The sequence below is a fragment of the Lagopus leucura genome, unplaced genomic scaffold (genome assembly GCF_019238085.1).
Source record: "Lagopus leucura isolate 7727_CA_CO unplaced genomic scaffold, USGS_WTPT01 Super-Scaffold_100021, whole genome shotgun sequence".
Classification (NCBI taxonomy): Eukaryota; Metazoa; Chordata; class Aves; order Galliformes; family Phasianidae; genus Lagopus; species Lagopus leucura.
The window spans coordinates 8,937,367-9,009,455 of NW_024962274.1; the positions used below are offsets into that span (position 1 = coordinate 8,937,367).

The window sequence follows — 72,089 nt, forward strand, 5'->3', positions numbered from 1 at the left end:
TACCTTTCCCTAGCTTTTCCTCCATTGCTATGAGCCTATTCAGAATCTCACTGAAGTTAAGAACTCCACCAACAAGACAACAGTCCTGTTCACATCAACATGAACAGAATTTCACGGACTGATTTCTGGCAGGGTAAAAGTTGTCAGTCACAGATACTCAACTCCGGCAAGCTGCAAGCAATCCCAGCGACTGCCGAGTGAGCGGGATGGGAACTCGACGGCTCCTTCGCACCCTGGCAGCGCCTGCGATGCAACCTGCGGTCGCTGCCGCTCAGACGCTGCTCATAGCCAGCAGACGCGCACAGGACTGAAGCGCTGACAGGATCGCGCTTCTTACTGCACCCCTCACAAATTCTCAGCTTCATTCCCGTCCCAACTTAAACCAGCACCTTTTTAACGAGCTCAATACGCATTTTACTACCACCTTTATATCTAAAAATTAAAACCTTGCTAATCTTAGCTTTTTTGCTGCTTTACTGCACATCTCTTGTGAATGTCTGCGGCGATACCTCAATGCTCGAAGCCCTGGCGTAGAGGAGCAGGAAGAAGAGCTGCGTTTTGCCTCTGTGTTCGCCTCCTCCACGTATTCGCCCCGCCGCCCGGGGACGCAACCGCTCCGATAGCGGCCGCCTGCCGTTGTGACCGTTACGACCGTTACGACCGTTGCTCACCGCAGGGCGGCACGAGCGCGCGTCCGCATCAGAGCAGGTTGCTCGCGCCGCGCGCCACGGCGCTTTGCTCGTGCTTTGCTGGCGCTCGGCCGCTGCTCCGCTGTGCCGCGTGAAGCCGCGCGGGACGGAAGGCGGCGCGCGGGGGAAATGTCCGGCTTTTGAAAATGAAGGAGACGCTGAACTTGTCAAAAGCCCGTATAACTGGCCTTGTGAAAGGAATACATTACGTGTATGGCCAGTTCGAAAAGAAGGCTGAAGTTAGAAACTAGGAGACCAGCATCAGCTCATCGGAAACCAGGCTTGGCTCCCTCTCTGTTGCTCATCACTGTTGAAGCAGTCAGGCTTTCTGAAGGAAGAAATAATTTTGTCACTGTTAGTGCCAACCTTTGCAGCTTCTGAATCTGCAGATTCCCTTCTCAGGTCGCTCCGATTACAGAAATGATTGGAGTTGCCGAGTCCAGCAGCCCTGTAGAAGTGAGACAATACTGAGTTTATCCAGCAGCTGGCCTGGAGCCATTAATGTTTCAGTGACCTCCCACCCATGCATGCAGCCATGTACCCACACACATGCACCGTGTCACCTCCTTAACTGGCCTTGGACGTGGCCTGTCCCATAGCTGCTCCTGGATCCTTGGGCTGTGGCTACACCAACCTGGATTTACAACATACACTGCCATATATATGCACAGAATACGTCCCTCCAACCGATGTCATCTGAGGCATGCAGGACCCTGTGACTCTGGATCATAGGGGGCTCCACTCCACATATGCATACAGAACAATCCCATCCATCCATCAAAATGGTTAGAAATGCAGTTTGATATGTTTACAGGACAGACTGTGGCACAGAGAACAACCAAATAAGAGTAATGCCTAGCAACACCTTATTGGGCAGATAACCCTTTTTATCCCATTAACACATCATTTCCTTATGTTTGTTCTTCCTTGAACACCCTTGATTCCTCCTTTTTGGTGCATTCCACAAGCTCTGTACAATCCAAAGGCGCTCCTCCCCTGCACCCTATAATGAATCCCATACCTCACGTAGGCAATAACACCCCTTGGGAAGCAAGGTGACCCACAGAGCCTCTCCCATTGACTCACAGTTTCCCACCTGGACAACAGGGCTGGTCCTTCTCCTGTGTCAGTCCTTGGGAGTAACTGGAGCTCTGCTTCTCCAAGATGGGGTTCCTCACCCATGTTGCTGCTCTGTGATCCTTTGTGTTCATGGAAATGAGCCCTTTATTACATAACCTACAGTGAGAAAGGGGCTGCATTCAGAGACCTTGGCACAACATGCAACTGGAATCTGCAACTTGAATCACACCTGCTGTCTTCTCTTCCGCATTCCTTCCCTTCCTCTTTTCATTGACAGACCCTGCTTCTTTGCCAACGCAGATGTTAACACTGCAGAACGAAGGGAATATCTACATAGCCTTGAACCAAGGCAAGGTTTTGGTATACTTAAAGCAGCCTCCTGTTCTACCTGCTGCAGGGCAGATTCATGAGAGAATAAGCAAAAGAGATGGAGGTCATATTTTCTATTTCCACTATTCCTTCTTTTATCTTGTTTGTCCCATTTTGGAAGGGCCTTCCACAGCAATACCTTCAGCACTTCAACTCCCTCCCCATCCCCCTCTCCCCACAGGTTCCCCAGCAACCAACTTCTGAATGACATCTTACAGACTGAGACATTTATGTATTATTAATTTTCCTTCTACAAAAATAACTGTCTTCAAATGAAGTCTGGAATGCTTTACATTTTGAATTACTTTTCTTACCCCTTTTTTCGAATTTTAGTAGAATTTTAAGTGCTTTTAACAATGATTTTTGTCAGGACAATTCAAGGGGATAGCTTAAAAGCAGAGCAAAGCCACTTTTGAATATGGCTGTCCAGGATTTTGGAAACAAAGGCCTTACCCCATTTTTGTTTTCAGTTTGACGGAACAACAGCATAAGCAGTCCTCAGTTCCTGTGCTGTGAGTGGAGCTCTGGGTAAACCAGCAGCCCTTGCAAGGGGCTGTGCCAGCCTTCAAGGGAGAAAAATCACAGTAGCACACACAGCAATTAATTGTTCATACGCAGAACAGACTGCATTTCAGGTGTATGATGTCTTCAAGCTTATCAGAGAAACAGAGACTACTTCATTTTGATTTGTTTTCATTCTCTAGAGTTTATAATGTTAGCTGTGATGATGGGAAATTAGAGGGGGAAATGAGGTATTTGCACGCTTACTGAACTACATGGAAGGAATTGAAAAGTTCTGTCACTCAGTAAAGTCATTAAGCAGTTTACCACCTTGGAAACTTAACAGAATGCAAAATTAATTTACCTGAGGTACGTTCTGATTTGCTGCATCCCATCACATGCTTATAAGATGTTAGCTGCTGTTGCTTGCTGCTGCTGTTGTTTCCTCTTAACAGAAATTGCCATAGAAATTTCTAGTGTTCAGCACTAATACTCATTACTGAGCCTAAATCCACAACACCGTTTCATTCAAAAAGATCACAGAAAATCTAACTGATCTTTGCAAGGTTGTTTTTTTTCTTTTTTTCTTTTTTTTTAAATGCTTTAAATTTTATTTCTCTACAGAAAGAGTCCAAATACTGTCAAGATCAGTTGTGCTTCCAAGGCAATAGCTGAACTGATATCAACTGTGCAATTCAAAGCCTCTCATGTCTCAGCTACTTGAAAAACTGACATAGTATACATACATAGCATGGCTCCTTTCATGTGGAAAAGGGGAAGAAATCAAACCACAAGGCCAGCAAACCCCCAGAGACAAAGCCAGCAAACTGTCAATTCTGCTTTATAATTCCACATACTATCAGCTTTATTAACTTCAAAACTTGCTGTGCTGAAAAGAGTAGGACTAAAGTTGATACATAGGACAGCAAAGCTGCAGTGACCTGGAGAATACACTTATGCTCAGCAACGTGAACTCCTTCAAAATAGATTTCACAGCTATCATTATCCCCACTTCACCTCACAAGATTTTGAGCACCTGCTATAAATTAACAGTAATTCACTTACACTGTGGAAAACGTGGTCTCCTTTTCAGTCTGCAGGATGGAAGTCACTGGCAGCATACTTGTTAGCATCGCTTTTCCACAGTGCTGCAATTCCAAAGCAAAGGTGTTTTTTTCTTTTTTCTTCAGTTAATTCACACTAAATCATTTTTGTGCAACAGAAGAACACCATAAGAGGGCACCTATTTCTTTATTTTCCCTAGCTTTCAGAATGCATTTTTCAAAGAGAATCTTCTATCTGTGCTATTTTACATGCAAATGTTTTGTATTTAACTACCTTCTTGGGCACTCCCAAATACAAACATAAAACAGACAGCTCAAACAAAACCATATAACATTCCCAATGTTCAAAGAGCATTTGAAACTAAGGCTGTTATACCTACCAGAACCGAAACAAGTAGAGGGCAAAAAATGAGACTGCACATCAGCACTCACAGAGACATACATAAGCTGAATTTTATAAGGAAAAACATGACACATTTCAACCCAGCTACAAGTACTCAATGTGTTTAAACACTAGTTTCTAAATACTGCATTCAGTGCACAAAATGTCCCAGTCCTACACCAATTTAAAGGCAACCCCAGGATCTCAAACAGCATTCCTTGAAGCAGCAGCATTTATTTCTGTTCTGTTTGACAAAACCCTGCAATTGCTCAGATCGATGTTTCCTATTTGAAAGGTCTAATTCATCAATCCATTGCAAGAGCGTATTCAACAAATCTAGGATATGCCTTTCTCCATTGCCCAGGTAGATCTAAGACTCAAATTCAAATATAAATTCATTCTCGGGTGCCAATTTAATCATAAGGTAAGTCCAATTTTAAAACCTTGTCATTGAGTTTGATCATGCAGTTGGCTCACCATTTTGTTTCCACAACTAACTCAGGAAGTTGCAGACAGGACCTCAGCCCTGCAGCTCTTTCTTTTAGATCTTGCAGTAGCATTACAGCTGTATCAAACCTTTCAGAAGAGCATATAGTCATAAACTGTGCAGATACAGAAGACTAATTAGCTTGCTTTCCTTTTTCTTCCCACACACATTAATAAAAAAGCAGACACCAATAATAGGCACAAGGTGATGTTTTCTGCATGATTCCTGTAAATGGTCATCAAAGATCATCAGAACTCCAACAGATATCACTCTGCAGAGCAAACTACTGAAGAACTCTTTGGACTATTTAGCACTTACTTTAGACAAATGGTCTAGTTCACATAATTTATAAAAGGAGAGTTCATCTTTCACATTTTGTCTTCCTGACTGCCCTCCAGCGGACAAACACATCTCACTCATTAGTCATATCTCTAATCTCTAATCTAAATCTCTAATCTAAACACTAATGACTAAGAGTGGATCCCTTCGGCTGAAAGAAAACTTTTTCAGCAGTTACACACTCTAATGTGATACTGATGAAGTGTTCACCTGCTCTCTCTCAGATTTGGAACAGGAACGCACAAAGTGAGCCAATGCAGAAGTTATTAAAGCAACAAGCAGCTTAACAAAATACACTGCGGCTTGTTACTGCTAACGACTAAGGAAGTAAAAATAAATGTAACACACAAATTCACAGAGTCCCTACATTTTTATTTAAAGAAATACATTCAAATGCAGCACTGAAAACAGAGAGTGAAATATCAACAGAGACCTATGCTTAATTATGAGGGGTTTTTTTGTTTTTATTATAAACTAGCACCACTGAGTCACGAGTCACAGACTACTTTATTTCTAGAAGTGTAAAAAACCCACCCTCCAGAATTATAAAATCTCTATCGCTTCTATTAAAAACTATTTCTCAATTTACTGTTCCTAAAGAGATGAAAAGTTTGAATACAAGTTCTCATACCTACACACTGCTCGGGTTACCAATAAAAGACAGTTTATTCTTAAGTCTGTACATCCTGATCAAGGGAAAAAACGTCTGAAAGTCAGCCTTTCACAGCTCTTTACAAACTGAGTATGAAAGATCTACTGTGCCATAAATTTACACAGTGGAGTAGGTACACAAGTCTGATCATACAAAATAAGAGCGTCCTAGCCCATAAAAATACTAAAATCAGCTACAAAATTCTTAGTGTTTAGCCAAGCTGTCTCAAGCAGCCACTATATCAAATTCCAAAAACACTGATTTGTTTATAGCACAGCAGCTTGAGCATGTTTACAATGGGAAAAAGCCCACACCTCACTTTAAAACTGATTCATAATCCTAATTTCCCATTCAGATTTAGTGGTAATATTAGTGTTTGTTACCTATTTTAATACAAGACCATTACGTATTTGTAGATTGTGTTTGTATTGTTCAAAGTGCTAAAAGTGCAGTCAGAGAACAGAGTTTTGCACACATCTTCCAGTACACCCTTCTCTGGCACAGGCAACGTATAAGTATGTATCTGTAGGTCTGTGAGGTCAGAAAGGCACACACTCATTTGTACATGCTCAGATATAACCAAGCACTTTACTTTAAAGTCCTGTTCCTAAATATTAAAATGCTTTCTGAGTAGGGAGCACCCAGAATGTCCTACAAACAGATGAGGTTTTATAAATATCCTGATACAGCTGCTTATATGATTACAAGATAATGGTGAAAAAAGAATGCTTTGTTTTTAAACTCGTGGTGTGCAAGTATTGCTCTGGAATACAGGGAAATGAAATCTGTGCTCTCTCACTCTATCAAGCAAAGTCCAACATTACAGTAGCTCACGTGGTTTATCAATTCATGATAGTTAACACAGACAAAACGCTTCCACAGTATCTGTTCTTCTACTGGAGACCATCTACAGTTTGAATGAAAAGGAAACTGAAGAGTGTTCCAAGCAATATCATTTGTCAACAAACAACAGAACTGAAACGCGCCTCAACCAGAATACAGACTTTCACCTACACAGAAGTTAACAGTTTCACTTTCCTTCCCTACAGTGGTCTTCTACGACATGCATCATAATAACTAGTGCTGTTAAAAACTAAGAACATATCCCTCTTCACAAAGCTAACAAATTTTTCTAGCGGGCACATTGGCTTGCTGGAACGTTTATAATAATCCTTGCAGAATGAGGTCTGGAATGTGACATCAGCACCATTATACAGGATGCGGATAAAGTGTTCTTTGGGTCTCTTCCCATCCTGCCACAGCTCAAAAACTAATCTGGCAGCAAATCGTGGAAATCTGGCCTCTGTAATGCCCAAGGCACTAAGAACAGGTGACAACGTGACATCATGTGCAGAGTGAAGAACAAATATTTCTTCTTTCTTGCCTTCTGCAATTCGCTGAAGCCGATTAACAGTCTGGTTGAGGAGAGGGTGAGTAGCCAACAGGGCATACAGGAAATAGAGTTTCTTTTCCTGTCTTTCTCTCTCATCCTCCAACTGATGTCTTTTGATTACTTTGAAGTGTTCCATACCAATGCAGCCAGTTTTGGTACAGGGGAAACTGACATTGTGGCAAAAATAGCACAAGAGAGAATCTATTGGGTTAGACGCTCTCAACTGCCTGGTAGGAATGCCAACAATCTTTGCCATATCCACATATATTTTCTCCAAATCACCATTCTTCACCCGTAAGCTGTACTGCCTGCGCTGTTCCTCTTCTAGGTAGTGGTTCCGCATAGGACAGTCACAGCTTCCAGAACAAAAAATAGTGCTCCACTGATGCCTCATGTTAATTTTTTTCCAGTCAAAATCTGGTAAAAAGGTGTAAAGCAGCGCCAGTGCACTCTGCAGGGTTCGGCTTTTTCCTGTTGTCTCCAAGTAGAGCTGTTTTGCCGTCCAGTCATTCAGAAGCAGTTTATGTTTGTTTATATAAATTTCTCGCAATAGTTGTCCATTTCGCAAGTGCTGTACGACACCTGAAAGAGATTTTTTTGCTGTTTAATTTTTTTAAGAAGGCACAATACATGATTATAATCTCCTCAGTTTTGATGAGAAAAAAAAAAAAAAAAAAGAAAAAAGAAAAAAGAAATACAGCTAGCATTACTGTTAAAAGCTCCGTTAAAAACTATGAATGGCAAAATTGAGCCTCACCTATTCTTGAAGACCAGAATCACAGAATGGCCTGGGCTGAAAAAGGACCACAATGATCATCCAGTTTCAATCCCCCTGCTTTGTGCAGGATTGCCAACCACCAGAGCAGCCTGGCCTTGAATGCCTCCAGGGATGGGGCATCCACCGCCTCCTTGGGCAGCCTGTTCCAGTGCATCACCACCCTCTGTGTGAAAAACTTCCTCTTAATATCTAATCTAAGCCTCCCGTCTTAGTTTAAAACCATTCCCCCTTGTCCTATCACTATCCACCCTTGTAAACAGCTGTTCCTCTCCTGCTTATAGACTCCCCTTAAGTACTGGAAGGCCACAACGAGGTCTCCCCAGAGCCTTCTCTTTTCCGAGCTAAACAATCCCAGTTCCCTCAACCTTTACACACAGGAGAGGTGCTCCAGCCCTCTGATCATCTCAGTGGCCCTCCTCTGGTCCTGCTCCAAGAGCTCCATGTCCATGTACTGGGGACCCCAGGCCTGGACACAGTACTGCAGATGGGGCCTCACAAGAGCCAAGTACAGGGGGACAATCACCTCCCTGTCACTGCTGACCATCCCTTTTTTTGTTTTTTTTACGCAGCCCAGAACCCAGTTGCCCTTCCAGGCTGCAAGCACACACTGCTGGCTCATGTCCAGCTTCTCGCCCACCAGGACCCCCAAGTCCATCTCTGCAGGGCTGCTCTCAAGGAGCTCCTTCCCGTTTGTATAAATACCGGGGATTGCCCTGACCCAAGTGAGCACCCTGCAGCTGGCCTTACTGAACCTCATGTGGCTCACATAGGCCCACTTCTCCAGCCTGTCCAGGTCCCTCTAGATAGCTTCCCTTCCTTCCAATAAATCGACTACACCAATCAGCTCGGTGTCATCCACAAACTCACTGAGGGTGCATTTGATACCATCATCTGTATCATTGATGAAGATGTTGAAGAGTACCGGTCCCAAGACCAACCCCTGAGGAACACCACTTGTGAGCAGCCTCCACCCCGACACAAATGAGATACCTGCTGTTCTTTCAGTGTCTCAGATTTTAGGAGCTAAACTGAGATACAGACAGAAAAAGCTAGTTTTGCACAATTAGTTTAAAACATTAGTCATTTAATATTGCTTTTGAAACTAGAAATATGGGACTGAATGGGTCTAACATTACTATAAAAACAGGACTGTTATCAATGTGGATCCAGACATTACCTGAGTCAGGTTCCCAGACCAATTGTGAATGCTGTACTCTCTGCACATTTACGTTAGCCAGAAAAACTACGAGGAGTGAGGATAATGAAAACACAGAATGTAAATTAGCATGTAAACTCACAAAACCAGCCTGAAAGTGAAGAAACCGCATCAGGCTTCTTCATCTTCCTTCAGAAAGTAGAATCCTAGACTGACTTAGATTGGAAATGACTTTAGAGATCTAGTTCCAAACCCCCTCCCCATGGGCAGGGTGAAGTACTCAAATTGCTTGGTAACGTTCACACTAGTGCTTTGGCTTTATTTAGCTGGATAGGAAGAAGGCATGTATCCTTCTCCCATACCAGCTCCAGAATCTATCTTGCTTGTGTTATCCTCCCTCAGCAGCCAACAGACAGGCACAAACCCTTGATTAACTTGAACATTTTTATAACCTGCTACAGGCAATAGGAATCACAAACATTAGCTCAGTCATAAAGTGTGCAGTGATGAATCCAGTTTCACATGCAATCTGCTGCATCAGTAAAAGTCCTTGGTAATCTGGCAAGAATCTTCCCAAGATCACTTGGCAAGACTTGACACTGTTGCCTAACACAAGTTTATCTTCTGACGAGGCACAAGAACATGACGATTTGACAGATCATTTTTGGAATAAAAAAATATAGGAAATTGGCACCATACTAATACACTGACTGACTTCAAATTCAGTTCAGCTAGTTACTCTGAATAAAAATATAAACAATTCCAAGAGCTCCAAAAAAACATTTCTTACAAACATTTTTCTCTCTCCTTACCTTTTGCCTGTGGTGAAAACATCCATCAACAAGGCAGAAAAGATGAATCCATGCCTACTAGCCCAGTTCCCTTAATGCTATTCAAACTTTGTTAGAAAGCAAAAAAAAAAAAAAAAAAAAAAGGAGAGTAAAAAAAAAAAAAGGAGGGGAAGGAGACAAAGAAAAACTGAAAAAAGCATCAGATATTTCAAAGATGTTCTACTGTGATAATATAAACAAATTTGTTACATCTAAATCTTCTTGATGTAGACTCAGCAGTTCTTTTACAGGTGAAAACTGGCAACTAACTGATTGTTCTTCAGTTCCAGGATCTTTCTGAATCACAAACTAACCAATAAAATTACCAAACCTTCCTCTGAAGGACTGTAATTTTCCACCATGTCATTTTTCATAAGGGTGACAAAGCAATTTTGTGGTTTGGGACAGCATGAATTAAAGTTGTTCTAACTTCTTAAAAATAAAGTTGAAAGAGATGCCAAGGGTGACTGACCTCTAACAGAACGCAGGCAGGCTATAGAAGAATGTTCAGTTTCTTGGATGGATACCACTTTTGGCAGAGAGTTCATACTTGACTCCTATCCCAGCAAAATCAACCTATGACCAATATTATGATTTTCCCAAAGAAAAGCATTTATTAAGAAAAATAGAGCATATGCTTTCAAACAGATTGTGTTAAGAGAGCAGAGGAAAATGTAAAGCTGCCACGGAAACTTACCAGTCTGTGTAAGCTCTCCCATTTCACAAAGAGAATGACTAGGGTAACGAGGCAGGCTGCTTAGGGTTCCATCCATTTGGGCTGCAGAGCCTTTGGACATGTGTTTAATGAAAGCTTCCAGCTGAGGATGAGAAGGTTTCCTAGAGAGACAAAACAAAATGTGAAAATTTCCCAAAGTATACAGAAAATATTCTGTCAGCTCAAAATTTCATGGTGACGTTCCTTCCCACTGGCATCTGCTCTTACTCAAGATTTCTGCAGGCATGCAAAAGAAATCCTACTTATTTAATACCAGAAAGCTAGAGGAGACTGATGTTTTGGCGTGATAAAATTATGGTATCTTTCATAAAATAATTTCCAAGGGTTTTTTTGTTTGCTTGTTTTGTTTTTGTTTTTTAATGCAACGGTAGTTATAATTATTTTTTTTTAAATTAGATCCTTTCAAAAAAGAGCAAATCTCTCTAATTTCTGCAGTCCTAATGCACTTTAACAACACTGTCAAAGGCACTAAGCATCTAAAAGAGATCAGCTAACCACTGTGTTAGATACAGTGCTGTCTACAGTCTCGGACTTAGCTTCAAATTTCTCCAGGCTGCAAATCAAATAGCACAGGTAGCTGATGGTATCTACAAAGCTGTTCCCAATGACTCCACTGAAAGCAGAGCCCATTGTTTTGGGTATTGTACTATTACGCAGGAAGAAAGAGGCCAACGCTGCCAGACACCTTACATGGGTAAGACTAAAGCAAACTGCACTGTGTCCTAGTTAAGGAAAAAAATGTTTAAACAATACTTAATATACCTAATGCATGCAGGCTCTACAGCTGAGAAAACATAGGAAAAAAATAAAGAGATTATACAGAGATTAATCTGAAGAAATATCAATACAAAATTGTCCATTTAGTTCAACCTTGCTGAATGTATACTTGTATCAAAAGCAATAACTAAAATGGCCCACATGATCAGACTGCATTATACAAATGTGAGTTCTGCCTGCAGATGTGAATATCATTACACTAGTGGCGATACATTTTACAATCAAAACACACCGCAAATTATTATACAAGCCCTCCTACATCTAGCTCCTTTCCTCTATTGTCAGAATTGTCTCAGAGCAAAGCACAGCTCAGACAGAACAAGGCTCCGCACAGACATCACACGGCACAACTGATTTCTGCTGTGTCCCACAAATACAGTATTTGCTAAAAGAACATTAGGAGAAAAACAAATATTTGCCCCTTTAAAAATGCTTCCTTCACACCATACAAGATGCAGACCTCTGATTCTAGAACAGCTGTGGTCTTCACTAATTTGACACTTCAGCAATGACCCAAGGAACCTGGGAACACAAAGAGCCAAGAAACCTCTGTACCTTTGCAAGCGCCCCAGAGGAGCATGGCACGTAACCACGATATTTCTGGCAGTACAATGCAGCAATGTGACCACTTGGCCTTTTTCATGCAGAGATTCAAGACAAAAAGCTGGCTAGCCCAACCCAAGTCGACAGATTTGGAGGAACGGACTACTGCAGAGTTTCAGTCATCCCCTGAGAAGACTGGATTTTTTTCCTCCATATTTAAGCTTACTGATTTTAACGCGTAAGTAATAACAACTGACTGTAAATATCCCCATGATGCAAGGAAAGAATACAAATGGAATATATATATATATATATATATATATATATATATATATATATATAAGCAAAGGAGTTGAGGTTAACTCGTTGAAACAGAATTCATGTCAGTGAATGTTTAGACTCAGTTCATTGTTGTATGGATGTGCTAAAAAAAATTTAAAAAATAAAAACGCTAAAAAAACCCAAAACAATGCAATTGAAAGACATTTAAACCTTTGAAACAAACAAACAGCAACAAAAAAAATGGACCAAATTTCCACAGCAGAACTTTACATAAGTATTATTTCCCTTCTTGAACATCAACACTTAATGTGATAAGTAATTTGAAAACCCATGGCTTAAGTTCCCAGGCAGCACTACATAAACTGCACTTCAAGGCTACTTTTAAGCATCATTTTATTTTTCACCTCCATAAAGTGTTTGTGTTATTATCCACACACAAGCAACGATTCACAGTCACCTCTTTATTTTTACGCAGAACTAAATCAGAAACTGTTCAGCAACCCATTTCTGCCCCAGATGGTTCTTGTTCTATTGGGACTTCCAGCCTAAGCAGTCTATATTGTGGATGTTCCTCATGCAATAAAGCCATTTAAAAATAAAAATGAAAAAGATTTCATCTGAGAACTCTTACAGAAGTCTGAGTTTAATGTTTGTTGCAAGCATTCAAATTTTGCTAGAATAATACGTGGTTTTGATAGAAAATCCTCAGGATCTAGAAAAACTTCCTTAATTACAGACAGAAACCACAAGAGGGAGCAACAGAACTGCTAACGTATCAGTAAGTGCCTGGAATCAAAATTTACCAGGACAAACATTTTTCATGCTTACAAGGAAAAGGCAGAAGAGAAACTCTCTTAAATGAAAAAGCACTTACTGCAGAGCTATGCTCACAGCATGTATGCGCAGGAGATCTCATATGAAACAGCCCTTCATCCAATATAAAGCAGGTCTTGGAAATCACATTGTCATATCACTTTATAAAACTGCACAAGTATTTAATTTAACTTCAGGGTAAAGAAGAAGGAAAAAAAAGAAGATTCCCAAGAAGTTTGCACATTCACTGGTAAGAAAACATTACTGTAAGTCACAGTATAACGGCCAATCAGAAAAGTGCTAAACAAGCAAAAGAGAGAAAATTTTAAAAGTTCTTCATTTTTAACTTCAAGTGAAAAAGCAGCCAACTTATATTTAAAATGCACAACTACCTCTGTATATTACAATTTTAGTATCTCAATTAACATTTGAGCAGAAGCAGAAAAACACAGAAGGTTTTCTTCCTTTGTAAATCAGTTGAGATTTTCTGTTGCACCATTACACACCACAGAGCTTAATCCAGCTCCAGATGCGAGCTCCAAAACAACTTCTTGCACATTTTGCTATTTTCACAGCCCAGTAGCACTAAATGGAAAAACTGAGAAAATTAAATGAAAGTCATTAGCAAATAGCTTTCTAAGCTTACTACAGATGTAGCAGGCTGAACTACCCATTTTCTACACTTTGCATTCAAAAAGCTCTAAACATGAACAAAATGTCAGCCACAATTTTCCTTAAATCTTATTTACTTAATTAGCAAGTCCTGCAAACACATGTATCAGAAAGCTAAAAAAAAAATGAAACTGCACAACTGTTCTGCTTCTCCTGCTGCGTTCTATTGGAACCAAACCTGTACCAGCACAGCAGTTAACAATCACTTGATAAGGTGCATTTTTCAGTGTATTCATTTATCTTTTCATCTATGTATGTAAATGCAAGTTACTTAACTTCAGATTTATTTTCAAGTAAGCACAAATTAAGCACCTCCTTGAAGAAGCACACAATGAAACATGACTGCTAGACATATTTTGAACACAGAATACAAGCTTACTACTTGTTAAATGTATCTCAAGGGGAGGGGATCAGACAACAGAAAAGCCATTCTGCCCGAAAGGAACAGACACGTCAGGATAACGCACCTCTGTACCAAATGTAATTCTCACACATACAACACGACTGTGAATATACCAGCAGTTCTCCCAGTTAACCCCACACAACTGAGAAAACAAATTTTGCTGTTAAGTAAAGTGAGTTTTTGGTTGGTGGGTTTTATAGGCTTGTTTGCTTTACAGCATTTCTCCAGCTACTAGCTAACAAAGAATTCCTTTCCCCACCCCAAGATTTCTCTTATTTAGAATATGAATCCTCCCATAGAATTGGCCAATTTACAGATGCCGCAGGAGATGGAGTATCTAGGCAACACAGCTAAGACTGCTGGGACTGCTGGAGCTGGAAGCAAAGAAAATTACACATTTGTATAGTTGAGAAGACCAAAATATCCTTAAAATTGCATTTCCATTGAAGCCAGCAGAAAATAAAAGTGAAATAAAAAGACATCTACTGTAATTTGCTGGACACAATGACAGTGACATATTGTATTTAGCCGTGTATTAACATAATAAATATTTCCAAATTGCTAGAAAGGAAAAATATTATTTAACATCACTAGCAATAGCCAAACCTTTTTCTAATTTTGAACATTTCTTGCCTATTTTTTAAAACTATTAAATCGCCTCCTAATATTTTATTGTTGCAAAACTTTTTTTTTTTTTTACCTGTAACAAAAATGTGATGCTTCTTTTTGCTTGAATAATACACTCAACACACCTTTTTGTTATTTTCAAACGAACACCAGGATAAATTAAATAGACTAAATTGCTTGTTCAATATTTAAACACTTTACAAAGGTCTTAACAAGCTTTAAAGAGACATCATATTCCAGCATTACTGCTACACTGTTAGTAGTGTACATAGAAAGAAAATTATATTGCACAGCTATTTGAAGCATACGTTTATTTCTGCCAGCAACAGAGCTGACATCTCTCAATAAGAAATTTCCTTTCAGGGTTTAGATACCAAAACAGAAATAATTTCTTTTTTTGCTGAGAAGCAAACATTAATCTGTTGGCTGTTCTGAATTAGCACAGCAAAGTCAGAAACAGAGTGCCACAGTGAGCATGTGCATGTGACACCTCAGAAAGGCTGCTAAGGGATTAGGGGTGACTGCCATAATGCAACGATATTTTCTCAGAAACATAGATGTAATGTATCTACTTTCATGTATTATATATACGCAGAGGTATGAAAACTCAACTCATGCAGCTGAACATTAGGTTCCCACACACTGCACAGCAAAGCCTCATTTCTTGTACAGCAGCAGAGAAGCCTTGTTACAGGACATTTTTGCCAACCTGTCCCCATTCGAGACTTCAGTGTCATTATTTAGGAACTGCAATGAGAGATGTTGAGGTTTTCCACTCCTAGATAAAGTGGAGCTCAGACTGAGTGCATGGAAGCCTCTTTTAGGAGAACACTAGCTCCCTGAGCTCAGTACCTTTGCTTAGTAAGTAAGTATTATTATTTTAAAATAAGTCACAGCATGAAGACAAATGTCTAATATCCCATCATCCCTGCCAGACTGGACAGTTAATTCACCAAGTAAGAAGAAACAATCCATGTTTCTCAGGGCTATTTGTCTCAGGACTACTAAGAAAAATATTGCCATTCATTTGTATTATCTATTTGTGAAAGATTTTCTGTGATTAGTTTAACATTCTTTCCTACCAAAGCTATTAGAGCAGTATATCAATTGAAGCCTTATTTCTACTATGCATACTGTAAAGTGAAGTACCTTTTTTTTTGTTTGTTTGTTTGTTTTTTTTAAGAGTGATGACCACAGCATTCAATCTATCCTGACTCAAGAAACTGAACATGCTACTGAATCACCTACAAATTTGAGACTACTGATTTGTGAAAATTACAAAGTTAATCTCATTAAAATGAAGTATATTTAAGAAACAGACGTGGAAAGGCACTACACTGACAGGACCATCTGCAGCTACTGTTTATTTATTTTTAATAATTTCCAGACTCAGACAAGTTCAAGAGAAGCATAAACAACATAGCTTCACCACCACGAGATGCCACAGAGAGACAAAATATGTTGGTCAAGGATTATGATTACAAGAGAAATTGGGAAGAAAAAAAAAACCTAATTATTGAGACCAATTAATAAGCATCCATTTATTTAAAAGTTAAAACTTGATTGTTTCTCAAATGGAAAACAATTAGTCGGCAGGTACTGACACTTAGCAGAACTGAGAGGTGAACTTTTCATTCTTCCTTACCTCTGTCATGCACTGTGCTGCCCTCTCACAGCAATGCACTCTGGAGTCTGCAGTAGATCTATATGCCTCAAAGAACCCATGGAAATGGAAATTAATATGACTGAGATGCATTTCCAGCCCCCAACCCCATTCAACTGTGAAAATGTAACTTCTGTTAGCAAATGGAGAATCTGCAGGAGCCAGGAGGACCTTCTGACAAGGAGCTCCAGAAACCTGCGTGTCACTGGCTAAGCAAATGCAGCCATGCCAGGCACGTGCCAAGCTTCAGATAAATGAACATCTTCTTGCAATCCTATCACATCAGATACTGTCTCCAAATCACACTAAAGGCAAATTACTTATTGTTCCCAACACAATTTTTCTGTGAAGCTCAAGTCGCCAAAATAAGCGTTAGGTGAAAGGCCTCTACCGTTTCCTTTTTAGAATGCAAGAAAACAGAAGAGCCACTAAAACAACAATGGATTACAGTAGTTTTACAAAAGAGATCCTTGAGACAGTATTAGTACTTCTGGAGTGTATTTATTCATTAAAGTCTTGCAGTCTGTACATTCTTAAACTCTACAGTGACCCAGTCAACTTCTCTCTGAGTCTTCAGTGAGGTCAGAAGAGACTCAGATCTTTCATCACCTAATTGTGGTCTGGCTTATGCTGTAACCTCACTACAGGGAAAATCCACACCCCTCCTTTAGCTCACAATATACTACTTGCCTCTACCCCACTTTCTCATTTTTCTGGCAGCCAAACCTAAAATTCTTCATATCAAACCTAAAAATCAGGTACTTGCTGCAAAGCTTTTTATAATTAACACCAACAGCTCTCAGAGTGCCTTGATACTCATGCCAATTAACCAAGAGTGCTATGAATTTATAACAGTCTTCTGAAATCATTGAAGAGTTTTCTAAAAAGCGTTTCTTGTCCCTCTCAGATAAAAATTCAAAGATGACACATTGCATACGTGTTGCTTTTTGACACTTGACATATAAGGCACAAAGGGAAGTGGGTGGTTAATTTATTCTCCCAAAAAGCAAACACTACAATGAACAGATTTTCACTAGCACCATTCAATTTTCTCGGGGACAAAAGTATACGGATTATTCAGCTCCCTTGTGGAAATTTGCATCCAGAACAATGAAAATAATAATATTAATTTAAGCCTTGGATGGAAGAAATCTCCAAAGCGTTTAATCCATTTGCTTACATTCATTCCACGCTTAGATGTCACAATCCATAATTCCTAAAGCCTAAGTGTAACTTCGAGGCTACTCTGCATATCTATTAGGAAACCAAGGGACTGTAGCATAATCTGCTTAATTAATGAATTCCATCAGCTGAATGCCAAGTCAAATAAAGAACAGATTGAGTATGAGCAGCATACTTATCTAAAACTAATGTCCAGAAAGCTTAAACAAGCCAGACTTTTAATCAGACATCTCAACTTAATTACACAGCATAAACAAGCCTTCAGTTCAAAGGTAGCAATTATATACCTTGTAATATTCTCTGAATAGGTACATTTGCAATCAAGTACCAAATTTACATCATAAAGAAGTATAAGCCTGAAAGCCAAACACAGTAAATAGATTCCTGATGCTAAAATAATAAATATTCCATTTGAAACAATGATAGAAACATTAACAATTCTAGCTGTATCCAGAACTGTGAGCTGTAACATATCAGATCACAACGGTACAGAGCCAACCCCTTTAATCTGTTGCCCTTTCAAAATCAGCCAAAAGATCCATAAGCTTTGTACTCAAGAAACCAATTGTTGTTCTTCATTCATGTGGTGATGAATGGTGGTGGATATATCACTTGTAAACTGATGTTCTAATGCTTCATAAATTGGTAACAGCCAGGGGTATCTACACTACTGGTCTCACATCCTGAATTTATGCCCTCTTAACTACACGACTTGGTCACTCTGTTGGCAGTGACAAAAGATGCACTACTTCCTTGCTTTTTATGGATAGTTATCCTGATTTCACAGCCTTCACATTGTATTCTTTGCCTGAAACTGTAGAAATAGATACAAAAGTTTCTCTAATAAATACAAAACTGAGGTATCATGTGGCAACTAACACTGAGAAATACAGAAACTCATCCAATATTGTCACTTGCACTTAACATCTCTGCAACAGAGATTTCTCACGTTCTAGCGTGATATATTGAGTAAGCTCAGAGTATCAGATCTGGAAGGACTCCAACAGGGATCTGTATCACACTCCTTTACTTGGTATATTATTCTGAATATAATCTCACCTCTTCGAGGGTAGTCATTAAAAGTGCTATCACAGCTATCAGCAAAATGTTCCTTTTTCATCTTGTTGAAGAAATTAAATGGCCACACTATGGCAGAGATATCTCAAGTTTGGTGTCTTGTCTTCAGTCTACTTTGAGTACCAATATAAGACAATTAGTTAGCTTGCAGTGGGTGCAGAACACTGTTAGGGTTGGATATCTCTGAAATAATTGAAACTTCCCTTGGGAGATGTTAGAGAACACTAGGGAATGCCATTACTTAACAGAACACCATATGAAATATATATATATATATGGAATATTGTTTATGATTAAGAACAAACAAAGCCTATTTACTTTTTTTTTTTTTTTTTTTTCCTCCTTAAAACAAGCCCAGATCTTCAAAAGACTTTATTACAATACTTTCACATATGTGCACAGATGGGCTAAAACTGCTCATGCTTTAAAACTTTCATAGGGTCACCCACCGTAATAACTGCAGTTTGGACAAAGATACAGCTATTTTTCAATTACTCGTGCCAGGGTTACATTAGAACACAGGCTGTAACTGAGGACAACATTGCAAGTCCTGCAAATTTCAGGATATTAAGGGCAATTTTTTTTTTTTTTTAATCTTTACCTTTATAAAAATAAAAATCATAAATACTCCTCATCACAGCAAGCTACTAAAATTCTAAGGAATTTGGCTCATTAACCTATCAAAATAAGAAAGAAACTCACATTTGGTGTATTTGATACTCAGAAATGCATTTTCAGCATGCCATTATATTTCCAGTATAACAAAGAGAGCCACTCCTGAATAATTCTAACCAGAAAAGCAAGAATGTTATCTCTTTACAGAAGGAGATTGCAGACTATTCTGGAAAAAAGGTCTTTAGGGTATATCAGCACCACTTTGTATACTGGTAGATCAAGAAGCCTATTAAGGCCTTTCCCTTTGTAAAACATACACGTACACAAAGCAGATGCAACTCCCAGGTCACTGAAATCACCCACATTTAAATGACAGACAAATATCTGACGGTTTTCGACACTGAGTGGTAACTACGGTACATGTCGTTTTCAAATAGCAAATAGCGTACATTCTTTAGCTTGTATTTTAATAATTATATGTATAAACTCCTCCACCACCCCGAGAAGTTTGAGACAGATCATTAATTTAAGGGAAATCTGATAAATTGTATCATTTCTCTTTTCAGAAAACACAATTATCAATTTTCCTGCGGTAGTGACAGAGATGGATTTGCGCTCACGCAAAGAAGACGTGGTTAACTGAAAAAGAATTGATTCTCAAACACTGAACCTACATTTTTAACATATCTAGAAGTGTACCTAAAGAAATGTGACTGAGTAATTAAATAGCTTTTGCTTTTCTTTCTTTTTTTTTTTTAATGGAAACATACAGAATTTATGCTGGTCTGAACACACAGCAGTTAATAGCTCCTGTTTCACAGGATATGCTGCACACCATTCATACAGCTTCTCTTCCTCTCATCTCCTTCAATCATCATAATACAACAACATCAGGAGCTACACCATACTTTAAGCTGCATAATTTTTTTCCTGAAGAGGAACAAAACAATTACAAAGCAAAATATGCATGTAGCAACAGTAAAAGAAAAAAAATGTTACCTGTTAGGCAGCAACGTACAGTCAATATCAGGTCTTTTTGTTTTGGGAATGGCATATAATGGATATCTATCTCCATGTCGAATCAACACTTGAACTGACACTAGCTTAAAATAATGGGGTGCATAACCTATAATGAAAAAAGAAAACGTAAAGAGTGAATGTTAAGAAAAAAGAGAGATGGAAACAGTACATCCAAAGTTCAATAGCCATACATGACATTGCTCAAGCACTGGTCCCTGCCAACACAGTAATGTAACTCCACCTACATAACTGCTCTTCCAGACCCTTCTTTTAACAACCATCATACTCAGCATGCTTAATTCAGAGTTTCTTGATATATTAGCTTGTGATTTTACATTTGTTAATGGCATACGTACATGAGGGAGTTGATTCAAAACAACTTCTGCATCTGCTACAAGGTACACGTGTCTTCTAGTTCACTTTTAATAAACAGTATAAAATATTAATTATCTCTAAAGACTCCCACTCTTTTAATTAAGGAATTCCAGTTGAGGACTGAGTGATAACAGAACCACATCCAGAAGTCAAGAAATAAGAGAAAATACAAAGGAGAGAAGAACAGTGCATTTTGAGCAGTTTAACTGAATTCAGCAACCAGTTGACATTTGCTGTACCTTGCTCCAAGCAATAAAGAACCAACAATGCAAAGTCATTATTTCCACTAAATCACCATTTGCAAGCACAAAGGTTACCTTCCATGCTGCGTTCAGCAATAGTAGGAATATTGCAGTAAACACGAGCTTCGTAAACAGGATCGATTGCAGGAGGTTCTGTCAGCAAATCAGGCATTATTCTCTTTCGGCTCTTAGGATTCAACCCATCTTCCTTGATAGGGTTCACTGGGATTAAATGCACTGAAAGACACAAAACATGCACAGTATACCTTTAGGAGAATTCAATGACATACCTAAGCCTTTAAAAAAAAAAAAAAAAAAAAAAAGAGAGAAAGATGATTTTTGTTGTGAATTTTTCACATTTTTCCAGAGTCAAGTTGTCCAGAATTTAGCAACTTCAGTGCTTAGCTAAGACCACAGAAATCCATCTCAATGAAGAATAACTTTGCTTGTCGTCCTCCTGAAGCTAGCTTTTTCTGTCAGTCTCCCAAGAAGCACTAAAAGCATGAACTGGAGAGAAAAGATCCACCACAGGTCCAGCTGTCCTTCATCACTCTCACATAAAAACTTATGCTGAAGGACATCATGCAAAAGACAGCCCATTCATGATGATACTACAAACCATTTGGTAAACAAAGTAATGGAGATTCTATGACTGAGACTGAAGGAACTAGGCTGTTCATCATTTTTCTCACAATTTCTTCCCCCCATTACTTAGCTACCTCGCCAATCTTAAATAATCTGATTTACTTTAAGAAAATATACACAAAATACATTTAGTAAAATGTAACTCCGATAGTTATAACAAAAAAGAATTAGAAAGAAATGCAGATAATGAACTTCAGACATGTAGAAGCACGCTTCTCTAAAATCTGAATTTCAGGCCAGAGTTTCACTGACAAAGCCTTTTTGGGTTGCTCTGATGTGAAAGCACTAGTGAATTTAAAAGCCTTTCAAAACTACACTTGTAATAACAAATGCCCTTCCCCTCCACTGCCCCCCACCAGCTTTTTCTAGTATTTGAAGAGGATCAGATTTGGAAGTGAAAACCAGGAGGAAAACTTAGTATTTTTGCTACCATTTATCTTTGTGGGGAAGGGGAAGAAATGGGAAGGGAGAAGAAGAAGAAAACATAAGAAACAATTCAGAGCACCTTGACTGCCAGACCTAAATTTAGAGGTGAATTTATTCTACAATATAGAGTTGTGTACACAAAGAAAACAGTGAAACATACACAAGTTCTAAGAACACATAGGTGTTAATGTAACGTAAGAATGAAGAGTCTGTGCTACAACACGTGACTTCAAACATTTTATCGTAACCTCTCCCTGCACGTCAAAAGCAGAATTCAAGCATTTTCCATGGCCTTGCCAGTGCTGTTGACAAAGCTAATATCCACAAGGCACACTGACTTCAATCCTTTCCTTCAGCTGTTTCACATTTTGCATAATTGCCCACAGGACTGGTCCTGGTGAGAACATTAAACTGTAATTTTGCCTTTGGCCCTTTAAGCTGCAGGGCTCAGCTACAATCCCAACATTCATTCTTTAATTTATCTTTAAAAAAAAAAAAAATTAGCTTCTTCCATGCTAGGACTGTTGTATGTTAATGAAAGACATTACAAACCACTGATGAAATAAACTATTAGTAACTCAGAGCCTTGGTGGTATTTCTTAGAGGTTGATGACCATGTTTTAAAGGGTACTTGCAGCAAATCTGTGTTTGGAATATAAATCCCAAATCTATGAAAGCGTTACAGGAGCTGCTGCCCTCTGCAAATAAACAGCGTTACAATAGATGGCCTGAAGAGTATAAATGGAGAATTACAGTAGTTATGTTGGTCAAGTTTTTTACGTAGAAAACATTAGGAGCAAGAGCTTTCAGCTTTGTGTTAACAGTTTTCTCTATAGCAACCCACAACACTGCTACTGCTTGTTTGACATCATGAAAATGTAGAGCTGGCTTTAGTATTCAGGATTTATTACAGCTGAGCATCAGTTTTTTTGGATGATGGGAAAAAAAACATACACTAATACCAAGAGCTCAGGACTCTTAGCACTCTTGTGCTAAAATTTGGTTAGGAGATTCAAAAGCAAAATAAGGAGCCCAATTTTTGATCCAACGCAAACACAACAGATCACATCTTTGCACTGATGCTACTATCACACAGATGCCCATATTTTCTCCTTGAGATCAACTGCCTACATTCATGAGATTAAATATTTGATTTACAGATAGCAAAGTCTCATTTCTCATCCATCTAGTGAAAGTACTTTAATACTAACAAAAAACTTAAGAACAGGAAGCACTTAATCTTGCAGAAAAGAAACTACTAAAAATATTACAAGTTAAATTACAAGTAAAAATTGCACCTCCTGGAATATGGCAATATGTTTAGTTTGCAAAACCCACTGACAACACACTGTAAAAGGACTCTATGAAGTCACCACAGCAATTATGGATGCAAAATAATTCTTGTGGACCAGAAACTCAATCACAGATTAGGAATAACAACAGTTAACATAGTTACAAAAAACTGATAAAAGCTGCTCCAAATTTCTAAATGCTGCTACTAACAACAATTATTGATGACTTCATAATAGCTGGTATTACCTTCATAGTTTAGTGAATAAGCTTGGATTACACCAGGGAGAAAGAAGGGAAAGAGTTTCCAACCCAAACTGCTACCAGCTTGTTCTCTTCCAAGTACATCAGAGAGGGATGGAGCTGAAGCTTCTAGATTTGAATCTAACTGTGGCACAACCATATTATCTTCATTTCTGAAGGTATTTGTCTTAAATGTCTCAAATTGGTTATTGGTTTCATCATCAGGAAGATCAAAAAGTTCTAGACACCTAAACACGCACTGCCACTGCATTCAGTATTTATTTTCAACACGTGGAATAACGCATATCAGAAGAAATCAACAAAACCATTCACACAGATACCTGGGTCTTCTATTTAACGACGTTAAACCGCAACAACAACAACAAAAAAACAAAACACATAAGATCTGGATACCAGTTTATCCAGTCCACTGGAAATCTCAAAAGAAAAAAAATATATATATATAAAATTATTTCAGAAGGCAGGAAAAACTAGACTATAGACAGATGAATTCCAGTTGGAAAGATGCTTTCCATCTGCTCAGCTTTAGCATTGTGATCCGAGGAGCCCACCCAGTAAGACTTGTTCCTCCTGTTGCACTGGAAGCTCAGTTTGTGCTTTCATTCTGGTAGCACTTGCATCACATGGAGCAGCTACTCAAAGCTCTCTGAAGCTTTCAGTGGTCTCCCTGTATCCCAGTACTTTTCTGCTGCATCAATCTCACCTCCATTTCCCAACAGGAGTTTCTGGTCCATATGTAACAACACGTCTACACATCCACAAGTACTGACACAGCTCAGAGTAGAAAAAATACCACTCGTATGGAATTGAACACTATCTTGTTCCAAGTTCTGTTCTTCCAGCTGTAAATCATTATAAGATCAGAATTCCATTATGCCTTTTTTTCATATGGCTTTTTATAGCTTACCACTATTTTATATGCCTTGTTCTATTGGTTCAACATGTACTTCCTCAAAGCAGAAGTCTGACAATGCAAATACAATCAACCTTAAATCTTCAATTAAGAGAGCTTTTGAACAAGATCTCTACACTGCTGGACCTTTCAAAAGTCATGTTTTACAACAGGAATATAACAATGTAAAACAGATTAAACACATGAGGTTTGATCTACGTGCTTCTCCCACACCCACAGCAGTTCATGAAATAGATTTGAAAGATATTTAATCATCTATCTGGAAACTTCACCAACACTGAAGCTATAAAGAATATGTACATATCATAGAGATAGCTTTACCAAAAAAAGGAAAAGAAAAAAGGAAAACATTTTCTTGCATTTATAATATATAAATATAGCATATATAATATATACGTTATTTTTAACAAAATCTAGAGACTCTACATAAAAAATGGTTGAAAATATTCATTTTGAAAAAGCTATATTTAAGAGAGAAAAAGTAAAAGGCGTGCAGAAACAAAATGGAAGCAACCTCAATGCAAATCTGGTGTGCCAAATTAAAATTGCTTAAAACACGAAATAAACTAAACACAGACTGGTATCAGACAAAAGTAAATCTTGATAGCACAAAATGCAGTCCTGTGAGAGAAGACACACACTACTCGTGGTAGAACAGCCAGCTACTGCTGTACTCACACTCCTTCAGCAATTTTTACAACCCCAAATTCAAACACCATTTCCTTTTCCAAAGTCAAAACCAAGAGGAAATAAATACAAAGTCAGTGGAGCTATCAAGCTTTTATATAAATTGGTCTTTTCCACTCTATTAATAAATTAAGAATGGGCAGTTGAATTAAAGAAAATATGTTGAGTAATTTATTTTAAACAACTTACTCTACAGAATGTGAAAACACAATTTTAATTAAAGATAAATGCTTGACTAAGAAATGTCTTTATGAACCAAGCCAGTGGTGTCTCAACTATTGCAACATAGAAACTGTAAGCACAACTTCTTTAAAGAGTAAGCAGCTCATTAGTCTGATTTCCACACGCAGCCCAATTTCTGCACACACAAAAATACACCAAAATAAGATCAATATTAGAAGAATTGTTTCTAAGTAAGAAAGAGAATCACTCAAAGGTAATTTCAGTGTAACGATCATAACTCCTACATAGCAATCAGTCCTACTGGAAAAACGTCGAGTTTATCAAATCAACTATTGTATTCACACCCCCAAGCAGGAAGCCAGTCTGGCACAAGTTAGGACAAGCAAGCTGACATCAATTTAACAGAATTCAGTACAGCAGAAAACCAAACACAAAGAGCAGTTCACATAGAAGAAACACTAACTTAAATTCATTACCAGTTTCTCTCCCTCCTGCAGTACTAGTTAAACCACGGAAGAAACAAGGTGTCACCACTATTTATCCAGAAGAAATTTATCTACGAGAAGGAAAAAGCTCTAACATTTACCAAAATACAGAAAGATAGGCAATAAAGTCATTCTCCGCTCCTGTTTTCCTTTGTAACTCCAGCCTGTCTGAGAAGCAGCACAAGCAGCCACGTTAGCTTCAAGTAAGCAACTAACCAGGAACCTGAAGTTTTCATCTGTCCTAAGACAGAAGGTTCTTTCAGGTCCATGCAAGCAGGCTATTTAAAACAGTCACATGAAAATGAAGCCACACAGCAGAAATGCAAAAACAACCCACTGTAGGCAAACCTTATGCTAAGGGATAAGGAAAAGTAAACACACATGGCTGAGAACACAAAAAGTTATTTATTCATCCTGGAACTTTTTTTCTTCCCCTTCTCCTTTTGGCTCTGAAAAGGGCACTAAGAAGGCTGCAAGGCAGAGAGGAGAACACCAGCTTCTACAATTCTGATGATGAATATAAAGTTTGCTCTCCACCCCCAGAAATAAAAAGATACAAAAAGATTGTTGTAAAGATCAGTCAGGAATTCTTCAGAACAAATTAGATGGAGAAAAGAAGAAAATATGTACAGCAACAAAAACAAGCTGGAAAAGCAGGTAAGAAATGGGAATGAAGTGTTTGTAACACAAGACTGAAGGCACACAGCCATCGGTTTAGAAATGAGGCAGCCTGGGAACAGCACTGCAGGAGCTCTGACATCCTGCCACCCCAGGGCTGACTCCTGCCATCCGGCTCACACCTGAGGAGTGCACCCCTAGGGCCACTTTTACAGCCTGTGACTACAAACGTGTTTGAACATCAATCAAGTTTGAACACACTTGTGTGACAATCCACCCTTCTCATTTTATTCTTCTGTACAGTTAAATACAGTTTGCACCTCTGATGTAGCACTGTAGTAACCATCAGTGTCATTACCCACAATATACAAAGGCACAAACACAAATATATCATACTTAAATGCTGAGTGAAAGCATAAACAAAGGCTCATTACCTTCACAGCAGTTAAACTCTCAGATATAATTAAGAAAAACAGACAAAGATCTTTAAAAAGCTTCCTAAGCTTGTGAACACACAGCTCAGAAGCAGAAAACAATATATGTGCCTGCACTGAACCTCTGAAGAGGTGACAGTCCCATCACTGTCTGTCCCTTAATTGCCCACATCTGAACCTACTTCTTTCTTCGCGTGTCTGGTTCTTTTAGCAATAATCCTTCTATTTCCTCCATTTCTGCAGTCTTCTGCCTGTTCAGGAACAAGTTGAGCAAAGGGCCCCTGAAGCACAGATGTTTCTCTGCAGAAAGCCCTCTATGCAATTGCTGCCCTTTCTATTACAGTGTGGGCTCTGAGCTTCAAGGCTTTCTTCCCACAGTGCTGCAAACGGCTCTGTGTGCTACTGAAAGGAAAAAAATGAAGGAAGGTATGGGGGAGGTGGGCAGCAGAAAGAAGAACAGCAGGGAGGTGGAGAATCTAAAATTCCAACCCAGGAATAACAAACAGCTCTTCTGTAGCAAACCCTTGAAGATTCCTTGGAGTGTATTTTCTCCACAATAATTCAGTAATCACAGTAATTCTGGCAACTTTCATGGAGTCTGCTGATCTACAGCACAATCTTATTTGCTGTCAACAACCTACATTTCATCTTCAAAGGAAGACGGTGCCAAAAATATTCAGGACAAATATTTGAAAGTGTAGCAGCCAAACAGTAGGAACTTAAGTATTACTGAACACTCCTATAAAGTCATTGCTTCCAATCAAAAGTGCTGAAAAAAAAACATTTGGTACAGCAAAAAAACATTTGAATACACACAATTCATAGAGCAGAAACACAGACTTCTTCAATGGCCCTTCCTCTACCATGTGCTAATACCAGAAGTTAGAACCTACAATGACATAAACACATGCATATCCCTTCCTAGAGCAAAAATACCCTTTTCTGCTTTTGAAGGCAATGAGGAATGCTAGAGCAAACTTGCAGAACAGAAAATTATATTCTGAATTCTTACATATAAAAATTCATCTCAAGCTTCCCCATTTCGATGGGTAAATTCCTGCATTACATGAGTGAATATTAGAAATATACTGCTTTTAAGCTTTTGCTTTCCACTGTTATGTTTGTATTTGCTCACATTCCTCAAACTGCACCTTTTGTTTCAATGTAACAACACACAGATTTCCTTTGTTCTTCCAAAATTACTTCTAGTGATTTTATAAAGATGAGGCGGGTGCCCCTTACTTTCACTCTTGCAGGTCCAGTCACCAGAGCTGAAAATCCCAGCTCCCTCCATGGCCCCACTCCCCTGGAGAGCTCAGGCTGCAACTCTGCACACAGTGGGGATGGGAGCAGAGAGGTATGTGTGAGTGAGTCATTTTCTTTCAACTGGAAAAAGTATTAATGGAAAATTAAAATTAATATGTAGGATAAGCAGATAAACTTTTCTGCATTTTTTTTTCTCCATAGCCAGTGAAAAGCCAGAAGAAAAAATACAAAAAAGCAACATACACAATGAAGAGCTACAGCAACTGACTATTTTTCAGCTCACAGTAAAAATAAAACAAATATATTTGGGTTTCTCTGATGCATTTTCTCTGACATTCTATGCAACTTCAAAAGTATCACCTGCCAAAGGCTGAGATGAACACAACTACTGCAAAGATGAGATTTAACAAAAAGCTACTTCAAGTTTTACTTGTTTTTCTTCATTATTTTTAAGAACTAGGATAGTTCCTTAATCTCTGGTTATTTTTATTTTGTTCTGCAGTAACTTGTTTGTACCAGACAGCAATTTTCTCCCTAGAAGCCGGAACCACTTGTCATTGTGCAAGCAACTAAAAACACAGCTTTGTCTTCTTAAAGTGGAGGAAAAATCACTTTTCAGAAGCACCCTGCATGTCACATGCTTACTGACAGGAAATGGAAACTTAACGGTGTTAGAAGGCTGTAGGGGCACCTTGGCTAGCCTGGTGGAAGCCAGAACTGATTGAAGGGGGAAATGTGAGCTGTTAAGTGGTTTTGGTTGGTTTGTTTTAATGCATGCATTTTTGGGGGGGGGGAAACAGAAGACTTCACAATGATCTTCCACCTTACACAAGCTCAAATACAAGATAAGGTAAACTTCGGTTAAACAAAGTGGACATCTACACACATGCACATATGTATGAGCTTTACAACACAGTCCTTTCCCTCTCCCTTGTAACAGTAATAATATTATTGTAGCTACAACTTTTAAGTGCATCTCAACTTCACTAATCAATACTGATTAGTATGTATGCCAAGTAACTATGATTATTCATCAGATGAGTTGTCAGCCTGTTTGGTTGTCAGATCCCTGAAGTTTTCCACTGAGACGCAAATCTCCCCATGGACAAAACTGCTGTAAATTGGCTGCTTTTCTTTGATGCTTTTCACAGACCTGCTCAGCTCAGCAACAGCCCAAACTGACCCTGGATCAACGTTGAGAAATTTCCTTAAAGCTTTTTCCTCTCTTAGGAAAACTACCAGCTTCCAGCCCAGGGAGCAAGAGTGAGGCAGGTACTGACTCAGGTTCTTGCCCTTTTTACACTCGGTGCAAAAAGCCAGCTTGCCTTGTCCATGTCCTGTTCAAAGCTATACATCTACACACAGCCACCATGTATGACAGCTCTGCCAGCTTTAAAGAACTCCAGTATTCTTGAAGAAAAGTTTGTTACTTCCAGCTGCACTAGACTGCATGCTTTGCTGGCTTTTTTTGTGCTTTTTGTTTGTTTGTTTTCTATAGAGTCCCTATCTGACCTACAAAAGGAAAATAAATATGCTAAGAAACTCATTCTTGATTTCAAAAACTACCATGTTGTGTTTCAACAATGGTAGGCCTACCATTATGTTTTTAGAGAGCACATTCAAATAGACATTAAATTATACAATGGATGCTTGCATTTATTCAATCCAGATGTGGTTCTGAAAAGAGCTTTACAGTTCTGGGTCCCCCACCTCCCATTTGTTTTTCCACTGACAATTCAGGAGGGCATATGGCATTACTTAAATAGCATCCAGGATTTTCAGCCCGACAGCAATAAAACAGCAGTGCTGACTGCAAGCTCCAGCCTTTTCAAATTCAAGAGACGACAGTCATTTTCCATTTCTGCTACCACAGTAAAAAACTCCTCCGTACATTTTATTTTCCTACTACACTAAAACATTGAAGTTTTTAACATGGAAAAGATTTGTATCAGCATCAGTTATATTTGCACTCCTTTCTTACATATATATGCGTGTGTATATACACACACACAGATCATAAAGCTTCTCACTAATTACCTCCCTGCTTCCCTGTCCAGTCCAGTCCAAGGGCTGGGAGGAGGTTCCTACCAGACATCTAGACAAGCCTAGATGCATTTCCTGCCCTTTAAGCACATTGCTCTAGCCAGATATTTCCCAAGCTCCAGGTTACTTACTGGCAAGATTTAAAAAAGCCCCGCTGCTGCTTACAATTAAGGAGTTCTGTGAGTCCCCAGCCTACCGCAGGCTCATTTAGGATTCACACATGGGAAGTGTTACATAAACATAATGCTGCAAATGAAGTTGTTGCCACAACACATCTGCACAGTTGCCATGCCTCATCAGCCTGAGAGATGTCTCTATGAAATCAGTGTTCTGAAGACTACTGATTTAAGTAAACAAAGACTAAGGAGGTTTAATGATCTGAAAGCATGATTTCATAAATACAGTTGATCCAGCCATTGTTACTTATCTAAAAAGGTTCATGAGCACAATAGGATTTTAAAGCTCTGCCCTGCTTCTGTCTACAGAATTCAGAAACTGGTACACAAACTAATCTAGTTGAATTACCCTGGAACGGATTTTCTGAACAGCTTTTATCAGCTGTATTCAGATTCAGAGAATGTTATCAGCTGTTCCCATTTTTGTATTATTGTCTCAGAATAAAGGTCAGCACGAAAAGGTAGCTCCAGGACATAAAACACTGAACACGGTTACCATAATTTGCCTGTGGGTGGTAACCTTTGTTTTAAGTAAAAGACACTACTACTTTTTGTCCTGTTCATCTTATGGATCTCAAAAATACTACAGTGGGAAGCTGTGCAGTACTGACTACATCAGACTGAACAGAAGATGCTTAGCAGATTTTGCATGTAAACTGAACAGAGGGGCTAATCACACAAATTACTGTGTAGTGGAATAAAGTACGTATTGTCCTCCAGAACATAAATTGAAAATCAGGTCTTAAGCATTCTTTTCAATCACAGCAGCTGAACACAATATAAAAAACACGGCCCATGCAGAAGAGTTGAGGACAGTTCAGTGGTTGCTCCTGTTCTGATACCTAGCATTAATAACATTGGTAATGCTTCAGAACTGTGACGGGGTCCCTCTGCTATTCTTACACACTTACTCCCCTGTTTATTCCTTAAGGGACTCACTAACTCCTGCTACTAAGCTTTCACTTTTGTAACAGATATGAAGAGGAAGCATGCAGTATTGCTTTCTATCAAGCTAGATAAAATGTCATTTCCTCCCTTTGGAAGACCTGAAACAATAGGAGCACAGTCATCCAAAGCTTTGAGTGCACCCGGGCTGCCCCTTCTTTTCAGTGCCTTCCTTAAACGACATCCCAAAATACCCAGAATGGCTTCTGAAACTTGAAATAACTTTTATTAAAGTATTCTCATTAAAGCAATATCCAGATATTGAAACAGAACACAAAAACCACACAGATTAAAAAGAACAAAAAATGAAAGGACATGCCTCTGCCCTGCACTCTACATTTCTGCATGCATTGCTTTCCTGGTTTCGTAACAGCAAGTCAGCGGCTGCAACGAGTCCTGTACACCAGCTTACAAGTAAAAGCATCTTTGTCACCTCTCAGCAGAGCTGCTCACTGCAGTTCTCAGCATTATTTATATCCTTTACTTCACACCGTGGTCAGGATACAACAGAAAGCCTACAGGGTTCAGCCATTAGCCACTGCAGAGGATGCAAACTGTTTAATACATTAATGTCAAACAATCCACAGACATCTGGCACTTCCCTACATCAGTGTCCTTCAAAGACACAAACCCTTACAAATGCAAATCAATATTTTAACTACTGCATTAAATTAGCACCTTTCTGTTTCACATCTAATCTCAACTGTTTTCTGTCCACAAACTGATCTGATCAAGAAACTGATCTCAACACCATATGCCACTACATATCCATACCAGCTTACTTGTTTGTGCTTGTAAAGGCCCACATAGCAGCCACAGATTGGCTTGCCAGCAGCAAGACCCAGAAAAGCATATTTAACACAGCAGTGCTTGATAGATGTTTGTGCTGGTGAAGTTTGTACCAAAAGATATAGTATAGTAAGGTATAGCATCAGGAACTCCAAACAGCCTCTCTGGAACAGCATTATAGATGTCTTGAGGACACTGACTGTAAACTATGAGGGCTGCTCCAAAAATAACACCTCCTATTTTCTTATGTTGGCTCACAGTGTCAGAGACTGATGCTGCAGCAGAGGTTGAACCTTCCCACAAATATCCCATTATATTTTGTTGCTCTGTGACAGATGGCAGCAGAGGGGCAGTCTGACAAAATGGTATCTGACATGGAAGTGCATATGAAGCAGAGGTGTGGAATTAACTTCCTCCATGCAGAAAAAAATGCACCCACAGACATTAATGAATGCTTGATGAACATTTCTAGAGATCAAACTGTGGATGAGGTGAACACAGAGTGGCAGTGACTGGTGTGTTTCAGCCATGGCAACACAGACCATGAGACACCTCCACTGGCAAAGATTATTACGAACCCTCTCTATCAAACAGCGCTATTGTGCTCTATGTATCTGTTGTAGTTTCCATGGAAATAAATAGGAGGCATTACTTTCCAAGCAACCTACAGAACTTAGAAGAAGTCAGTGAATCATATTTCTTGTCTTTATCCAGTACTAATGTGCACAATTGGTAAGCCCAGATAACACCATGGACTAAGGGCTTCCATCTTTTTTAATCCAGCCAGCTCTCAAAAATCATAAAGGGAGTTCACTTACATTTTCCAGGAGTTCATATTTCACTGCAGGAAGTCCACAAAAGCCTCAGCCTTTTAAATATCCTATCTCATTAACAACCAACCACAATGCCATTTAGTATGTGTAAGCACTGCTTTCCCCTCAGTGAGTAAGCTTTAAAACATTGCAAGGGAAGTAACTTCAGGACAGAGATTACATGGTTTTCTAAAATCTTCCTAGTCAAATGATGAGATGCTTTTGATCAAGTAAGCCACTGCATCATTTCAAAAATGAAAGCTTAGCAAAAGCACAAATGAATGAGCAAAAACACCAAAAGGATAAGTTGCAAGAGAAAAATTAAGATGAGTAAGAAGAAAAACAAACTATTGAAAGATGTGACCCGTAGTCAATTCTGCAGTTTAAAAAGTTGCTCATGCATTCCTAAAAGTGGGAAGGCTGAATGTAAGAGACTGCATTTTTGCCTATGACATTAAGTTTTGCCAATTGAGGCTCCACGTCTGCGCTCTAAACAAAGAAGGAAGGGCCATTTGGGTCAGAATATTCCTCTAATAAAGATGCAAAAGGCAAAATCTCCAACAAAGGGCAGTGAGCAATTACTGCATGAGGAATCCATCTGCAATTAATAGGCACTGCTGTATTAAAAGCTCTGATGAAAGTAGGAGGGATAATGCTAATGCATTCTGAATTGATTGCGAATTCTCAGAAAACTTCTCTCACATCACAGTGGTCAGCAAAAATTAGCAAAGGGCTTGTATACTAAAAGTGGCATGACAAAGCTGTCATTACCTTCTTAGCTTAAGACATTCAGGTTTTGTTTTGATCATATTATTCCTGTAAAACACTGAGGAGAAAAGTACAAAGGAAGGCAGCATGTAGCAAGGGAATGAACTGCACCTGCAAAAGAAAATGCCTTCAGGGATGAGAATCACTTTCCACTGCCCAGCCAGCAAGAACAAAAAAGCTCACCAGGGAGAGAAGCAGAGAGCAGCAGAATCAAGCACGGCAACCTCTGTATTTTCCAGTATGCCCAGAGGTGAGCAAAGACCAAAAATGTGTACAAAGCACTTCTCCCAGACAGTGTGGAACAGGCAGCAGCTGTGGGAACTGCATCCACACAGTGTTCCCTACAATACTGACGTATCTAACTGTGAAAATCCCAAGCCCTTGAATCCAAACCCTGCACAGAGGGAACTATGCTCTTAGAAGAGGCGAGGGCTTATTTAAAACAGACTGAACTTACTTGAACCAAACCTGAATCACCAAATCAAACTTCAAGAATCTAACAGCTGCAAATGGAAACAAAACTATCCCTCCTTACTATTTCTGCCAACACAATAAGGTGATTTTCAGAATTAAAAAAAAAAAAAGAAAAACTTTTCGCAGCTGTTAAAACACAGCTTAGGTCAATATACAAGTAACACATAAGAATATTATCTTTGGCTCTAACAGACAGACATCCTGACCCAAAGCGCGTCTGCAGTTACCAATACGGCACCCCAACTCAGAATCCAAGAGCTATAATAAAGGAAGAACAGAGAATTGGACTGACAAGCTTTTCCTGAGTTGATTAGAGTGACACTCCTAGAACTACAAACAACAAAAAAGAAGAATACATGGGGAAAAGAAAAACTTTAATAAACCTACCTCTATAAACAAATAATTGGCCTGAATGGAGCTCTGGAAGTCAACTGGCCTACTCAAAGCACACTAAGTCAAATCAGGTTATTCTGAGCACTGTCCAGACGAGCTCAGCTATAAATGACTCAAAAGTTACACAAGTAGGCTAAAGCCTTCTGTCACTGAGAACAGTGGCAGGCAGATATCTGTACAACTTGCTTATGGCTAAGCAATGATGATGAAAGATGTAAGTCTAACATCCCTTGCTGTCTCATATTTTACCTGAAATTGGTCCTCATCAAATTGAAATTAATATACAAATTTAAATAGAAATTGTCCTGTCTGAAAAATGATACAATTCACTTACAAGGGCAACTACTGGTTTATAGAAGAAAGAGACATTTTAGAAGTAGCTTAAGAGCAAAAAAATACATTCTCTATATAGAAAAAAAATTACAAAATTAAAAAAAAAAAAAACAGAAAGAATATGTCTTTAAGCAACAGAGAAAATCTGAGCTATTTATTCTGTGCACTCTCTCTCAAATTGTCTGCAAGTGCAACAATGCCAATAGAGTACCACACAACCTGTTTCCATAAACCCTACCATATTCATAACAGGCTACACTAACCAAGCTTACAGAACTGTAGAACAATAACGATATCAAAAGAGTTTGGAAGAAAAAATTTGTGAGTCACCACAAGAAAATTCCATGCAATCACCCTGTCCCTGCTTTCCCAGAAGTCTAGCACATCTCCATGTGAAAGTGTACACAGAAATGAGCTATGGATATGGTTGCTTTAGAATATGTTACAGGAGTTCAAAGGCAATATAGCTTACAGCATTTACATTGGCACAACACTAATGTGGAAAAAAAATGAGTAGTCCAATTCACTAAAGAATAAATGCACACCTCTGGGAGTCTCTTGGACTAGAGATAATTCCACATTTTGTGCCTGAAAAATAGCAACAGACTGCAGAAGGGCCACTGTCTTAAAGAGTGCTTCAGGAAAAAAATGAAGAAGGTCTAATTTACACTTTTATGAAATAAAACTATAGATTTGTTTCACATGGCCACAGTGAATAAAATTTATAACCTTCCTCACATCATATTTTATCCCCATTTAGTTTTAAAGCCACAATCTAGTGATAAACCCAAGTACCTCTAGATAGCAGGGCTCCATTCGACGCAGAAAGATAAAGTTATCATCCATGCCCTTGGAAGAGCTACAAGTCAAGCTTGTTTAAATAACATACGAGTAGAGATAACAAATCATTTGCTGGTGGTACCTATTTGTGTTTTATTTGCAATTAGTCCAAGAGTCCAACTTGATAGGAATGATTCAATGAAAGCACAGTACTTCAACAAAAATGGCTTAACAACTAGCAGCACTTCCACATCAAATATGTAGACAGAGAAATAAGACCAATACATTAATCAATGTGAAGACTAATAATAATAATTATTGCAAGTAATTAAGAACATTTTTTATCCTATTCTGATGTTCATTTTCCTTCGCTGTTTTACCATTCAAACAAAATTCAAATGATTAAATAAAAGAACATAACTATGAGACAGTCCCCAACAAACTGGTTACCCTCTGGGTTAATTTAAAAAACAAAAAATCCTGCAAATTACAGTAATATAATTATTAGAAGATGTAATTCCACATTTTGGATACTTCAAAACTTTCCTGTGGGTATGAGAAGAATTATTTGAGTTGGGATTCAAGAGAAACGATAATGATTTTCTATCCTCATCTCCTTCCCTCTAGATTTAACTCATGACTGTAGTTGGGACTTGCTAATGACCAACTAATGACCTGCAGTTCATTTTTGAGAGGTATTAGGCTTTATTTACAAAAGCCTCCAACCGTATGTGTTCAAAGCTCACATTAAACTGTTTAAATATAGCTCAACTTACCATGATGGATGGAGCCAAAACATGTATTTAAAGAAGATTTATGAAGTTCTGCCAAGTAACTTCTACTGGTCAGATCTTGTCTTAAGCAACTTAACCCCATCTATTTTTAAAGCAGATATTTTAAAACAATTGCTCCATTTTTGTGGGAGAAATTAAGACTGTCCCATAATATCATTCTGAAGTATTTCACCATGTCTCCTCTGTCTTCAAGTGAGAATTTCTATAAAATGTAAACATGCATCCTGCTTCCAGGATGGTACATTATACCACTACTTTCAAAAATCACAAAAACACACATCTTATTAAAATCTCCTATTAAAATATAAAAGCCATCTCTGACCAAAAAAACCCTTTAAATTTACAATTAGCTTTCTTCATTCACCACTTGAAGTACACAGCCTTCAATACATTATTTGTGGGTTTGTTTTTCCCCTTAAATATAGATTAAATTAGTACATTGGAGGAGGAAAAAAAAAAAAAAGAAAACAAAGACTTCTCATTAGTGGAAAACGTACCAAGCTTATGATCTTGAAAGCAGAACTCAGGAGGGGAGATACAGCTCTCCTTTTAATTTAGCATCACATGACAAAAGCAAGTTGTCAGCATCAGGAAAAGACTGCAAAGTTGGAGCTTTTTAAATCAATGTAAGAAAGAGTATGACAAGTTACATTCTTAAAATATGAAACATCATTAATTACTGTTGGTAAGGAAGTGGTAAGGAAAGAGATTGTAATGAATTCACCTCTGGTTATGTATCCTATCTAGAAACTGTCAGAGGCTTCTTGGTCAACACTGTGGGTGTAAGGGACCCTCTCCTATTCTCTTCTTCAAAAATTACATGTTGGAAAAACCCAAGTCATACATTTAGTCACAGCCTTTGCACACTCCAGCTCTTCCCAGTGTCCCATTACCGTTCTCTGGCTGATGGGCTATTGGTGCAGCTCACATCCCTATTCTGGTTCTGTCCTGGAGCCTTCTTCCTTGAACAATCAGAGCACCCACCGCACTGCAGCTTGTTTTACAGCAGGAGCTGAAGTGATAGTAAGGATGCTGAGCTCCATGTGCCTTAACCTTTGTCTTTTACAGATTTATCTAGTCACGCAGCAAGGATTCAAACAGCAACAATCACATCAGAGGTCATGGCGTTATTAAAGCAAACAGGTTTCCAAGAGGGTCTGTGCACTAACACAGTCACTGTCTCCTACAGACAACATTCTGATAGGATTGCAGATGGCGCTCTCTCCAGTCCTCATAAAATATGAGCAGCCCACAGCACTCAAATAAAATAAGTGAAAATAAGTGAAGAAAATAGGAGCTCAGTATTCCAGTATATGGCAAAATTTTATTTGACCCAGCAAGTCTATCCAGCACGCTTTCAGTAAACATAACCAACTACCCCAAAGTCTGCCTTCTGCATCTCCGCTATCATGGCATTCCAGACACAAGGCTCTGGTAAAACAGAGCTTTGCCAACTGGTAGATGTCAATTCACTGCAACTGTTGCTGGCATTAAATACTTTCAGCACTCAGACCTATCAGTTCTCTCAAAACATGTTCGGAGGAGAACTTTCAGTAATTCACGTTGTAAGTTAAGCTCTATTGGAGAGTATGCTCTATCTGCATAGCGTATGATTTACAGCTATGTTTAATTTGAAAGCAGCTCACCAAGCTCCTGTAGACTCTAAAACAATTTTGCTGGTTGTTCTGGGGTGCAAGTGAAAATGGAATTCTGGCTTGAAGACTCCAGTTTGGTTTCTAAGTTCTCCAAGCTCCAGGTGGTATCCATAATAATTCCATATGGTGACAGAAGAGTTTCGCCTTTGCTTTGGAGATGGCATTTGTTCCAAGTTTAGATAAATCTCTCCACAAGCTGAAGCTGGTAGAAGTTAAAATATTAGACTTCCTACTTATAGCTTATCCTAAGCTACTTGGTTCATGCTGGCTTGTATTGCAGTTTTCATTTTGTAAAAGTTTCTATATGGATTTTGATATTGGCACTAACCTTCGCAATGGTTGCTTTTTGTCAGGTGCTTTTTAAGGTACCCTTCAAACATTAATCTCCTGGATTCTCTCCTGCACAAGTGTTTTCTCTTAATTAAGTGGAAAATTAACTTGCTCTTTTGATGAAGACTCATCTTTCCATACACTGACCTCCTCTCCCCCTTCTAAATAAACCTCGTTTTCGTGAACAATTCAGTTTCATACTCAAAGGAAGCTGAAACAGGAATTTGGAGCCACAGATTTGTCTACTACATGCAAATGACTTGAAAGACCGTAAAAATCAAGTGCTCTGAGTTTTTTTGTTTTTGCTGATGCTTTTCTTAAGAATGAAAGAAGGAAACTGTTCAATATGCAGAAAACACAAAAGCCAAAGCAATCCTCTTGTTTTTATTTTTTATTTTTTTTAGCCACCAGCCAGGAAATTACTCACTCTATGCAAAATTATACCTATATATACACATGTATATACCAGCAGAAGGACAATAGAGCTTTAAGCCAGTTTTACATTACAATCCTATCACTGAATGGTTTGAGTTGAAATGGATTTTTAGGATCATCTATTTCCAAGCCCCTTGTCATGGGTAAGAACACCCTGCAGCAGACCAGGTTGCCTAAAGTCAAGCCTGGCCTTGAACACCTCCAGGGATAAGCAACCACAACTTCTCTGGGCAGTCTGTTCCAATGTCTCACCAGCCTCTGAATAAAAACTTTCCTCCTAGTTTAAATTTCTCCTCTTTTCATTTAAAGCCATTTCCCCCTTGTCCTCTCACTACCTGCCCATGTAAAAAGTCAATCTCATTCCTATCCATAATCCTCTTTTAAGTACTGGAAGTTTATGACAAGGTCTCCTCACTGCCTGCTCTTCTCGAGGCTGAACAAGTCCAACTCCCTCAGTCTGACTTCATTGAAAAGTGCTCCAGCCCTCTGTTCAGACTCATGACTTTCTTGCACTGAATGCCCTAGAACTGAATGCAGCACTGCAGGTGGAGTCTCAGAGAGGGGAGTAAAGGAGAAGAATTGCCTCTTCTGACCTACTAGCTACACTTCATTTGATGCAGCCCATGATTCAAGACAGCAAGAACAACAATAAAGAACATTTACCCTATACTACAGGTATGTCTTCTTCCTTGCCTACCTTCTGTCAGCAAATAATTACATTGACATGTATTCTATACCTGTAACACAACTTTATCTTGCAAGCAATATCATTTATAAATTCGATGATAAGCAGTCATTTGGCACAATGCTCATTTGTCAACATAAACAAGCATGCATTCAGGACCATCTTCCTACTAGTCATCAGAAAACGACCACCCTCTGGATTGCCTGATAATTAATTGATCTGAAGCATAATATTATTCATTTTTCTTAAACAAATCAACCACTTATGATGAGCTAATTCAGCAGTTACATTTTCCTAATGGGAGGGCATAAATAAGTTCCAACACTCAACACTTTCACAGCAGTTTTCTCAATCCTGCCTGGTCTGATGCAATGTAAAATACAGATTGCAGCAGTTCTTACTCATATGCATTTGATTTAATTCACGGGAGGATTAAATCATATTCAATTACTTAATTACACAACAAAACTAGGACTTTTTCTGAAATAATCTTATTTGAAATTATTCTATACTGTATGGATTCCTATATAACATGCTATTTTTATTCTTACACTTATTTCCCTATTATTGAGAAAAATTCAAAATATTTAAATACAAAAAGAATGCTTAAGCAACACGTAAGCACAGGCATTCTTAAAACACCCAGGGATCACCTTACTCAGAAAACACAAGGAAGATGCACTTACAGAATTGTAGACTGAGGCTCAAAAAGGCAAGTAAGGCTGCCAAAGCCAGCAAGAACAGAAACCGGTTTCGGAAAAGCATTATTATTCGTTCTGCTTCCTCTTCATGGTTTCATCTTCACGCGTCAGTGGTTTCTGCAAACAACAAAACATTGGTAAGTGTATTTCAGACGTGGAAGTATCAGCTATACCTAGGAAAATTCACAGAGCCTTTAGATGATGTCAACTTGCTGCAAAAGTTAAAAGACAACATCAAAAAAAGCCCCAAAACCAACAGTCTCCTGAAAATGCCCAAATAAGTAAAGTGCACAGAAATTGCTGAACTGATGCTTTGTTTTGACAGATGCCCATATAAGGAACAGCATGGGGGAGGCTGGGGCTCTCCCCTTCCTTCTCTTCTTAAGGAAAAAAAGGAAAAAAAAAAAAAAAAAGAAGCTGCTTTCATGTGTAAGAGACGAATTTTCCCAGCACTGACAGTGCATTGCAGGGAATCTTTATGATTCTCAGATTCTTCGAATCAAGTTCTGTTTACAACAGTGCATCCAAATATGTTGACAGAAAATAACAGCAGCATTTCTTATTGCCCTGGCATTTATTTGCTCATGGAAAGAGACTTCTGTTGCTTCTTTCCTGCCTTTGAGAATGAAATTACTTACATATAAAGCATGTAATTAATACATTAATTAATACTGTATAACGTAATTAACACTCTTTCATCCACTCATTTTTTTCATAAAGCAAGATGGATTAGTTACAAAATCACAGAATTCCTATTAGTTGTTCTGCACTCAAAAAACGAATTATCTTACCAAGACCTTGATATCAGGCTCTGAGCACTAACAAGTCAACTAGAATCCAATTTTGAAGTTCTGATACTGTTTCCCTTATCAATTTTCTTATTAACATTTGAAAATGCCTTATGAATCACTGAATTTCTTGTTTTATCTGCTGTGATTGGTCTTAAGGAGTGGTGATCTATGAACTGGACCAATATGATTTATTTAGAATCAAGCAAAGGGACCAAGAGCATTGGGAGTGACACTTCAAAAATGAAATCACTGAGACTTGCAATGAAATGTATTGTGCATTTATATTTTGCTTGACTGATGTCTGTCTGATTTTACTTGGAAGGCTATCGTCACAGCTTTTAGAAACCAGAAAAAAAAAGTAGATTCTGAGAAGCAAGAAACCAAAACTATTATAACATTTTTCCAAGTACCAGGAGCACCACAAATGACACATGCAAGCAGTAATAAAAAGTTTTTAACAAAAAGAAAAAAAAAGAAAAAAAAAGAAAGAGAGAGAAGGAATGATTTTAGCAGTTCCAGTTTCATTAAGATGTTGCAGGATAAGCTGCGATTTTGTGAAAGGTGTGCTGAAACCAAAATGAACATAAGCCAAAGAAACTATACAAAGCTGTGATGGGAGGAAGGTAAAAGGATTAGTGAATACAGAATACTAGGAGAGAATGAAGCAGTTAAACCAAACAGATGGAAGAACAGAAGGGGAGTCACAGGAAAAAGCAAAATTAGACTCAGATAGAAGAAGGTAAAGCACATTAAAAAGTCTCAGGAACAAAAGCTCTTGTGCACAGTGTACACTTATTAATACAGTCATTGTACCTATAAAAGCTGTCACAAGAAAGGAAAGTTGACAAGACAGGAGAAAAGGTAATATCTCACACTTCCAAAATAGTTTAGAGCAGAAATTTAACTAGCTTTAAATCTTAGTTGCAAGGCCAGAAATTGTGAAGTATTTCATTTTAAATGCTCTAGTTAAGACATGATAAACAAGGCAGAACGATTTTTCATTTAAATATATTTGTACTGCTAAGTTGAAAGTCACTGTGTTACAACTGATCAGGAAAACTTGCTATTGAGTGACTTAAATGAGAGCCCGTTGCTACTGAATGACTTCAATAAGAGCCCGTCAATACAACCTGTCATCAACTGCCACTTGATATCACAGAGCCAGGAATCAGGCGAGTGTACCTAACACCGAACCCAGAGTGGGGAATACCATGAGAGGTACTGCCAGACCAAAGCAGCACTTAGCAAACACCGAGTGAAGACAGTGCAATAAGCATTGTGAGCATTCACTGACAGGAGTATTTGGAAGCACATCATAAGAATATTATGTAATATAATAATAATATAAATTTAGCTTTATAATAATATAAAGCTAAAAACTTAACATAAGAGCCTCAGGAAAGAAGAAAAATGAAACAACCTTACCTCCCCATAAAATCTATTTTCCTGTACAGACAAAGCACAAAACAAGCAGCAAAGCAGAACACATTCTGGGTCTTCATAACATACTACCACACAACCAAACCAACCTTGTGCTGCAAGAGGCTGCAGCAGACCTGCTGCTAATATGACATTTAGAGAACACTGCTCTTTACCTATTTACTCTGCACACAGGGCAGAGTGCAGGTCATGCCCCAGTCTCACCACATCCACTCAGAAGCTCTTAGTACTCAAAGGTCACCAACTGGCAATGCTGCATTGCTGCTCAACAGGTATAGGCCTTGGCTCTTTTCCTCAGAGACAGGTAAGTAGTAATTGCTTTCAAAGGTGACCATGCACCTTTGTACTGCTGCAAACAGAGTTCATCATTTTAAACAGTACTAAGCACTCCGGCAGCTGTTTCTGAGGTATGCCAGAAAAATACTGATTCATGTTCACTTTCAGTCAAGAGAACACAAAACTGGATTAAGAAGACCTACAGAGCCCAAAACTTATTTAGACAGTGCTAATTACAAGCGTGATACGCATAAGCAGTTTAGAAATTCTGAAGGATAGCTAATGTTAATAGAGCATTCTATATCTAAATAAAGATAATTACAAGGCTCCTTCAGAGCTGCCCTATGTGGTATAAGTACCTAGTCACAGAAATTTTTTTTGCTTTGAAACTTATTCCACATCTAAACTTATCACCAGAGCAACTTACAGCATTTAGAGTCCCTCCAATTCTCACCTACTTTCACAAGACTACGCCAAACCTGTGCTAATATAGGACATCGCATGCTCACACAAGTGTAAAAACAGTCTTGCAATTAAAGACCAGGCCTGGGAGTCAGAATATTACCCACAGCTCTGCTAGGCTCATCATGTTATCTGTTTCAGGCCACTTCAACTGAAAAAGTTGACTAAAGAAATGCTGGGAGGGCAGCATGCTCGTGAGCACGCACAGGAGGCTGCCAGGAGCCTGGGCTAAGCATGCAGCTCCCAGCAGAGCAGCTGCTGTAACTAACCTACTTTTTGTTCAGCACTGCCTGAGGGTTGCTATGTAGCACTCCACAAGCAGCCTTCTGCCCTTGCACACTCCTCCTTATGTGCAAATTACAGAGATGCTGAGTTGAATAGTTGAGCTATTTCTTCGGAACATTTTAAGTCAGGCCTTGAAAATGTATTTGGATCAACGCTCTTAAAGATCACATGAAGGCTGACATGGTGCTAAACCACCACAACTGAACTTCCATACCAATCTACTGAAACTGCTACATCCTCTATATTATCTGTAACCATGCAGAATGCAAACCTACTAGTTAGCATGAAGCATAAGCACATTACACTGAATCACCATGACAGCTTAAATGAATTTACTTGATTCAAATAGCATGTCTCCATAAATAATCAATAGTACTCAAAGCCTGCTTTAGTAGAGTCACTGTATTATCTGATGTGGCACACCAAATGACACAGACTGCTGAAATACAAGCAAAAGTACTCACAATGAGATGGCAAAAAAAAGAAAAAAGCTTCAAAAAAGAAAGACAGCATTAAGCCTGAAGTTACCTGTATGCCAAAGACAACTTTATTTTCTTGCAAACTTATACTGCTTACAAAGGAGAATAGAAAGCCCATAGACATTGTGAAATTCATTTGGAATAACACTCATAGATACTTTTTTGAAAAAACATCATGAAAGAACACAGGGATGTACTTATAACGTGATGTTTCTTCCATGCAGAAGACAATAAGCAACTTGATAATTTCTTATTGTAAAAGTTGCATGAAAAAGCAATTATCTTTCCTCTACAACTGCAGGTTTATTTTCCAACAGAAGCTCTGTTTTGAATTTGCCTGAAATGAAGGTGACAGCTCCCAAAATGACTGTAATGAAGACTTCTGCCTTCACTTTCAAAACACTAATGAATGATGCTCCATCAGCTATTCCCCAGTCATTTGGCAGCAGCCTACCCAGCAGTATATTTTCCACCTAGTAACTCCCAGAAGTCCAGCATCCAGGCATTTTCACACAGCTGAAGAACTTTATACTCTTAAACTAGAAGATGCAGAAAGTATCTCCATAAGCAAGTAGCACAAGCCAAACCTTTTCTTTGATATTTCAAAGGAAGTGGCAGTGGGTTTCTTTATTTGAGTTTGTGTCCCTCCCATGGGGTGAAAAACAGTGGCTAGTATATCGTGGTTATGACCAAACCCACCACTGCTACAAGCATCTAAGGAAAGAATTAGAAAAGAGAGGAAACAGGATCACTCAGGAGAACCAGTGCTGAGGTCAGCACAACTTGCTTAGTTTTTCATGCTTGTAATTTTCACATGGAAGAAACCCTCACAAAATTCCTATAGTTGACTATAATTTCAGGAACTAAAACTGAGCATGCCATTCCTGCACTGCTGATGTTCTATTTTGCACAGAATCAAAAAGCAACAAATGTAGCACCTGCAAAATCGCTAATCATAATTCTTTATTTTCCTGTCAGGAAAAAAACATATTCAGTTTTTAAAAGCATTAATGAGAAATACATCTCACATGGAGAGAACTAAAACCTACACTGTAACATTATGTAGGTTAGTCCACTCTCCATGACTTAAGCTGGAAGTTAGTTACCATGGAAAACACAAATCAACAGAAAGCACACACGCAGGTCAGCAGCTTGTTGAGCCTTAACAGAAAAGATAAGCAAAGATATGAATAAAAAAACCTAAGTATGTATCACACCACAACAGAAATAAGTTAGTATCTACTAGGGCAGAATTACATGTTAATATGTAAAACTTTATAGCTAGCTATAAAATGTTCTAGAAATTTTATTCTCAAGTTACATAGCATTTCACTAGCAAGCATCTGATAAAAAAAAAAAAACAAACAAACAAAAACCACAAACAGCCATTTCAGTCACTCAGGTTTAACCTACTTTGGCATTTAGAACATTTAAATATCTACATCTACATTTCTCTTTTCTCCTATTCCAAGTATCTTCCTTACCTTCTCGGCTCTAAATCCTCAGGCTGGCACAGCTGGTCTTCTTGAGACATGTAAAAGCTATTGGAAACAGCATAGCAGCACTGTCCAGTCTGTCTAAGCTGCCAACACAAGCTCTTACCCTTCCTTAAAGCTAAGAGATCAAATAGGCCTCTTACTCAAATAAGTCTAGTCCTTCTATACAGCACTCATTATTTTCAGTGTGCAGTACATTTACATAAGTTTCAAAGCCTCCTCGTTGCCACAGAGAACCCAGACACAGGTGGTCCACTGACAAACTCCATCAGTGCAAGCATCTTAAAACTCAGCTGGAAGAGATTTAGAAACAATAGAGCACAGTAGCAAACATCTTAAACTAAGAAGTGGGCAATCTCCAAATCTCCCCAAGGAATGGAGATTTTAAGTTTCTAAAACCCGATGTGTGATAAACCACTTCCACTGCTCAGCTTCAAAGGTTGAAAGATAGAAGAAGGCTGAGACTGCCACAAGGACTACGCTTAATGAACCTGAAAATACTGTTTTGAAGGCCTCTTTCTCACTACTGACTATTGAAGGAAAAGCTCGAGAGGTGGGAAGAGATAGGAATTACATTCTTTTAAGGGGGAAAAAGTATTCTGTTTGAAAACACACATAGCAATCTTCATGCAGAGTTGTTTACAAAAATAATTACTTGGCTACAACCTGGTTGGTTTTTTTAACCATTAAAAAGTGAGGAAGGTAAGAAGGGAGGATGCAAGATTAAGTAGTCTAAAAGACAATCTATCTATCTTCACCATAAGAAAACATCCCAGGAAGCCTCAAGCTGACCCAAGTCAAAAAAAGAAACTGTAGACTAAGGAAGCAATATTTTAAGATGGGATTACTGTGCTCCACAAGGCCGTTCCTACATGAGTTTAACGTTTGTCACTCTACAATCACACCAAAGCATTTCCTCAGAAGTTTCTCCCTCGGGGTTTTCTGTTTCAGGGTCAACCCATTTGTACAGCTGGGGCTTAGAGCAAGTTATTAACCATAATGGATGAATTCTCTGTTCCTTTCAGTTAGGGCTGGAGGATGGAAGCAGCAGACTGGGGAGTGGGATGTAGAGAACAAGACAGGCAAGAAATTTATATATATATATATATTTTTTTAAGAAAAGTTCTGAAGAGCTGCAAGTCAAATATCATTTCTAAGTCCAGCATACTCTTCTCAAAATAATAATAATCAATTTTAGGTTAGACTCTTGCCTTTCACCCCTCCTCACCCCCCCCCACCCAGATTGCTTTCCCTTTTAACAATTCAACAGGAACAGCTTGCTGCCTTCATGCCCAGTCTGTAGCAGCACACTGATGGCAGGAACTTTTCCTCCTATCAGCTTTGCTATGTTATTTATACAGAACATCAGTGGTTCCCATCACCCATGACAAACAGATGACATGCCCCTGCTGGGAGGAATGCACAGGAGTCCAAATTAGGTCTGACAGTAAACAAAGGAGAAAAACAGGATTGCACAGAAAAACAGTTATGGAATGTTTAATGTAACCAGCCCATGTCCCAGTTTGGGCAGAAGTCTCACACTTCTTAATAGGTTTTAGGTTATCTTAAGTCTGTCAGCATCTGTATATTCAAAAAACAAATACCCACCATAGTTCATATGTACAATGTGTCCCTATACCAAAGGTATATATAATGTATTTCTTACAGCATTTCTCTTCCCTTGGTTATTCCAAAAAAAAAAAAAAAAAAAAAAAAAAAAAAAAAGATTTCTAGCAAAGCTGGCAACAGATCTAACAAGATTAGAGATTACTTAATAAACATTTTGCTAACCATAAGAGTTTAAGTTACTACTTATGGTGCTGTCTGCAAGCACCAAATACGATCCACGCTATTGTTGGTTACATCCAACACAGGATCCATAGGTTTGCATACACAGAATGAATCAAAAGAAAAAGTAGTGGTGACAGATACAGTGACACACGACTCATCTAGGTCATCTTGCTGGGCTTGCTGCTAAACCATCATGCTGACAAGGAAGACTTCAAAACAAAGTGACAAAAAGACACTGGAGATTTCTACCATGTGTTTCCTGCTTCACAGTTTACAAGATCAAGTACCAAAGCCAAACAACATCCTCATTACAGCCCTTCTTACAATTCAGTTACATTGCTGGTTTTGCGTTGTGATTTTTGTTTGGTTAGTTGGTTTTGTTTGTTTTCTTTTTTTTCTTTTTTTAATGACTGCACCATCAATTCCTATTAACATGAAAGCAAAGCCTTCACACAGCCTTGGGTTTTAGAACCTATGCACGTGAATAGAAACAAAAATCTAAACTAAATAAAGCATATTATTTAGGTTTGCTTTTTTTTTTTTTAATTATGAACACAAAAGTTTGTTACATTCCTGTTAAGTAAAAGATAGTAAAAAGCCCACCAAATAACATCACTGAAAGCTCACTAATGGCGTATCCTGCCATAGCAAATTAAAAAAACATCCTGGAAAACAAACGGTTTTCTATCCAGCTTTATAGAGAAACAGCACACAAGTACAAAACTTCACATTCTTCAAGTCACACTGGTCTTCCCTGCACCACTGTTTTGCAGACAGACTTTACACACAAACATTTGCAGCAGATAGATTCTCTGCTACAGATGTAAGACTTTTTTATATAACATACTCCTTGCATTAAATCGTAAGGACAAAAAGTTCTACTACTAACAGCATTAAAGCAAACACATGCTGATGCTGCCATGTGTATTTCTGTAACACTTCAAATAACAAGAGTTTCTCTCACCATTCTGTTCCCAAACTCACTCTCTCGTCACCAGCTTATCAGGACCATCCATTCTTATGCCATGCCAGCTATTAACCTGTCCGTATGTATTAGAAATAATAGTTTTCTTAAAGCTCTCATTTCTAAGGAATCTACACATTTTATATTACTATAACGATGACAGAGAGATCACCTCATTCAACAGGAAAAAACACACTTACCTACCACATCTCAGAGAACAGCATCTGATATGAAAACAGATTTCAAATTTAAGATGCAAATTTGGAACTACATTTTGAATAGAAAATGATATAGCATAGTCTGCTTTCTTTCAAACATCAGAGAAGTTTCACTATTGTGTTAAAAAAAGCTATCAAAATAATCACATGAAATTTGTCAAATTACAAAGCCTTAAGCAGTATTTAAGTAACTTATGAACATAAACTGTTCCTCCTTCAAAAAAAAAAAAAAAAACAGATGTTTGGTTTGGGTGTGCTGTAAGTGTTGAAAAGATGACAGCAATTCCTATGCTAGCTTAATATCACTTCTATCACTTTCTAATTTCTTTTAGGAATTGTTAAAAGCTTCCTTGGTTTGGTTTTCAATTAGATTTCATTTGGCTTACATATTCCAATGGCAAGCATATGAAAGCAGGAAGTATCCTTCACTTCAATTTCCTTTGATCCATTTAAACTTAGGCAGATCCTTCCATCCAGGCAAAATTCTCTTTCAGTGCTCTGCTCTTTCTGGTTGCCAATACAACCAGCGCTATACAGCTTAACAGCTGCATATGTTACTCTGCTGAACTTTCAAACTGAATAAATAAGCAAATAGAAGTCAATGAGAACTTACTTGGTCAGTATTGCCACTGTGAGGGCTCTGTGGAAACAAAAATTTAATGGCTAAGAAACCTTTCATAAACCCAAGTCTTCTTCATCCACTTCATAAATATCACCATATTCCTAATCCTCTCCTTATCCAAAGACAGGACACACACTTCCACTCCGCTGAGCTGCAGAGAAAGTAAAAACAAAAACAAAGGAAGTGCTTGTGCTTCCTAAAAGGAAACTGAGCAATTCCATTTCAACGTTATTATAAAACTTGAAAGAAACCTTATGATTTGTGATGGCTCAGAGCCAGAACTGAATCCTAAATGGCAGCAAAACCATTCCAGAATATACTCAATTAGATAACTCTTTAAAAAGCACCAGAATTTACTTATTTTAAGCTTACAATTTTAAAATTGCGTACCATATGTTCATAATTGTATAAGCAGAGATCTTAATCACACATAGACCATGGTCAAAGACTGATCAGATAACACCACAGCTCCAAAAAGCATGCAAAGGCAAAGCTGTTAGCATGCTTGAGTTGTTACACTTTTTTTTTAGTTAAGATTTTCTAGTTAACAGCTTTAACTCTCTGAACAAATCTGCCTACTACAAGGCTCTCTTCTCTCCTGCAGGCACTTCCAATATTAGCCTTTGAACACGTTTCTGGACACAAATCCACCTCCCTCTGCTTCACTGAGGCTCTATGATGCTGAAAAACACTTTTCTCAGCCTTAACTTTTGAAGTAAATGTTGTGGGGATTCACTTAAAACTAATTGAAATCAGTCAGTGAGGTCAAGTTGAACAAACAGACCACGTCAGAGGTTTAGGCTGGAAAGCTCATAAGTGGAAGAAACAGATTTTCCCACACCAGGTCCAATTTATCCTCTCCAGCATTTGAGTATGTTAGTACAAAGGAAATCATTTTCCTCTACATACCTGCCCTTCCACTCAAGTTAGGTGGATCTGAGAATAGGATCTGAGCTCCCAAGTCTATCCTTATTCTTTTAGTTCCAGATGATCTTACACAGGGCTGTTTGCGACCTGAGTTTGTTTCATGTTTCAGCTCATACCGAGGGAGGCAGCTTTGTCAGTTCTCCAGCAGCCTAACTCCAGAATGGTATTAGACAAATGCCATTAGTGGATAGACAGTATTTTCTGCTCCACTTTGTTTCCCACAGCACTTCATACAACCATTAGTTTGTCTGGCTGCTGAACATAGGAATGAGGAATAACACAGGGAGCATACTAGAAGCACTGCTATGCCCCTTTGCAAAAGCAATACCTGTTTTTCCCCTGATCATCATAGCAGCAGCACAAGCTAACTTCCAGAAAGTGTTATCTTCAAATTAGAGATATGCAAGCACAAAGTTGTAGGCAGGCTGATTATTTCTTTAAAAGAAAACAGGTTTAGGTCAAAGGTGCTGGCCTTAAACATGATGCCCCATCCAAAAGGCTCACTGCATTCATTTTTGTTGCTTAGCTCCAGCAAGGGTTTTTTTTTTCCAGAACATAATGGCCTTTCTGAAGCTCCCAGGGACAGTAACCAGAAGACTCAACAGACAGAAATGCAAGCCTTGTGTTCAGACTTCTAACTCATGAGCAATTTGTTAGCCAACACAACAGCCAGAGATGTGAACAAGGTGAACAAAACATAACAAATACAGAAAAATGCAAAATATGGCATCAGCATTAACTTGTCCCTTTAGAACAACCTCTGACAACACAATACATATGGATATTCACAGGGTCTCTTTTTTAATCATTGGAGAATATCACCTGAAGAGAACACAGCATAGTTGCTCCGTTGCATAAACAACTGAGGAACTCATCATAGTGGATGTGGAGACAACGTCATGGCATTTTGTTTTCCACAATGGAAGACATGAATCATGTGACAGCTTTCTGGGGGAAATCGACTTCATTCTTGTTACATGGTAAGTTTAAGGGTGCTGTAAAAACTATAGATGAAACACCTGGCATACAGTTATTGAATACCACATCTGAACAGTACTTCTAGTCAATATCTTTATCAAGTAGCACAAACAAATAAGCCTAATTATTTCAGCTTCCAAAAACCTGTCATGTGCATGAAACGTCAGCTAGTTTTTCAGTGCCCATCTTACATCCTTTTGAACAATATGAAGCAGCCTGTCAATCTTGCTCTAAATCATCAGAACTATTCAGTGATAATCACACATTTATCATCCACCATTGCAGCTTTCCTAAATTTCACTACAGCTCCACACAATGCAACAATGCTTTTTTTTTTTTTTTTTTGCTACTTAGGATTAATCATTACATGAATGACTCAGGCCCTGACTGGGCACAATAAAATGATGTCAGCTCATTTAAAAATAAAATAAAATCAGAGACCCAGTGGTTATAATAATACCCTTCCCCACTCTGTTTCTTCTCCGAGTCAGAGAAAACGTCTCACCCAGCTGCAATCAGTGCCCACCTAATACTTCTCAGAAAAACATGAGCATTCCTTTTGAATTCTGACTGAAGTAAAACCAAGGCCACAAAGCAAGCTACGTGGTGAAAGCCCACATGCTCCTGCACAGACACAACAGCCACCCACCTTCCACCAGGAAGCGTTACCATCTACAATTTGTAAACTTTCTGCTCTGATTTACAAAGCCAAATGTTTGCTCAATGGAATTCCACTTCGACGTCACTAAAGAGCAGCCTCATTTTAACCAAATATGAAGCACAGTCTGTATCATATTTCTGGTGTCTTTCTGGAAAGTTCCTACATCCTTCAGCCATCATCATCCAGCATGTAGTTTATGATCAACCGTTTTAATTTATATTTATACCTGCGTGATTTATACCATATATTGGCCTGCATTTATCACAGAAGGCATTCTGAAAAGCACTGCCAAAAAAAAGTGTATTTTATAGTACAGCACAGCCTGTGTATCTGTACTATAACATTTTAGTACAATTCCAGTATAATAACTTTGAATCTAAAAATCAGGCAAGTAGAAATCTTGCATGGAACTTACAATCAAAGTCTTCTCCCAGGCACTTCAGCATTTCTCCTCATTTTTCTATGCCATTTAAGCTTTTATTTCCAAATGCAGTTTCCCACCCAAGCTAGAGTACTTTTAAATAAAGCTTTAAACATGAATCAACACATCACTTATTTACTGATTCCACTTCTCACAGCAAGTCAAAACTAAAGGCTATGTTCAAAAACTGTTCAAATCCCACCTTCTGCCTGAGCAGTTCAGGACCGACCTACACTGTTCAACATCTGAACTGCTGACATTCTCATTTGTTTAAAACAAATCCTTCCTCACCACTCAGGCTGTTGTCTGCCAGCACGTCTGGTACCACTCAAGTGCAAGTCTGTGCAGTTCAGCTTTCATGTTGCTCCCCGCCTCCCTGAACAAACTAGGGTACCACCACCTCCTCTGTAGCACCCGCCATAAGCCAGAAATCTAACCATATCTAAATCATGAAGCGTATGCTAGTAGGTGGTTAGTAACACGTCACTCCTGTGCCTGCCTGATGTGCACTTATAAGCAATGCGCATCTCACACTGGTGGCTTTTTGCGTACCAATTGCCAGTAGTTTTCTGTATTGTTAGAATAAAAGCCTTGGAGATAGAAGGTATGCAACTAGCCTGAACATCAATCCAGTTAAAAGCCAGTCTTAGGACTGCATGAATTCGCCATCCATCTTCTGAGCAATAACATGCAGGTAAGATACAAACCTCTCATAAATTTAGAAAAGCCTTTTAGTAAGTTAAAAAAAAAAAAAAAAAACCTGCAACTTCAGCAGGAAAAGCGCCCAGAAACATTCAAACAAAATCTGATTTCAAATGGAGGAAAGACCTACATAAGAAATCTCATAGGATGCTCAAAGTTTCTTTTGTCTAAGGAGGTTGTGAGGGAGGAGTAGGTAAGAACATAAAACCACTGGAGAATGCAAACTGCACAGAGGTCAGTCATTCTGTACATCTTGAAATACAGAGTTTTGTGTATGCTTGTTCCAAGATGCCATTTTTTGAACCAAAAAAGCACAAAAGACAGAAGATCGCCTTTCTGAAAAGCAAGTTCACAATTACAATACTGAAACAATGTAACCAAGTGCCAGAAGACTGAACAGATTGTGACTGCTGCACAAACACACAGAGACTCATTTCGGCTCTTGTAAGATCTTTACACAAGAGCCAGCTGTAAGGCTTCTTTATTTGTAGGACAGGGAGCTGCTTCGGCACATACTGACCCTTATAAAAATTAATGTTTCAGTATGGCTGAGTTTATATCAAAAATTTAAGAGACTACAATTAAAAGGCATTAGTAAGAAAAGCATGCGTATTTTAGCCATGTGCACTACTTCTAGTTACCTTTCTGAGAAGATTAAAATTAAGCAGCTTTTGCTTTCATCCCACTCACACCCTCCCACTACAAAGTCTGTCTGAGATAATCCTCCTTCTACAGACGTCAAAACAGGGCATACGTATTACAAGGACTCACTGCCAAAATGTGTTGGCTTAATATCCCATTATTATCGTAATACGGGTACAATAACTTATTATACATGACAGCTTATGCTGTTAGTCAAGTACAGATCCACTTACTCTATCGCTTTGTCACCCACCTATAAGTATACTCATAACATTTATAAAGGAGAAAATTAAAGGTCTGAAGGAGATGCGCATCTCAGATGAATGCCAGACAAAACAGAAGGCTCATAAGGTCACACACTTCCTGCCCTCTCATTTCTATTGTCCCAGCCTTTATGCGCAGCGATCGAACCAGAAATTCAGGTCACAGGATTTACAAACACACTGTTTAACCACTTACTTTCTACCCTTTTAAGCTACACTTTCACTGATTTTTATTTATTTGAGTGCAGCATTCTCCTTGAAGGCCAAGAAGATCTCCAGCTCCGAACACAATTGGGATGTTAAGTCCATTTGCATGGTTCAGGGTTACTCTTCAGGATCTTGCAGTGCAGAAATACACTAGGAATTTTTTCAAGGCTACAATATTATTTAGGTTTAAGTACATAAGAGGGAAAGGACTGCTGTCAAGTACGCTAAAGACAACAGGCAAGGAAAGAAAAGATAAACCTGATGCGACTTACTCCATGCCAGCCACAGACGACTAAACACCAGTGCACTGAAAAAGCACAGCAGATCTGTAACAACATATTCTATCTAGCAGAGCACTAAGTATGAAGGCTGTTATCACACGTATTCCGATGAACTCGTGAGTGCATCTCACGGGCTTACCTGCATGCCTATACGTATATATCTGGGCACAGAGTAAAGTCATTAAACCGGACGGATTCACCTCCGCCTCATTAAGCGCCCAGGTTAAGCCTACACCGCTCCGCCCGCGCGCTGAGCTCCGTGCGCCTCCTGCGGAGCGCGGCTCGGAAGCAAAATTCAGCGGCCGCGGCCCATCGGAGGCGACCCGACCGCCCGGGGCAGCGCGCTGCCGGCAGAGCCCCCGCCCGGGGAGCGCAGCCCGTGCCGGGCTCACCGCCCGCGTGCGGCAGCGGCTCCGGCGGGACGGACGGACTCTCGCCGGCCCTCACCTCGGGAACAGCCCGGCCCAGCGCGGGGCAGCCGCGCCGCCGCCAGCGGCTCCGGTAACGCCCCATCCCTCCCCGGCCGCCGGTTATCCCGGGCAGGGGGCGCGGGCCAGCGGCTGCGCAGCCACAGCCGGGTCGTACAGGGGAGCAGCCCGAGCGGCGCTCCGCGCGCCGTCCCACCTGCGCGGCCGGGACAGAGACACACGGAACGCACCTCGGCAGCGGCAGCAGGACGGAGCCACCCAGGACACCCCGCCCGCGGCACCTCCGTACCTGCCCGGCCGCGCTCTCGCCTCCTCCCGCCGGAGCTGCAGCCACTCCCGCCGCCACGCCGCGGCTCCGGCCGGCAGCCCGCCCAGCGCCCCGACTCGGGCGAGCGCCGCCCCCACCCCGCCCGCCTGCGCCCCCTGCCGCCCGCCACGGGACGGCCTCGCCCCGCCCTCGACGCGACTCCCCCGACGGGGCGGGGCTGCCAGCGCCACGAGGCCTGCCGGCTTGGTCTCGCGCTGCCTTCGCGGCCGCCGGCGCGGAGTGGGAAGGGGCGGCCGGGCGGCGAGCTCCGCGGCTGGGCCCGAGGCGGCGCGAGGGGCAGCGACTGTTCCGGCCATCACGTCCCGCCCGCCCCATCACCGCGCTGTGCGGGACGCGGACGTGGCGTCCGCGACTGCCGGCGGCTGGTCCCTTACTCCTCCCCACGCTGTGCGGTTCCCCAACTTCCCGCCCCATGCGCGATCCGAGCGGGTGGCAAGGAGCACCCTGCTGCTGCAGCTCGGAGCCGGGCCGAGCGGTTGCTGCTAGGGTCCGTGCAAACAGATGTCGCTCACCTAGTGCAGCTGGAAGCTGTCATGTCACAAGAGCCCTTCAGAAGTGTCACAGAATCACCAAGGTTGGAAAAGACCTCTAAGATCATCCAGTCCAAACATGAAGTGCCAGCTCCAAGCTCTCGTCAAAGGGGAATTCCATGAATTTCAGTACATCCCTCAGTTCTGTTAATGCAAGTGAAGCCATTTCATAACTCCCCAGAAGTCTACTGGGATTCATCACTAACGAAGACAGTTCCCACGTTATTGCTTCTTCCCCTCACAGAAGGCAACTCCAGGGGTGCCGGTTTCTTCCTACATAAAGGCACTGCTTCAAACCCCAATTTTTCATCTATCCCTGAAACAGATTCTATAACTACTACTACAGACTGGAGGAGCACCAAAATGGCCCCGCTTGAACACTTTCATGCTGAGCCCACACAAGCAGTCCCAGCACCAGGCAGCTCACAGCAGTGCCAGCACCCTGTCACCACTGTGTTGGCCACGGGCAGGAGGCAGCGCCAAGGGCAGGTCACACAGCTGCCTGTGACCCACAGGGTCACAGCGAACAGCAGTCACTGCCCTGCACACGGAGGCAGGAAGCCAATTGTGCTCTGACACTGTAGAACCACAGAGTCACCACACCTAGCTAAAGACCGGGCATGCTGTACAGCTGGCTGGGCTGATAGGATTTCAGCTGGACATGCCCCGAGATTCTTCATCTTTCACCTTCTGGGAAAAGTAGTGTATATTTGAGTACTTTTGACTGACAGACTGTGCAGCAAAGTGGAAGCCGCCCTGCAGCTGAGCAGCCATGAGCCTGGTGCCTTTCCCTACTGCTGCTAAAAACTACATGTAGAGTTGCTGAGCAGCACAGTGGAACCTCTGCCAGCCAACAGCTGCACAGCACACACAGAAGCTGCTGTTCCTCCCAGCTAGCAGCAGCACATCCGATTAGAGCTCATCTATCATCATGACTTTTTTTCTTTTTAGAAAAGTAATGTCAACCGTCTTAAATATCTAGAATGTTTTACAGAAGAGAAATTTACAGGAGAAATTCCAGGGCTCTAGCAGTGACACTTCTGACTGCCGTTCACTAGCACACTTCAGGGCATTGCAGGATTGCAAAATGCCCACAAACACACAAAGAATTTTGGCCTTTCCCAACACAGAATGCAGAACGCGTACTTCACTGAAAAACCATCTCCACATGGAAACAATGATTTATGATGGCAGCAAATGCTTGCCAGCACAATTACATTTCTACCTCAATCAGAACAATGTACAGTTCACATAGGATTTGGAATTTGGGAACTGCTGATCTGTTCTCCTTGCAACAGATTTCACTTCCTTCATTGAATCCTTTCAATTTACAGCCTAAAATAAAGTTGTCTGGCTATACAAAAGAATCTAACTCTGCTAGAGATGCTCATTTTTTATACCCATCACATAAAAGACTATATGAACTCAAAAGTTGTCAGCATCTTGAAAATTTCTCTGCGGAACACCAGACACTTGGGATTTACAAGGATGAAATCAGAGGAGAAACTGAATACACAGAGGACAGAGCAACTGCAGCTGCTATCTTTGGAGCAGACTTGGAGTGATGTGCAGTGCCTCCACATCACTTTGCTTGGTATTCTGGTCATCCAGACCTACTTTCTCCTGTATAAATCCATAAATTCCCAGATAGCATGCATACTATTTACATCATCAGAATTTACTTCTCTGGCAATATCTTTTTACAATACCCTTACAATTCAGTGAATTAACTATGAATTAACAGATATTTTGGTGCACTGGCCAAACTGCAGCTGGACTCACACTGAGTTAGATAACACCCAAGAGTTGATGTTGAGACAATCCCCAAAGGTCCTCTGTCTGACCTCTATCCCAAGAGGTAGATTGACAGTCTGAATTCAAAGGATAACTGACTGTGAAATTCAGCCCCATCATCCAAGGGAGGTAGCACTAATTTTATGGTTTACTTAGGAGATCCCGATTCTTATTCTCCTTAAAATAAAGAATCAAGTTTATTCCAACTGTTGTATTTATCTATAGGCTGTATTCCCTTATTCTCTACTGCTTGAGCTCCTCTTTGTCCCAGTTACCTCCTAAGACGAGGGCTGGAAACAGGCACAGGAAAACAGACCCCTTTTTCACAGATCAATATAATTGTGAAGAAGGCATTGCTTATAAAGAATTAAACAATACATACAAAAATTAAGAGAAAGACTATTAGGGAGAAAAAGGAAAGAAATATTTTCCAGCCCCCCAAATTTATACCAATGTCAGGTGTTACTGGCCTCTTCCCAAGATGAAACTCCTGAAGAAATATCTTCTTGTTAACTGTCGAAAAATCTCTTTTGTATTTTAGGGAGTGCTTCAGAAGGGGAGATAAGTAAGGATTCCTACGCTGCCGGGCCTTCTGTTGCAGTGCTAACTTTCAGTGGGTATCAAAAAGAACAGACATAGAGAAAGCTAATGGCTGCACCTCAGCCAGAGATCTGGCCTCTACAAACTTCAACTTAGCTCTCCTTCGGAATGGTGCCCCTGTAGAGAACATTTGAGTGTATTAATATGGAGTGACTACAGTGTATTTGATTCTTAGCAGTATATAAATGAGTAACATTCTTAAAGTGCAATGTTGAATTTCATGCTATTTAAAGAAGTGTCAACATAACTGGTATTCATTTCTGAACAACTGAATAACTGTGTTCTGTTTATACACTTCATATCCAAGATAAGGGTTTTAGCTTTCTTTGAATGATGCAAAGAACACTGCAAATTAAGAAAGTTTAATGAGAAAAGACTTATTCATGACAGTGACCCAACTAAAATCATGAACAAGGAGTTGACTTATTAGAAACAAGTAATTGTACTTATCCCAAACTTTCATTTTGTGTGCCACTCATTTTAAGCCTGTGTGTGCCTTTTTGGGACAATTAGCAAGAAACCTGGGATAGAGCCTGCAAATATCCAGTGCTTGCTTCTAATACAGAAGCCAGGTAAACTAACTAATAAAGGAATGAAATGGAGGAAAACCTGTCTCTTTCACATGCTAACCCTTTCTGTTCTACTAACAATAGCTGCAAAGCAAAATACTTGAAGTCTCATGGAGTTGAACTTCACAGTTTGCAGCTTCTAACCATTTATCATTTCTTCCCTGATTCAGTCCTTCGCATTTCTAATCTATCAACCATTAAGTTAATACTCATTCGTTAATATTGTCTAGGTATTATTGACATAGTTCACAGCAAAGATTACATTACTTGTTGCAGCCAGATTCCTCTCTACTACAGGTACCCCCATTCTCCCAACCTAAATACTGTTGGTGTGCTATCACTTCCAAAGTTCATGAAATGGTATTAGGAATCCAGCTTGTGTCTTAAGTGCTTCCTACCACAATGTTGCATCTTCTGGAGCTTTACTCACAAGTCCAGTATAGCAAAATTCAGCTGGTAATATTTACCACATTAGGTGGTAGACTAAAACTTCAGCACAAAGTTCAGCACAAGAGATTGGGAAGAGAGAAGCAGGCCATGGCTCTATTGACAAGCTTCCTGTTAGCTTCGCTAATAAAGGAGGGTTTCCAACACTTCTAAGCTATCATACATTTGACCTGCAGGAGATTATTGTATCTGAAGTTACATTTAAATAGAAATATTAATCCTAGTGCTACTTCTGCACTCCACTAGTTTGAGGTCTCATACTTACAAAAACAAAAGCAAAACAAAACCCTACAAAAAAGAACAAACAAAAAAGTTTCAGCAGTCTGAATCCTGACTGTAGCTGCGTTTCTCAGCTACGTTCCTGCACGTTTTATAGAGACCTTACTCTCCATCTAACAAAAGATCATGTCTGACAGTATCCTGTTCATTAGCAACCATATTTTCAGCTTGTTAATTACAAACTGACATTCTTTGTGTCGCATTCCTACTACCTTTAAGTATATTAAGAAACTAGTGACAGTTCTGAAAGGAAAGCGTTTGAAAACAGTTATTTATGCCTGCTTTTTGCCACCACATACCTAAAATCTGATGTCGTTTCTTTCAGTTTGTCTGTGTGTGCTTCTGCTCCATTCCAAGTGTCACGTGACATATCTATCCAAGGCCTGAACAAAGTTATCTCTGGTTTTACAGTTTGGAATGCCTTGATGACTCATGTATATTTTAACATTAAATTCCTGCAACCTCCTGGAACGCTATTTAGTGTTAAGCATTGCTTTTCCCCAGCCCGAGTCTCATCATATCTTTAGGAATCCTTCAGTAAGTCAAAATCATTGGTCTGGGTACAAAAGCAACTCACTGACATTTCTGAAACTGTTTGCAACAAACAGAAAGATCAGTGTGATGGAATGGTGATACAGAAGATGTAACAACAAAGGGATAAGCACAATGTAATGGTGGTACAAGGAAAAGGGGCTTACCAGTCTCTGAAGATCTAGGCTCACCGGGGAAACTCGACAAGGGAAGGATCCTCCAAGCAGAGATTCTTCCTCAGCAGCAGTCAGCCCTTAAGTGAGGTCTAAGAGGATGCAACCACGCTCCACCCCTTCTGGTCACACAGCTGAATTGATTTCACCTGTGCTCCCAGGGCTGACCAGGTTCTTTCCCAGGTGCTCAATCAGTGGTTCAGGCCACAACTGAGCAGTTACCATACACTGTTCTATTGCACTAGAGCAGCTTCTGTTTTCTTTTCTTTGTTAACTTATTCTTCCACATATTTACAAATACAGTTTTACAACATTTAAATTTTCTCTGCAGAGTCATTCAGTTCAGCTCTCAAACATGCTGGTTGTAGTATGTTATGCTCACGTTAGACATCACATTTTCATCTTTTCCTCTTGGGCTTAACTTCCTGATGATGTTATCACACTCAGCCTCATCAGTTTCAGCACTAATTAAGCAACCAGAAATTAAAGTATATACTAGGAAAATAGCATATATTTCATTATTTTTTCTTCTACTCATTACTGGTTGATTAAATCTGAAATAATAATTACAGATTCTACCCTGTTTTTTGCCTTCTGTGGCTGTATTTGCAAATACTTTCCTTTCTTCCAGATAGCATAATAAAGAAAGCATTTGTTACTGTTATTTTTTAGAGTGAAAATTCTGTTGTTCACACATGGTTCTAATGTCCTGGAGTATAAACATATATGTAAATGACTGACTGGACTTAGTCCAGCTGACTTGGTTGCAGGGTTTTCAAAAATAGATTAGGACCTCTGGGCAAATACATCTTGAACAGTTGTTTGGCCCATTACTTCCTTTCTTTTCTAAGCCCCAGTTTCACACAGCTGGACATGTATCAATCATGGGATTAAAATATAGGCGTCTCACCTCAGCAGTCCCACATCTTAATCCAGCAGGACCTCTGTGTGGACACAGGAGGTTTGTCAGGGCAGATCAGAACAACACAGGCCCAGTAACTCAGGCTCTCAACAACAAGGCAGTCAGCTACCTGAGATAGTTCTGAGTATTCGTGGGGATCCGTATCACAGAGGTGCAATAATGCACATGACACCCCAATTGCACTTTTTTTTTTGATATGAAAACAAGGTGTTATGCTTTGAAGAAAGAAAATTGTTATTTCTTTATGGAAAAATTAGTGCAAGCAGCAAAACCACAAGTTCTACTTGGGGCTAAAGTTTTTGAAAGAGGAAGTCTACATGGGACCACACTCCTGAAAGAATGTGAATACAAGTAGACTAAGTACATTAAGAAAATACTTGTATCATGCACAGTGATTGCTCCCAAGAACCATCCATTTGTTTCCACCATGAAGAGGCTCAGCTATCATCTTTGTAGCCAATTTGTTTCAGTGTGGGCGTGTAAGCGCAAGACACAAGTACGAGAACCATAGATCCCATTTTGTTCAATGCCACTAGAAAGATGCTGAACTGACTTTTTGGGTGGTTTTTTTGCTTGCTTTGCATCACAGCTTATGATGCGTTAAACACGAGTTCAGATCAAACAGCTCCTGTTCATAATGCATTTCAAAGTAATTTGAAATAAGATCCTACATGCATTTGAGAACAAAAACAAGTGAATCAAACTGCTTTCTTTTTTTTTTTTTTTTTTTTTTTTTTTGGTCACTACCTAAGATTTATAATAATAACATTTGATAAGTATTGATTACAATGATAAAGAGTTTTTCTTTTAATAGATTTCTACCTGGGTGTTATTCTCAACACCTGCTTAAGTTTGAATACCACATACAATGAGACTTCACAACAACTTCATGAAGAACAGCCTTAATCCAAAATTAAATATTAAAGAAATTTGTCTTTAAGTCACACTGCACTGCTTTGCCAAAAAGTAGCCAGCAGTGTACAGCTATGAGATAGAAGCAGACTTGGAAGCAGTTTCCACTCTACCCATGCTATTTGGCTAGCTTATTATTTCACCTATTTAAGGCCCCATGTAGTAATTTTCCACCATGATTAGCTTCTGAAAAGAAAGCTTACAAAGGGTTTAGAAAAGTCCTCCAGAACACAGGTCTCTCGGATTGTCTGAAAATCTATCATTCCTTTATTTGCATTTCAAACAGATCAGATGAAAGCACAAATGCCTCACAAAAAGGCAGCAGGTGCATAGAGAGAGCAAAAGCCACAAAAACAACCTTTAAAATAACTGCATATATACACAACTACTCTCTAGCATTATTTCTGATACCAAATAGCTCCCTCTGTCTCCCTGGAATAAGGCAAGCCATTCTGACAGCACTTAATTGGCTGTAAGGGCAACTAAGTCCAGCTGCTCTGTCTAGTAAAGTGTCACAGCTGCCTTCTCTCAGTCCAGGGGAGCTGAAGCGAGGGATAGGGAAAGGAAAAAAAAAAAAAAAAAAAAGAAAAGAAGAAAAAAAAAGTGGAAAATACACATCAGTTCAAGAGCTCCTTTCCCAGGGTCTCACAAACCTGACTAGAATCTGGATTGGAATTTTAAACGGATCCATTAGGAGCAGCAACTGGCTTCCTAGGCAACCAGGGTGGCCGCATTGCTGCGCTGTTTACATGGAGATGGGAGGAAGGGGTGGAGGTGCAACATACAGGAAATCGCCCTTACACACTGGCAGGAGAGTTTCCCCATTCATAAACATTCTTCCTGCAAGATGTGATTTTAGGCCTTGATTTGCCAAAGTAGTAGGCAGTGAAGTTATTCACTGACAGCTTTTAGCCTTCTGTTGCTGGATACAGTGGGACCAGATGCCAGCAAAACTGGTTTTTACGTATCTGAATGCTTCCCTGTACCTGAGGAATTCCCAGACACCTTGCTGGGGAAGATTTCTGACCCTTCGGATAGGAAGAACTAAAGAATTGGTCCATTAAGCTAGGTGAATTTTAAGCACATTATATTATTTCTTTGCCGTATTAAGTTTTCAGGAAAATTGCCCATTTTTTAAAACTCTAATTAGTGAAGTTTACCCAGGAAAAAAAGAAAAAAAGAAAAAAAAATGCCTTTAGCACATTACTGACTTTTCTTTTACCCCATTCATATGCTTCAAACCTGCATACGAGGGGCTCTCCATCCAGATGTGAAGAGGAATGCCTGTTCCTGCTCTGTAAGGTGATAGATGCTAAAAGCAGCCGCTTGGAGATTACCCTTTCTTGCATATATATTAAAAAATAAAAATAAAAAAAAAGAATATATTTTATTTTTAATATGTTAGTAAATGGCGTCTTTTTTGGGTTAGAAGAACTAGTAACAGGCCAAATGGTGGCCTTACAGATCAACAGTAACTAGCATGAATACAGAGTATGTCACAGCACTTAACGCTCATGAAGAGAGTGCCTGCCTGTACAAAACATTTGTCATTGTCACTCTGGGAACTCATATATTTTCAGAAACACTGTGCCTTCTTTGTCTTGGTAGTTTTTGCATACAGCTAGCTGGCGTGTCTCAAGGACAGGACAAGATCAAGAAAATATGGGAAGGTTTGAGTTAGGAATACAAGACAGACAAATGACTTGTGTGCTGTGTGATGATAAAAAAAGACCATTTGATAATAGTCACCTCAGAGAATAGCCAAATAACACAGATAGTATGCATGAGCATCACATTGCTCATAATGAAAAGAATCAACCAAGCAGTGGCCCAAATGCTTGTTTTCTCAAGTACGTGTTTGAAAGCAAACATTTGTGTGAATGGAGCTGTCAGCAACAAACTGATTAATCCCACAGTCCCAGATGAAGAGTGACCCAGGTGCAGCAGTCTTAATAGCTTCATTTTCAGATATAGGAGAGACAGAAATAATGTTACTGCTGCTATCCAGAGAAAGCTGCAGGCCCCCTTAAATGTGAATTAGGAGTCATACCTGAAGATCACAGGTCCTGCCTAGGGATCAGGGCCCGAGAGATCCATCAGACTGTTTATGTATGTAAAGCACTCTATGGAATGTGTGCCATGAAGCTTACTAACTAGACAGACAGGCTGAGCATGGCACTCAGTCTGTCACTAGATCAAAGGTCTACAAACATCTCCTGATTTGAAACCTCCCCTCTGCATCTGTGCTATGAGAGAATTGGAGTTCAGATCTGTATCCCAGCACCAAACATTTATATGTATTGTGTAGCTCAATTGCAGAGAAAAAAGACTGACTTGCCACTGTCACTGACAGTCATTGAAGTGAGCTCTCAGTGCCACAGCTGCAGGAAACCAGGGGGCTATTTTTCTGACAGCCCTCAAGTAAATAGTTTTCTATTTTGAGACTTTCATTACCCTTTACCCTTCCTCATTTCCAACAGTTTGATATTCCTCTACAGAAGCTTGCCACTGAAATGTCCTTTTTTTTTTTTTTTTTGGGGGGGGGGGTCAGAAACCAATGTTCTAAAATTGAATTTGGAGTTGAAACAGCATTTAAGAGATTTTTTTCCTGTATGCAATGACAGCAGTATTCTCAGACATTAGCAGATTCTCAGAGCTTCTGAAGTAGCATATATTGGTTGTGCTTAATTTGTAGGCTAATTTCTGACACACAAGGAGGACTCTGCCTTCTCTCCAGTGACCTCAGGATTTATTTCAAGTTTACATCAGCATGACTAAGGGGAAAAGAATTAGCCCTTTTCAGATGTCAGACAGAAATGAATACATCCCACAGGCAAGTACAAGTTCTGAATGAGGAAAGCATTCTTATATTTAATACATTTTATCCACTGAACTGCTGCTAATGATAGATACGTGTTTAAAGATTATTTACAAAGCAAATTCCCTCTAAATTGGCACAGGTACAAAGGCAGCTGGCTTCTCAGTTCTGCTCTCAGCTACACTGGCATCACATTTACTACACCTCCATGCATGACAAGCAAAAACAAGCCAAATGGGAATTATGAAGATGAGCTGAGGCATCCCAATGGAACAGTTGCAAACAGACAAGCTTACTATGTCAGGTTACTCAGGTAAATCCTTTTAAGGCTTTATAACTCTTCAGGGCAGTAAAACAGACAACTAAAACCAGTCTACTCAGGATGAGGTATGAAACATACATGTTCTTGCTTTTTTTTTTCTGTCTGCCTGTACTTAAAGAGAGTAACACCACTGCATTGGTCTCAGTCAGGTTAATGGGTTAAAATTTCAGTGAACAACGTGAGACTGTACTGTTTGTATTCATTTGTTTACTGACGAGCAAATTCTTGTTTTTTAACAGATTAGAGGACAATCTGTGTTCCTCCAAGGGTGCTATTTCTAATGTTTAGAGACCCTATTTATAATACAGTGAAAGTAAGCTTCATTATGGATAATTCTACTCTAGCAAATTAGAAACCTCCTGCAGATGGGAAAATACTTATTGGTAGACTTCTAGTAAGCCTTCAAACTCTTACAGCGAATAATTTGTTGATTAAATGCAGTAGCCTTCAGCCTTCTAATGGCTGATTGAGAACGGTAACCAAGTAGCAGAATCAGTAAAAGAGATTTTTACAAAGAAATTTTCTCTGTAAAAATCTAGCATCGGCCATCTTGGGCATGTTTTTCCCCCTCTCTCATATGCATGATTATTTACTCTTATTATAAATGTGCAGTTCATAGTCCAGTCAGTGTAGGATTTAATAGACTTCAGTCCTTGTAGTACTGGCTCTCATGTTTTAAAATCTACACCACTGTCACAGCAGGCAATGCTGTGCTGCGGCCTGTTTTGTTCTCAGCCAATTGATGGACAGGGTATTAAACCACATGGAGATGAGAAAGCTAATTTAACATCCTGGATGCTTAGACAAATAAGCTTATTAAAAACGACAAGCAATATCTTGTTTTCCTAGTGTTGATGAATGCAAAATGACAGTTTTCCTCTCTGGTTTTGAAGCTAAATGTTTTAGTTCTGGACAAAAGGAGGAGGGTAAGTGACTTTCAGGACTGGAAGAAAACATTGCTATTCTTTGAACTGAAGGCCCCAAAGATGAAAAGCAGAATCCTCTGCGTTGTATCTGTCATTCCGGTGCCTCCACAATTCACAAAAGGATAGCAAATGATCCCAGGCAATTTCAATGGCAGCAAAGTAGCAGGGATCCCAGGGGCGTTCCCATGGAGCTTTGATTAGAAATGAAGACTTGTGATACGTTTAATCTCATCCCCTGGAAGACTTTGCTATGTGTTAATTGGCAGCAGCACACAAAGACCAGAACAGAGGTCTGGCAAAGTGGGTTTAAAGTTGCACAATTTTGTGTAAACTGGTCTCTTCCTTCTAACAAATCCTAAGCAAAATGGAAGAAAAAATCAGATTTCAGTCCAGCAAGAATGAAGGTTCTGAACTGTGATTCCCCTGACTTTCCTCAGCCTATGATCGTTATTGTAGGACCAACACCAGCTGTCCTACAGATTGTCTCTCCAAAAAGGCAGTGTTACATTTAGTATCTCAGCCTTGCCTCTAGTTACTTCCAGTTCTCATCATACGTTTCTCTTCTGTTCCAGGTTACATGCAAAGCTGAGACATTTTTAAGTCAATTCACAATCTATGAGGTTAGTAAAGTCCCCATACTACGTCCTCTTGCAGAATTTTGTCTTCAGGCAACTGGTGAAAGAATGAAGAGCAGAAATACTATGTATTTACTTCTTTAGGTCAAAGAGCATTACAAGAAAAGAGCTGAACTCAGTCTTTGCTCCTGCGATTTTCAAACATCTTTCAAGACATTACTTTGTCTGGTGCAATGCAGACTTTTAACGTAAAGGCTTTTCAAATACAAGTGAGTGATGGCAAATATTTCAGTTCTAATAATTGCTTTCTGTGTCAAAACTAGTGACAGAAGTTTGAAATCCAATAATGCTTATATTAAAAGGCAGTTTAAGAAACAACGCTAGTTCTTGTTATTCTGGCAAGCAAATATTTCAGCATCAGCCAGTTAATTCTGTCTGAAAATAACTGAAATGTTCCTTAAGTGGCCACAATGGTATAATATTCTCTGCTTTCAGTTTTACTTCTTATTTTTTGTCTTTCAGTTTCCTTCATGTGACAGTGATTTAAGAATTCATTTTGTGTTACTGCTACTAATAATCAGAGTGACCTAATAATCACCGAATGAAAGACCTTTGGGGAACAGCATAGAAACTGGGTGATGTTTAAGTGTGCATCATGAAAAGTCACATATTTAAGGACATGCACAAGAAATACTACTGCAAAAAAGCTGTAATTTTTAGTGACTCTTTTGACATTTCTTGATCTCCTACTAGAGAGAAACCTTGAATATTGCACAGTTTTTCAGAACCAGCTTTTGAGTTTCAAGAAACTTTTTCATTTCCCACACAGAGAAAAGGAAATGAAAACTGTGTGCGTACAGAGAGAGCAGTGGATAAAGAAGACAGAGAAAACATTGAGGAAAAAATATAATTTTAAGGGGGTTGAGTAAAAGGCCATTCATTCCAGAAATATGTCCGAAAATAGCCTTTGAAAATTATCTGGAAATATCTGTTCCACTAAGTAAAGTACCAGTACAGTAGATGATTTTGGAGGGTATGAATACACGGATAGCAGGTGATGTCTTTCCAGCTTCTCTTTCAGCAGTGCTGTTATTTCTATGCTATAGACCTACAGCAAAAATTCTGCATGCCTGAAATATTCAGACAACATTGTTTGTAAAACAAAAGCCAACAAAACAAAAACAAAAACAAACAAAAAAAAAGCCACAAAAGCCAGAAATAAAAATTTTCTTAAATTGAACCATATTAATAAGTTCTATTGTTCTGCACTGATAGTTTCTTACTATATTACTGTAGTTGTTATTATTATATGCATTATTAACTGTGTTAGCAGCAGGACATAACAAATGCAAAGTACTTGTTCAGGAACACTACTGTTTTCAGCAGGGAATAATTAAGAATACATTTCAATAACATTTAGGATTCTAATGAATAAAAGATAATTCATGCAGGCAGCACACAAGCCTGCATAATTTTCTCCAAGGAGGTTAAAATGTATGAAAAACGCCCAATTTACAAAGAAGCACTTTTGGGTCATATATTTTGATAGCAGACAAGATGTGATCAAGGTAACCTAGATTTGAAATGTCACATTTCCTGCAGGAATACTTCAAAAGGATGACAGAATTCTTGCATAACTCACCTGAAAAGCAGAAAATGACTCCAAGAGTATTTCAATGCCCCACAAACAGATTATATATGAAAAGAAGAAATTTTACCCTTAATTCATGGAAGCACTGATAGCATTTTCCCACCTAGATCTGAGTTGGTAAGCAAGCACAAAGCACAACTGTGCTTTAATTTCCAAAACAGCAACAGAATGAAAGCAGTAAAGACTATGACCAAACTCAGACTTTCTTTCAGACCCTCCCATATACCATTCTCATCATTGCCAAACACAGTTATTTAGTTTTGTATCCCCAAATTGTCTTGATTTTACTTCTTCTCTAAAAATAACGACTGTGAAGATATGTTTATGTGGCTCAGTCCATTCAAGACTGCCTGTCTAATCTGTTTTGCATTTTGCTATTTGCAGCAAGCGTAGGCTCTAGTTGCATTACCTTAATGCTCTTGTATCCCACAGCACAATACACATAACAGCCCAACTAGACACATGTACTGCTTCTGTATAACTCTTCATTTCAGCAGGGATTCTGCATGCCTTTGGGAGGCAGGAGGTAGAAGAAATAAAGAAAGAAAGTGTAAGGGCTGTAATCATACAGAAACAAGTCTTTCAGTAAACAGGAATGAAGAGACAGGCCTTTCTAGCTGGATCCACACACAGTAACCTTAAAACTGCAGGTTATCAGACATTTCTAACAAAGAACAAACAAGATTTGTTCACAGGTTTGGAATTTCTAAAAGCCTATCTGTCAGTCACTTTTCTGAAAGCACTAAGTTCAACTGCTGTCTTTGTACTCTCTACTCTCTTGGAGGTATAGGCTCCTTCCTGTTCCAAGTTATCAAAAATGCCTCATATAGCTTGAACCAAACCTAAAGAATATCATGTTTGGACGATACTGGACAACTGCCCTTCCCTAGCAAGTGAGCAGACAGTAGCTAGGATTCCCTTTGAGGTGCTCTAGTGTTTACATACTGATGTGAACATCTGGAAGATAACCAGGCACAGCCAGGTCTGATGCAAATGGATGCTGTTTGTGGCCAGCACGAGGCACTCTGAGGAAATTGGCAGCTTTGTGGGTCGTGTTCTACTGCCTGTAGACTGAGAAGAAGGATTTTTCTGCCACTTTTTTGTCAGTGTTCTGCAAAACGCTTTCTAACTTGTAAATCTGCTCTCCTGACAGCCTGCTTTGTTTGTATACATGCAGAGATTGCAAATACTTTTCTTTCCATTCCAGGTTTGGATAAGCTACAAAAGAGTTACATTCAAGGCAGCTTTATCCTTCTATCTCTGTGCTGTTGCCAAGACTACGAATGACAGACAAGTTGGTTCCTTTACAGATGGGCACAATGAAAGCTCTTCTGCCCCTCTGGATATTTCTTTCCCCATCCACACAGCTCTTCCCCTAGAGTAAACCCCTTCCCTCAGCCCACTGTCACCGTACATAAATGGTTTCCCTTTGTTTTGTACTTTCAATCCCATTTCTTTCTCTTTCAACACAGTTTCTGCTTCTTGTTATAGGGGAGACTAAATTTCTACATGTGATTCTGCAGACTCTGTTTTCCTGAAGAGGATGACTATTTCATCCATGGGCAATGTTGTGCATTTAAGCTGCTGATTTCCTGGTTTCTGGGACCCCCGACTTCTACAGCTAGGTGATGCATTTATAATCTTTTCAAGCTTTCATGGATTTGGAACAAAACTTTAAACCTTGTCAGAGCAAATCCTATGCTTAAAAGCCAGAAAGAGAGCCAAATGGACCTATATGCATTAATCTTTCGAACTCCCAATTGGCATGTTTGTTTAAGGTCATTACACAAGTGCTTCTTGGCGATGGGAGATATAATTAAAATTGTGTTTGTGATGAGGAAAACAAAATTCTAAAAATTAGCTTCCCTTACCGAGATTCACAAACTATTTTGTTAATATCAGATAGCTTAAGGAATCCAATCATGCTTCTACATCAGAGATTTTGAAGTTTTTTTTTTCTTTGTTTGTTTTTGGTTGTTTGGGTTTTTTTTTGTTTTATTTTGTTTCTTTTTTCCTGAGCATGCATGATGTGAAGGCTACCAGGCAATTTTATGGTGCAGTAACGTCTGATCTCTACCAGCCAGCCTTTACAACCAGCAGTGCAGAATGGGGCATCAGCTGGCAGCTCTATGTTCATATTCAAAGGACTGAGGTACATCTTGCAAGCCATCTGTGACCTAGTCTCGAGGGACTGAAAGTACACAAGAGTGCTTTGAATTCTAATGTGTGCATTGACTTCTCAGTGCCCTCTGCACTTGCACCCCATTTCCCTCCAAACAAAGTCATTTACCTTATACTTGTAAATATATCAAGGATCTGTGCTAAATCATCACAGTTCAGCTGAGGTTCATCGCTTTGTAATATCTGACTGTACATCTGCAGCTCTCTCCTTTTTCTCCCTTTCTCTGAACAGACAATTTCTTCCTAGTAAATATGAATCTAATGAGGATGAGGAAAATGCATCTTTGCTCAAAGCAGAGGTAGACAGGCTCCAGAAGATATTTCCCTAGTTTCTGAGAAATGCTGTAGTAGCACAGATCTTGAGACATGGGATACCAGGGGCCAAGCAACATCTTATTTGATTTTTCACTGACTGGTCTCAGAAAGTCACTTGGGATTCACCACTTGCTGACCATTTTCTGGCCCCATTCTAATGGCAAATTGTTACTGATCCTGACAAACGTTCAGCAAGTCACAAACAAAGGGGATGGTGAAAGAAGGGTTCCACTGCAAGCACAATAATTACTTTTGACTTACAGTGGTGTAAATGAAGTCAGTACTTGGACTTAAACCTCCATTTTAAGGATATAAATCTGAATGTCTTTCTGCAAACAGCATTTACAGTACTTTCCAGAAAATTAGGCAACATTCCAGAGGTCTACTTGGTTTTACTGGAAATGATCCCTTAATAAATGGTAAATGAAGAACTAAAAGTTATGATCAAGTCAAGAGCCAGAAGGTCTGAGATGCACTTCAGAATATGGATCAATAAGTCAGGAAAATTCAAAATAGACTCCTAGCTAAGTGTCGATACACATTTTCCTCATGCAACGAATGAAGTGCTGCTTTATTGGCAACCTCATTGTTCACTACTTAGTAAATACAGTAATGACTTTAGGCAAATGTGAATATTGAACCTGAAAGGTCCTAATACAATATGCAGGAAATGAGCATAAATGAAAGTTGCACTATGTGGGAGCCCCTCAGAGGACTAATAGAGTAGAAAACAGGAACTCAAAATTTGACTAAATACTTCTCCTAAAGCAGAACTGCTCTGAGAGCAGGGGTGTGGAAAGTAAGGCAGAAAAAAACCCTGTGAATTTCCCTGGCTAGTTTACCATCTCTTTCTTTGAGAGAGTAAAGGCTCTGAAAACGCGTCACATTTCTAGCAATGCAAAGAGTGAATCACATAGCCTCCCCTACTTCCCTAATACACTGCTAATGGCAAAAAAAACACAAACCAGAGCTTCAAGCACTGGAATGCTGTGCAAAGAGTAGGGCATGGGAAATACACTCAGGAAGCCTTCCTGAAACACAATAACATATATAAATGTAAATCACATTTCATAAAATAATGACTCTTATTTTTTTTTAAACCAAAACCTAGGTTGTTCCAAGAGATACTGAGGTACCCACAGTATCTGGTTCTGATAGGTCAGAGTATGGTCAAAGCTCCCCAGAGCAGTTTAAATTTTGCTGGCCCCAAAGTCCCTCAAGCAGCAAAACTTCTGTGCAGTGGTAGTGTTTATAATAAAGGACAAGGCCAATGGTACTTTGTGGAATAGAAATGGTCAGAGGGGTTTAAGAGGAAAAGGTGCTACAGGAGTCATTTGCAATCCTGGAAGGAACCTGAGTTCAACTGTGAACAGCAGAGTCAGTCAACAAGATTTAATATGAGAGCTTTCACACCAGCAAGATTTGGGAGCTTTGTAGAAGGCTTCAAAACACTTGGCTAAGATATCTTCTCCAGGAGATCTCTGTCCTTGCTCTTCACTGCCAGATCAGAAGGAAACAACTCCTCCACTAGCGCTGCCCTGAGAGGAGCCAGATCTTGTTCTAGAGGCTGAGAAAGGAGACACCTGCCCGCTTCCCAAAATCCCCTCTCCCTTAGAAGGGCCAATGATCATTTTTCTGGCCTGTGCTAATTTCAGTCTCCTTCAGAAGAGGCAGAGAGAGCAATCTCGTACCACCCTCCACTGCTAGCACCTTAAACTGTTGAAGTGGGAAATTACTGTCTGATAACCTCACTAAAAAAGTGCAAACCTTTCTGCTGGGTTTTAAGTTTCAACAAAGAACAAAGTTTCTCA

General features: G+C 39.4%; 1 protein-coding gene across 7 annotated transcripts; it reads right to left on the reverse strand.

The window, feature by feature from the left end:
• Positions 1-5,268: 5,268 nt before the first annotated feature.
• On the reverse strand, positions 5,269-59,718 carry PXYLP1 (2-phosphoxylose phosphatase 1). Of its 7 annotated transcripts, XM_042878498.1 has the most exons (7): positions 59,651-59,686; positions 48,887-49,046; positions 40,057-40,188; positions 20,823-20,984; positions 20,110-20,236; positions 10,418-10,557; positions 5,269-7,538 (listed from the first exon to the last, which is right to left on the reverse strand). In XM_042878498.1, the coding sequence occupies exons 3-7, from the start codon at positions 40,133-40,135 to the stop codon at positions 6,607-6,609; spliced, it is 1,440 nt and encodes a 479-aa protein (XP_042734432.1). In that variant the 5' UTR covers positions 40,136-40,188; positions 48,887-49,046; positions 59,651-59,686; the 3' UTR covers positions 5,269-6,606. The 7 variants fall into 7 exon arrangements, with proteins under 7 accessions (XP_042734432.1, XP_042734433.1, XP_042734430.1 ...); XM_042878499.1 differs by lacking the exon at positions 48,887-49,046 and having other exon boundaries at positions 59,651-59,718; XM_042878496.1 differs by lacking the exons at positions 48,887-49,046; positions 59,651-59,686 and adding an exon at positions 54,695-54,765.
• Positions 59,719-72,089: the final 12,371 nt, after the last annotated feature.

Coding starts and splice junctions, on each gene's coding strand:
- PXYLP1 (XM_042878499.1), bottom strand. CDS start 40,135: ATGCTTTTCCGAAACCGGTTTCTGTTCTTGCTGGCTTTGGCAGCCTTA. Junction 20,237..20,822: donor TGCTGAACGCAGCATGGAAG/GTAACCTTTGTG, acceptor TTTTCATTATAG/GTTATGCACCCCATTATTTT. Junction 10,558..20,109: donor TGTACGTTGCTGCCTAACAG/GTAACATTTTTT, acceptor TTGTCTCTCTAG/GAAACCTTCTCATCCTCAGC.